The sequence below is a fragment of the Dermacentor andersoni genome, chromosome 5, assembly GCF_023375885.2.
Source record: "Dermacentor andersoni chromosome 5, qqDerAnde1_hic_scaffold, whole genome shotgun sequence".
NCBI classification, from domain to species: Eukaryota; Metazoa; Arthropoda; class Arachnida; order Ixodida; family Ixodidae; genus Dermacentor; species Dermacentor andersoni.
The window spans coordinates 114,833,638-114,905,726 of record NC_092818.1 but is presented as its reverse complement, the minus strand read 5'-3'; the positions used below and the strand labels follow the sequence as shown (position 1 = coordinate 114,905,726).

General features: G+C 44.6%; 1 protein-coding gene across 1 annotated transcript; it reads right to left on the bottom strand.

Moving 5' to 3' along the window:
• Nucleotides 1-42,043: 42,043 nt before the first annotated feature.
• Nucleotides 42,044-50,022, bottom strand: LOC129385050 (signal recognition particle receptor subunit alpha-like). The gene is made up of 4 exons (XM_072288268.1): nt 49,764-50,022; nt 48,979-49,185; nt 45,755-45,968; nt 42,044-44,425 (listed from the first exon to the last, which is right to left on the bottom strand). The coding sequence occupies exons 2-4, from the start codon at nt 49,027-49,029 to the stop codon at nt 44,298-44,300; spliced, it is 393 nt and encodes a 130-aa protein (XP_072144369.1). The 5' UTR covers nt 49,030-49,185; nt 49,764-50,022; the 3' UTR covers nt 42,044-44,297.
• Between the last annotated feature and the right edge of the window lie 22,067 nt (nt 50,023-72,089).

The following is a 72,089-nucleotide window of genomic DNA, read 5'->3' as shown; positions in this document are numbered from 1 at the left end:
TTAATTGAGAAGGGTTATCGGATTTTATTAAGGCTCGGCTGCTTTTTAAGAGAGCCCTCCCCTCAAGATCCCCATGCACTAACGATGAGGCCACAACTTCGCGCACACGTTTCTCGCGCCGTCTCCATTGAGTTCTTTCAGGTGATCATTGCTCGAGTAACATCGCGCTGCATTTACGCTCAAAAGTACGTTTGCGCCAAATGACATGCACGCGTATCAGTTACACAGTGTCCGTTCGCATGAATGGCTGTCAGCATTCCGGCATAACTTGTGAACGGTGTAGTTCATAAACATAAATGTTGCATAACATTACACGTTGCTATAGGATAATAGGATGCAGTTTCATTTTTATAGCGTTTACTTAACCACAGCACGAAACCTTCGCGTCACATATATTTTGAAAGGTTCAGTGAATCTGCATAATCTTCTTCCCTTCAACCGTACGCTATAGGGCATTGCTAGAGAACCAGAAGCCACTGATCATGATCATCTTCCATCACTCTTTTTGGTCCCCTTTCCATTTTTCTTTCTGCAGAGTTGCAGGGCAGAGCATGCTATTTTAGCCTGAACTCTCTGTAGTATGCGTAATTTATCTCTCTATCTCTCTCAGATGGCAATCAGCAAAAAGTCCAACTTACGTAAGCCTCGCTAATTAAGTGTGTCAAGCATGTCCTACTTAGAAATTGGTGGCGCGGAAGACAGCAAGCTCATTTAGCTACATGCAAGCTTCATCTTTTCTTGAGATCGTTGTGAATCATCTTAGCGCTATCTAGTTGTTTTTAACAAGTTCTTCAGGTGGTACAGAATTATCTAAATTCTTTATAGAAGTACCGGCGGTTTATACTCAACATCACGTGGTACCTTATAACGTATGCAGAAGTCGGGGACCCAGTAATTGCTCAGTGCGTCATTGAAACCTGCCAATTTCTCTAGTGGTCTGTTCCACGCATACTTGGCTGCAGATCTAAGACTGCCACATATGTAAATTATAAAATTCAAAATGAACAAAACGTGTCTGCATTATCTAAAAAAATTATCCGAGTTAATATTGCTTCTTAAACTGTTTGATACTCATTGGAGAAGCTCCCAGTTCTCTTTTATGGCCACAGACGCAACCTTTGGACCGTAAGCTCTGCTTCATGAAGCAATAGTTTTCCATTGAAACAAAGAAAAAGAGGGGAATCACTATTGTTTTCCGTGCAAGCGAGGAAATGAGTGAGTCGCGTAAACTAGCTAAGACGATGTAGCCCTCCGTCTGCGCACGTTCTTTCGGAACAGTCATTTGCATGCGTCGAGACGAAGAAACAAAAGGAGTAACGACGCATGAAAAGAAAGTCTGTGTAGTATAATATAAATCAATCCAGAGCTGACATCCATTACCAGAAAGGCATAGTCGTAATGCAATTGATTTTAACTCCAGGGTGCCATTATGGCAACAGAAGAGAGAGACGGTCTTGCGAATACAGGGAAAGAAGCAGGGAAAAGAAAATGAAGACGGCTACGCATTCTCGCATAACAGGAACGATAAGTGCTCTCGCTAAATCACATTCCTACGGCTACTGGCAGAAATTGTTCGGGGCGCCATTCGTCAACGCAGCCACGTGACCTCCGACACTCGCTTCGTCTACATCACCGAACTGGAGACTTATTTGGGCGCAAAAGAAAACGACACCAAACGGAAGAGGAACTGCGCAGTCAATTTCAAAGGGCAAAGAGAAGCAACAGTGCGGCTGTGCTTTTCTTGCGCTGGTCTTGGATAATGTAACAATTCCCAAACGTACTCCTTTTCCCACCGCGTCAATGAACGTATTCCCGAACTCAGCCTGTCCTGTACGGCAAATGACGAGAAAGGAATGAAAGAAGGTAAAAGGAATCTTCACATTATACCTATCCCAATTTTGCTTATGCGATCCTTGTAGTCACAGCGATCGAGAAGCAAGAGTAAACGACTGCGTTCAAGCAAGCTATGCACTTGGCAGTGAGTGCGACACACAGAGAAGAAATTACAGCAGGAGAGTTTGTAGCAGGGAGTGAATGCGTAGAAGAGAAGCACCAGGATGATCCGCGTGCTGGCGTGGGAGACGGGCTTGCCATAAATGCCGCTGGCGGCGTAGCGTGCTACCAGGCAAAGCTTCTACCCGCGTCAAACGGCAGGATTATTTCCACCACCCTGTCACATTTATGGCCGCATGAAAACTGCGTCGCTGATTGCCAAGAAATCCATGCCATGATGCCAAAGGCATCAATCCCTTGGCTCATGACGCGGTGAATCACTAGCAGAGCGTAAGATTTCGAAGGATAGGAGAAATCAAAAGTGCCCCATGAATAAACATACATTATTGACTCCGTTAAAATGCAGCATGAATTGCAGTACTCAAGTAGCTGCTCCTTGCGCATCGACCATAACTCAGCGTGGACAAGATGGAGCGACATTGTGCCAAGCTAGAGTCTCTCAATTAAGGAGGTAGGAATGAGGAGCGAAAAACATCGCCCATGATGCAGCGTAATTTTTATTTATTGCTACCGAGCGCATTACACGAAGTTTTCATTTCTTTAGTAAGAAGCAACTTCATCGCAGTGAGACAGAGACCGAGGCAAGTAATAGGAAGGAACGGTTAAAAGGACTTGATTTGTTCAATAAGCAACATGAAATATAGGGACAATACCTGTAACACAAAAAACAATAATTTAGGATGGATTCGTAGCGCTGGGTTTACGACGGGAAATTGTAAATTTTCCGCCAATTTCTCGTTTATAGGACGGGAATTGCAAAGTTCAAGGCCACCTGACGAGAATAAAAAATATTAGGCGTTGTGAAAAAAGCGTTCTTACCCTGCATTTCCGCCGAAAATGTGACGAGTAGGCAAAATTTCATTGACAGAAAGTATACACAGAGGAGCCACCGCCAAGATGGCAGAATAATGACTACGAACTTGCTTTTTCGACCGTCGTCTTCGGCATCCTGCTGAGCGCCGCCTTCCGAATGCGGGAATGGACTGTAACAATATAACCCGGACTTATAGATTAAAAAAAATGTAATCTTCTCAAACTGTTCTTTTCAAGCATAGAATTTAATGCGCCTGTAGCATAGTAAAGCATAGATGGCTGTCGCAACTTCAAGTTGAATTATGCTTCCTCATCTGCTAATATTGTTTGCCGTAACGACGATTACGGTCACCGCACACGTTGTGCAACAGATGCGACGAGCAGAGGGCTCACGCAAAAGATAGATCGTGTGCATACGTTGGTCACACGCGCACGCAGTTCTGCTACACTGTAGTTCTGCGGAACTGCAGCATACATGCTATTTCTAGTAGGCCCTCCTCCTGGCGCAAGTGCATTATCGAACTAGTGCAATTTCTCAAAGTAAAATGCATCACGAAATTTGCACAGTACGACTTACACACAACCTACAGACATGACAGCATCGGATTGTAATTCGAATATACAGGAAAACATAATTCCGTTACGCTGAGACTCAAACACTAAGACTTCCAGCTGCCGTTTGTTTTTGTGGGAGCAGAACCTCGCACGCAGACACAAAAAATTCCGACCAACTAGAGAGCTTCGGTGTAAAAAATTCAGCAATGCGCTCAGGGCAATCATCAGACGCGATGACTGGTGAGGTATGCGTCCGGAAGCATCCCGTTCCGGCTAAAGCAAACCGCCGCAGTGGTTTAGCGTAAGGGGAGAGAGATGGTAGCCGGGACCGTCGACATAAAGTATGGTGATGGTCAACACTTCCCTCGTGACTCCAGTGGTTGCTGGTTCTGATGTCGGTTGTACCGGTGCGGAAAGAAACGCTTGTATTTTCATAAGTAGCGTGCTGAAAATTTAATAAAGTAAACGTTGTCATCTGAGTGAAACACACGATGCTATGAGATTTACTGCTATAGCAGCGGAGACGGAGGGAATCGCATAGAACAGACGGGAATGAACCCATGTCATTGAGCTCTGCAGCAGAAAGTGTTAGCCACTGAGTCACAGCTGCAAGAATGATGATAATGATTACGAGCCCGATGACAATATCAGCAACTGAGATCAATTAAACAGGAGAAATAGCCTTCATAGTTAACACAGTAGAAGTTAGATCTCCCTATTTCCGACGCCTTCGCTGGGTCTTCACCGTCCGCTGCACGCAGCAGCGTATCCGAGTTAGCTCGTCCACAGAAGCCAGTCGACGCAAATGAATGGGCCGTTTGCTTTGTGGCTTCCTCTCGAGCGCTCCTCGCAGATCTGGGATAATTAGCGACCCTTCTAAATGGCCTCTCGCCGGGGTTTTTTCTTGTTCGACGCTGTTCTTTGTGTTTGCCGGCAGGTTACCCTCCCTTTTCTTTCTTTTTACCTTTCAGACTCAAGAATGTATGATTGTGTGCGTCTGGCTTTTTCGCTGCGGCCAAGTTTAGAGGTCTATCGGCAGCAAAGTGACTGCAACATACCTAAGCGATAAAACACTAATGTAGGGAAAACAATAATTCGTGCTTTCTGCCTGTTTATGGCCCTTCTACATTGAAAACTTCTACTACACGCCCCCCCCTCCCCACCTTCTCCTTCCAAATACCAAAGTATGTAAATGAAACATCTCACGAAAACTGTGCACGATAATATGCGGTACAAAGTCCAGTTGTCGTCGTCGTCGTCGTCGTTGCTGTTGTCGTCGTCGTCGTTGTTGTTACTGCCTGCTTTACGAAAGCATCTTGGCTGTAGCAAAGTGACAAATGTGAAGTCTCTGATGTAATAAAGACTGGTTATGTTTCAGAAACCTTTCACCGCTATAATTTGCGATTTATGCAATCCATTGTGCATTCTCCGAAACCATAAGTGTGATCGTAACATTTGTACATCCTTTAACTATTTACTATGTTGAACTTATAGTGCATATTTGGATAAAATTTCTACATCATCCCTGTAAGCCAAGTGCAGAGTAAACATTGACTTCTAAGGTGTTATGCCGTGAATCGCCTATGCACCATGTTTTATGACCATTAAATATTATAAGCATGGGAAACATTTAGCTGGGCCTACTTGTTTAAATGGCATGCTTAATTAAAATTTATCGGCTTAAATCCTCAACAGACTACATAACTGTTGCCCCAGGTTTCAATTTAGAATAATATTACTAGCGCTTAAATACCTTCGTCACCGCATTTTAAACCAGTGAAGGTTCTCTTAAATACTAACGAAAATGACAGCAACGCTACTAGTTATGCCAGTATAAAAAGCATACGGCGTTAAAATCAAATATGATTAGTATAAAGATAGGTCCAGTAATTGCAAGACTCTCCAAACATCACAGAAATCACAAAGCTAAAAGATGCTGATGTTTTGCGGATCGCCTAATGAAATACACTTTCGCTTTTGTGAATTACAATAGTTAGCCTAAAGCTATCTATGTACTAACCGAAGTACCGCAAGCGGGTCTTCCTTAAGAATTAAACAACACTAGTTATACTGGATCTTTTAAGAAATGAAAATTAATGTTGTATTCCTAATCAACATGGCTTACTTGGCGACTCCAGATATCGGTGTTCTCGGTACTGATATCTAAAATATAATCCCCTGCTTTTTTTAGAAAGCTAAACCTATGAAAACAAATCCACCTCCATTCCGCGCTGTGAAAGTGGATGTACAGGGAAGTTGGTGAGGGCGCTAGACGGCGCTGCACAACAACCCCCCCCCCTCCTTACACACACATGCGACGTACGTCACGCGCCTGTGCGGAAGTGCAGCATACGTCCTTATTCTTCTAGTGCCTTATCTGACTAATTTATTGTTTAAAAGTAAACTGCGTCACAAAATGCTCAAAGTGAGACGTACACACAAGCTGCAGACATGATAGCTTCCGACTTTAAAAGTAATATACGAAAACTTAAATCTGTTACGCAAAAACTGAACGACAAAGCCCTTTTCCAGCTGCTGTGTGAGGTCCGTGCTCATTCATTCGCATTCTTGTAGGCCCTCCGCATGGAGAAAATGCTTTATTGAACTAGTCCAATTTCGAAGAGTAAAATGCGTGAGAAAATTCGTGAAGTACGGCTTACACGCAATGTATATTATACGGTAGCATCGGATTGTAACTTGAATATACGAGAAACCATGATTCTGTTACGCGGAAATTCAAACACACACCCCTTTCCCAGCTACCGTGGCGGTACTGTTGTTGGACAGCGTTTGCCGTAATCTCGACTACGATCTAAGCGCACGCTGTGCGACAGATGCAACGGGCACAATCCCACGCATCAAGGACAGATGATGTGGCTTTACATAGATACATTGTTTGTACACGTTTGTCGCGCGCGCACGCACGTTTACGGAACGGCTGCACTCTACCTCATCCTTGCAGACCCTCCGCCTGGCGCAAGTGCCTTATTGAACTGATCGAATTTCTCAAGGTAAAATGTGTAATAAAATTTGTAAATGTCAACTAACACCCAACCTGCAGAAATGATAGCACCGGGCTGTAATTCGAACAAACGAGAAAACAGAATTTTTGTTACGCGAAAATTCGAACAGAAGCCTCTTTTTCAGCCGTGATTTTGGGTGAGCATGCCACAAAAATATGGATCTAGAGGCTAACAGTTCTGCTGTAAAACGATCGCAGCAATGTAGCTAGCAGAATGACGTAAAACTATATGTGTAACCTCATATATAATAACACTATTTAACACTATGACGTAACACGAAACGTCTCTGTGTTATTTTCACCTTGACTTGGTCAGTGACCGCAATTTCTTCTTCAACACTATATATCGTTTGCCTTAAAAAATGGCGGCGCACGCATCCTTTGGAGATGACTGGCGACGTTAAAGGGACACTAAAGGTTAATATTATGTCCACGTGGACTCTTGAAATATCATCCCAGAAACCTCGAAACGCTTTTTTCATGCGAAGAAAAGACTTATTTTAAAAGAAAATGCGTTCTGAAGTGTCCGCGTACCTCTAGCGCAGTTCAAATTGCCGCCATCCGATCGAGGAGTGGTGACGTCATGGTCTCATAGTGACGTTGCGCCGTCGGTGAGTAAAACGGTGCCCGTAGACGGCGCTACGGCTTTTCTGCGCAAAACGCAAACGCGCGGCCAGAAACAGAGCCATGACAGAGCCGACAGCCGCGCGAAAGGGGAACTATGGTGGCTAGGGGATGGGAAAGCGCGCGACGATAAGCTAGTTCTTTATTTTATGACGCCAACTTTGACGCTCGTTGCAATGGACTATCCTGACAACGACACATTGGCTCGCGATGCTGGGCGCGACTTCAGCGATTTAAGCACTAATGAACGTGACCTGCTGCTGAGGGCTCGCGCTGCCGGCGTCGTCGCGTAGTACTACGACGGCAACTTATGTCATGGCTGTACATATTCGCCCATTCGTAACTTTTCCTTCGTGAAAACCAAATGCCGCACTTACCGTCTCCTCTTCGACCTGCAGTTGTTCTTGCGCTTCGGAGAATGCAGGCAAGACCGGCGGAACAGCGCTACGGGAAAGCATTGCTTTGAAAGGCATTCCACACGACTTCAGTAGGTCGGCGTTGAACTCGTAATCCTTTGAACGAAAGTGCAGCGAGCAGACTATGTGATTTTTCAGCTCTTTGCCAACGCGCTGCGGCACAGGTACGGCACTTAACCACTTCGATCGGAGAGGCTCACTCGTTGGCACACAGTGATAAGTAAGGTTGGATTCGCCCCTGCAACTGCCCTTGGCCAAGTTCCGCGGACCGTTCGCGCATCCCACGACATCACATGAACGTGGCATTCTCGCTGCTTGTTCCAAATGCATGTTTCGCGAGCCAGCAGAACCAGCGCAGCATGACTCGATAACGAAACAACCTAAACTCCAAATCGTGCGTGGCGCAGAGTCGAGCGCGCATAGTCGAGCGAAAACGAAACCTTTCGACCACCCATACTGTACTGAAGGGTAACGTCAAAATTTTATTTTTTCTTAGAATCGAACAGAAGTAGACGAGTAGCATTTTCTTCCGTCTTATAATCTAATGAAATGATATTTTTAATACCAGTAGTTGTGCACTAGTGACATAAATTATGATGAGGACTGCCGTCGTTATCGGGCTAGTACCGGAACGTCGCTGGTGGGGGGGGGTGGGGGGAGTCTCAAATCGTGTCATGCACTTACCTCAATTTCTTGGCTACTGAAGCTCCGTTCGCGATTATATTGACGCTTTAGACGTTCTACAGCATTGCTTTATCACTTTAATTTGACTTCATAGTAACCTGTAGTGTCCCTTTAAGAGGAAGCTTTAGCTCGGGCCCAACTCCGACACGGCCTATTCAAATACATGCAAAACGCGAAAACGTTCTTCTGAGATAACCCCTGGACCGATATTAATGAAATTTGTTGCATTTGAGAGTAAAAGTGAAATTCTAATAACTGTTGGAAGCGGAATTTTGATTTAGGGCCTGAATTTTGTTTAAAAGGTTTTCGAAAAATCGTAAGTTTGAAAATAATAGAAGCACGAAGTTTACAAATTAATAGCTCTGCATCAAGAACATATATCGCGGTTCTGTAAACGGCATCCATTAGATTTTTAAAAGCGGGCAAATTGAATGTGTAATTTTATATCCTATGTGAATTTGTTACGTCGTGTACAAGGGTTCTGCAAAAGCTCTAATTCCACATCACTAAACTTTTTTGAGATTCATGTGTGACATATCAATTTTGCCCGTTTGAAACGTACTATTAGATGCAATTAACGGAATTGTGATATCATATTTCATTGCTGAGTTACGGAGTTGTAGACTTGGTAGTTTCGTTTTCAAAACATTTTAATTTTCGTCAATTTTTAATAAAAAATTGACGACCTAAATCAAGAAATTTGAAACAAACAGTCACTAGATTATTAGGCTTCCTTTTAAACGCAACAAACCTAGTCAAATTTGGTGCAGTGGTTGCCGAGAAAAACGAATTCCCCTTTTACATGTATTTAGATAGGAGCACCCGAGCTAAAGCTTCCTCTTAATACGATTTGCGATCTTTCTTATGATGGGCGCGTAATTGGTGATATGTTTTATACAATATGACGATTATTGTGACCTTCCTTCATCCGTTTCAGTGGCATTGGCGGTTGGTCGCTCACATTTTGTATTTATATCTTGGTAGGTACATTGCATGTTATCTGCGTATTGCATTTTCTCTCCCACATGCGGTAAAATGTTCTCTTGTTTGAAGGTATCCTAAAATTTATTCTGTTTCTTTATTTCCATTGACTTGTTCATGTGTATACCTCCATCGCCATATGTTTAACCCGCCGTGGTGGCCATAGTGGGGTTATAGTGTATCGCTGCTAAGCACGAGATCGCCGGATCGAATCCCGGCCACGGCGGCCGCATTTCGATGAGGGCGAAATGCAAGAACGCTCGCGTACCGTGCAATGGGTGCCCGTTAAAGAGCCCCAGGCAGTCCAAATTAATTCAGAGTCCCTCACTACGGCATGCCTCATGATAAGGTCGTGGTTTTGGCCCGTAACATTACATAATTTAATTAAACCTGATTCTATAGGCCAGCTACTGCTTTCTTTCCCCACCTACCTTGTCACAGTCCTTCGTCAAGCCGATTTGTGGCTTTTTGGCTGTCTCTCCGCGACATTTTGGCGTCGGAAATAAATAATTGATTTGATTTGATTTGATTTGCTCGTGAGCTACACGGGCCTCGACCGCATAGTGGTGGTGAGCGGCTTCGGCGCGGCGGCGCTTTCGTTCTTCAAAGTCCTGAGCGCCAAGCCTGAAGCTTTTCTGGACCAATGATGGAGACGGTAAGAGGGATGTCCGTCACAAGCCTATTTTTATGTTCACTGCAGGACGAAGCCCTCTCTCAGCGATCTCGAATTACCTCTGTCTCGCGCAAACTGATTCCAACTTGCGCCTGCAAATTTCCTCATTTCATCCCCCCACCTAGGTTTTTGCCGTGCTCGACTGTCTTTCCCTCCTCTTTGCACCCGTTCTGTAACTCTAACGGTCCACCGTTTATCCATCCTATGTATTACATGTCCAGCCCAGCTTCATTTTTTTCGCCTAATGTCAATTAGAATATTGGCAATCCCTGTTTGCTCTTTGATCCACACCACTCCCTTCCCGTCTCTTAACGTTACGCCTAACATTCTTCGTTCCATCGCTCTTTGCGCGGTACTTGTTCTCGAGCTTCTTTGTCAGTCTCTAAGTTTCTGCCCCATGCGTTAGCATTGGTAGGATGCACTGATTGAACAACTTTCTTTTCAACGACAATGGTAAGCTTCCATTCAGGATCGGACAATGCCTGCCGTATGCACTTCAACTCCTTTTTATTCTTCTGTAAATTTCCTTCTCTTGATCAAGGTCCCCTGCGAGTAATTGACCTAGATTAACGTACTCTTTCACAGACTGTAGAGGCTGACTGGCAATATTCAACTCTCCCTTTCTTGCCAGGCTATTGATAATTATCTTGCTTTCTGCATATTAATCTTCAACCTCACTTTTACACTCTCTCTGTTAATTTCCTCAGTCATTCGTTGTAACTCATCGCGTTGTGCTGTTGAACAGGACAATGTCATCTGCAAACCGAAGGCTGCTGAGATGCTCGCCGTTGATCCTCATTACTAAGTCTTTCCAGTTTAATAGCTTGTACACTTCTTTCAAACATGCAGTGGATGGCATTGGAGAGATTGTGTCTCCTTGCCTGGCCCCTTTCTTTATACGTATCTTTCTACTTTTGTTGTGGAGAACCACGGTAGCTGTGGAATCTTTGTAGATATTTCCCAAGATATTCATGTATGCCTCCTGTACTCCTTGATTTAGTTGGGCCTCTATGACTGCTGGTATCCACACTGAATCAAATGCTTTTTTGATAATCTATGAAAGCCATATAGATAGGTTGATTTCTCTGAATCGATGACAACCTGATTGATGACAGTTGGCTTTGTAGAGCATCCCTTTCTGAAGCCAGCCTCTTATCTTGGTTTACTGAAGTCAAGTGTTGCCCTTATTATATTGGAAATTATTTTGGTAAATATTTTATACAATACTGAAAGCTAGTGGGCCTATATTTTATTTCAATTCTTTAACGTCTCCCTTTTTTGTGGATAAGCATAATGTTGACGTTCTTCCAGTTCTCTGGAACACTTGAAGAAGTGAGACATTTCGTATACAGGGTCGCAAGCTTTTCAAGCAAGATTTCTCCTCCATCTTTGAATAAATCGACGGTTATTGCATCTTCTCCTGCCGCTTTTCTTTGGGTCATGTCTCGCAAGGCCCTTCATCGTTAGTTAACTACCTAACATCGCTTGTTAACTAACTTCATCGTTAGTTATTGAAGGAGCATCTGTATCCTGTTCATTACTACTTCGAATTAAGGTGGCTTCTTTCGGTACTCTAGAGGTCAGTACAGAACTCTTGCGCTGCTTTTGCTATATCTTCTAAATTGTTTATGATATTACCCTGCTTATTTTTCCGTGTATACGTCTTCGCTTGATGTATGCCAATATTTCTTCACAGTGATTTCATGCTGCGCCCATTTTTTACTGCTTCGTCAGTCTTTCTCACGTTATAATTTCGAATATGCCTTACTTTCTCCTTGTTGAAGAGTTTTGACACCTCCGCGAATTCTATATGATATCTTGCGTTGGAAACTTTCATGCTTTGTCGTTTCCTTATAAGGTCCTTTGTTACTTGGCAGCCGAGAGACCTCAAGCGACCTTTTCACGAGTTATTAGCGCTCATCATGAGTACATACCGGCATCATTTACACCGGCGGCGAAGCCTTCCTCTCCCCTGTGGTGCCTGCGACAGCCTCAAGTGAATTTTGCTATTCCTGGAATCACAAAAAAATCCAATCATCCATCGCCGGCTCTGAAGCAACTTACGCTCACATTACTGCACCAGACGTATCATGACCGCATACATATATATACCGATGGTTCCACCTCACCTACCAGCTCAACTGCCGCATTCGTCGTTCCAGCCAAGAACGTTACAGTTAAATTCAAATTGTCGCACACGACTACATCTACATCGGCAGAACTTGCAGCTCTCCATGCCGCTATGATGTACATCACCGAAGAGCCTACAGAGAAATGGGTCGTATTTTGTGACTCAAAGGCAGCCCTTCACAGCATCAAGTCCGCATTACGTCACAGAACCTACGAGCAAATGACATCTGAAATCAGGGAACTGCACCACCATGCTCTGGAAAGTGGACACCACATTATATTTCAGTGGATTCCTGCTCACTGTGGCATCGTCGGCAACAACCTAGCTGACAAGGCTGCCCGGTGTGCCCACGAAGATACCAAGACGCGTCCAACACCTTTGGCGAGGTCGGACGCTGCCAGAGAACTTCGCCAACTTGCGCGTAAGAAATCCCAAGATCTCTGGATTTCAAGTGGCCTAAATTGCAGATTACGTAAACTGGACCCCACGCTACGGCTACACCTGCCATCTAGCCTTCCCCGCGGCGAAGCAACCTTGTTGTGTCGCTTGTGGCTGGGAGTGGCGTTCACGAACGCATACTCCTACCGTATGGGAATGGCCGAGAGCCCGATGTGCGACTCCTGTGGGTGCGAGGAGACCATCGAGCACCTATTGTGTACCTGCCCTCGCTACGATGTCCAACGCCTCTCTCTGCGGGCAACTTTACGCAGACTGGACTCGAGATGTTTCACCGAGTCAAAGATACTCGGACCGTGGCCACACCCGTCACTGGCTCGAAAAGCGATTCGTGCACTAGTGCGGTACTTGAAGTGCACGGGCTTAACAGACCGTTTATAGTGTCCTTGCGTATGGTGTCGCTCCCACACGTACTCAGTGCTTCCTCTCTCCCTTTCTTCCTCTTTCTATTCCCCTTTCCCCCACCCCCAGTGTAGGGTAGCAAACCGGATGCTGTTCTGGTTGACCTCCCTGCCTTTCCTACCCTTGTTTTCTCTCTCTCTCTTACCTACAGGCATGTCCAGTAAGAAGAAACATTGAGGATGGCACGGGTTTCAAGATATGTGCCATCAAATTTCGCAGTAAAAATGCACTATTGTTCCACTGACTTTTTTAACAAAACCCTCTTTATGCATTGAAGCACTGGAGTAACTGTAACGACCAGGTATTTCGTCGCACACTTTGGAAATGAATATTTCGAAGCCGGTGTCATCCTGAAGAAAGTTCATTCGAAGTGGATGTTTGTCAACTGACCAGCCAAAATTTGAAAATCTTAGTATGTGCCGTAACATAATTAGTTAAAAAGCTAGTTACTGAATTCCCGTTAATCAGTTTAATATGTGTTTCGGTCTCTCGTGCAAGTAATGTCCACTCATTGAATATTCCAGCTCAAGGAATAAAATTATGCTATCTGCCACAAGTATTTTTTTTTAATTCTGTGAAACCTAATAAATGATCACCCGCTTAAAGCTACATACCCTTTGTGTTACCTTTGCACATTCATTCTGAGAGATTGGTCAAAAATGGTCACACGCCAATATTACATACGTTGTACTACAGTTGTCTGTTCGGGCACATACCCAGTACGACAATACATTCACAGCATACAATTACTACCTAGCAAAGATTCATGGTGACAAGGCAAACGCCTCTTTCTCTCTCTCTCTCTGCATATATATATATATATATATATATATATATATATATATATATAAATATATATATATATATATATATATATATATATATATATATATATATATATTTATATATATATATACGTAACGACGAGAAAACCTGATTCGACACGTCTTCCAGGAATCGTCCTTGTGGCATTCCGCCATCAAACCGAGCAGCATTCGAGCACAGAACGTGACGCGGCTCGCATAGGTGGTGCAGCTCGCTGTCGTGATCCAACGACGAGAACAGCGCATCACTTGGACGACAAACACGCTAGTCAAAATAAAAAAATAACGCATCTCGTTCGCATCCACTGGAAGTGTTGATCGATTTGTTCTGTCTTCTTGTCTCTCGAACGTTTATTTCTTTGTTCGAATTTCGAGTACGAATATGGCAATAAGAAGAGAAAGCCAAATGGTTGAGAAGTTGCACAATCAGAATTGCTCTTTACAGCTGCCTTCCTGAATCCTTCCATCTTAGTCGGCTTTGGAGGTCCCCTTCGTAACCACGCAGAGCGTTTTCCGTTTCTGGTGTTTTTTTTTTCCTTCTTTTTACTCTATTAGCAATAAAATGTCCTTTTCTTGGTAATCTTTCTCTCTTTTTCCCCTCCAGTTGATGCGTACTTGCATTCTACGTGTAGCCGAAGCTTGCTAAAAAGCGTCACGTCTCGTGCTGCCTTTTGAGGAATTACGTTCGGCCCAACGATGCCATATGCTCACTTTTAGGAAACAAACGAGACCAAAATATCTCAATAGCATTGTGTTTTCTTCGGAATGCATGTGAATGGCGCCCAATATGAGTGTTACACTTTGACCGATTGCGAGGAACGTTCAAATCGTGTTTGAAAACGGCGATCGTTTTCTTGACATTTGTCTGCAGAAACGTGTTATTATACTCGTCTTTGTAGAAAGGATAATTTTTTTCTGCTTGTTTACGTCTTTTTAGCGTGCTGCAAACTTAGTGGTTGTGCTCTAACATCTTTGATTGCTGTCTCGAGACAAACCCGCTTCGAGGCGGCATACCCGAAAAAAAAAAATAAAAAGCTGTGTTTTATATAGGCGCCAGGACAAACCCTGGTGTTCGTCGTGTCACCTCTTTTTGCCTCGGTCCTCATCTTTTTTATGTTTGTGCACCAGGTTTTAGGTGTAGCATTCCCTTTCTTTTTGCGCGTTAAAAACCCCAGATGGCCAAAATTAATCAGAGCCTCTCCATTATGGTGTCTTTTAAAGAGACCCGAAACGCTTTTCTAACTAATCATAGAACGGCCTCACTATCAAAGTAGATCGCTTCCAGGAACCCCTGACGCATTTTTTTTTTTTTTCGGGTGCTTCGAGCATAAGTGGCGTTAGATAAGGTTGAGCGTCTCGTCGTCGGCAAGAGGGTACTCCGTTGGCGACCGCGCCAGGCTATGTTACGCAGCCCACCGCGGCTATCTCAGAGGGCACGCGCAGCTGACGCAGCTGTTGTGGTTTGTGGCTTAAGGTGGCTTGATAAAATAAGGAGGTTGAAAAAAAATCTTCTGGAGCGGAGATGATATCTTAAAAGTGAAGCCAGGCCGCCGCCATCTTACTCAGGGCACGAAAGTATATCAATGGATAGTGGAAAATGGGAAGCGCTTTCTTTACGCTTCCTTTGAGTTTAGATGAGTGTAGAAACAATATTTAGAGGGTAAATTGTATATATCATCAGTTGTGTATGCTTATGAGGACCACTTTCACGAAGTTGTTCTCACAACAGAGCCTAAAAGGTAATTTACCTAAAATTTAAAGTCTATAAACGACATGTTGCTTCCTTCTCCGTGCCGATTACTTTCACCAAATATAAACAAGGTGCCTTAGTTCACCGAGGACACTAATAAGGCCAACTGCAAACCTCGTACGACGCATTAAAGTATAGTAAAAAAAAAACGAGGGTTCGTTAATTATTTGGAAAGATTTGTCAGTAAGGCAGATACGTAAACGTTTCCTCACACATTAAATTTAACATTTTATCTATTTTCGCCGAATTTGAAGCTCATTTTAGGACTCTCAAAAAACATGGTGGATAACCGCAGTATGACACGCTCGACTGAGTGAATTTTTATAAAGGCTGTAATTAAGCTAAAATGACTAAACACTTATCATTCGTCAATCACAATATACTTACTGCTAGAACTAAAGAAAAAAACAACGTGTATCGCATAGTTCACCGAAAAGACTGGGAAAAAGCAACGGTATGATTCGTGTAGCACAAAATTAAAGTACATGAAACCTTCGGTACTTGTTAGCGATAAACTGGCCCCTCATTTCGTTTAAGTATAATATTTCTTCTGTTTCCGGTCTTCCCAAAGAAGCGCTTAAATTTTGTAAGCGTTCCATATAATGCGCTAAACAGACCGAAAACGAGAATTTGTCAATTTTAATGTGAGCCCTAATTAACACGCACATTTAAAAATATACCTGCATATTCGCCCTAAAATCGTCCACATTTAAAAAAAAAAGGAAACTTCGTGAGCGATTTAGTTCTTTCAGAAAACTGAGAAACGGGCTTAACCTTTTGTATCTATCTATCGAGTCGCATTACTGCAGCTTCGCTGTAAAAAGATTTGAATGCCATATTTGTACAAACCTATTTATTAAAAAAAAATTATGGGGTTTTACGTGCCGAAACCACTTTCTGATTATGAGGCACGCCGTAGGGGAGGACTCCGGAAATTTCGACCGCCTGGGGTTCTTTAACGTGCACCTAAATCTAAGTACACGGGTGTTTTCGCATTTCGCCTGCAAACCTATTTATGGCTACATCAACTGTTCCTGTGGCAATCATCGGCCCCACATTTTCCAGAATAACATCGTTTGGTTCAGAAATAAACTACTTTATAAATCCTTCATCGTGATGTCGCGGTCAGCGTAAGTGTGTCGTCCTGAAACTCTGCACGTTATTCTGTATTCTAATAAAATCATAAAAAGCTGTTTCGGTATCTTCATTTCTTGCAATAACCCTAACAAGGCACAGTTGAAAGAATATGTTCTGTGTCTGTGCATTAGATGTGTTTAAGAAATATTTAAGAACTATTTTTACACAAACGACATAGGCACCTTGATCAACGACGATGGTTGTGAAAAGTACTGCCATGTCAGAAAAACACAAGTTGGTGGTACTGTAGCACTGTATAACTGTGGTACAAACAGCTTATTATTATTATTAATATTATTGTTATTGTTATTATTATTATTATTATTATTATTATTATTGTTGTTGTTGTTGTTGTTGTTGTTGTTGTTGTTGTTGTTGTTGTTGTTGTTGTTGTTGTTGTTGTTGTGACGGATGTGGCAAGTAAAACTTCCCTTACTTTCGCCGCAGAGTTGCCTACTAACTTGTGATCCGTTTTAGAGAGTTTTGCAGTCGTTGTTAGTGCGACGGCGTGCTCGGTGTCTAATGTCAACCAGGTCAACCTGCGTCAGAGTCCTGAATTTTATATGTGATAGGGGAGGGGGGGCGCTATTACTAAAGGCGGATCTAACCATCTGGCGAAAGATATGGACGGATCCCGAAGGCATGGCAAGCCTAACACAGTTTCTCAAAGCGCAGGCTATCCCGGGCGAAGAATGCGAAGGACTGGCACGCGACATACACGCCAGACATATAAAAGACCGGGTTCAGCACGAGAGAAGCGTGCTTGCGATTGTGACCTAATGGTTAGAGCACTGGGCTGCTGTGCGGGAAAGACAGTGCTTCGATCCCATCAACGGTCCCGCACTTTAGTTCTTTATAACATTATGCACACACTTTGCAGCTGTCAAAGAGAAAACTCGAGGCGTGTTAAACGAATACGCGAGCCCATCAATGGTTCACAAAATTGCAAGTTTGTAAGGAACTTCACTTTGATAAACGAGAGAGTGTAAAAGGTGTAAATTAAATTACAATGTATACTTGACCACTTAAATAGCGCCTTGTCTGATAGTTTCCGCTTACAGATGAAGTGATTTGGCTATGTTAGTGTACACGCTAGGCCATTAGAAAATAAAAGCTGATTGTTCCCAACGAAAATATTATTTTCGGCTCAGTAATGAGAACTTATCTCCATTAATATTTGCCAAGACGTCCAGAAAGAGAGGGGGACGCATATAAAGGCAGGGGGGTTAACCAGAGGTAGTTTAGGTTCGCTACCTTGCGCGGAGGGAAGGAGCAGGGGGATAAAAAGAGAAAGATTCGCCAAGACGTCCAGAAAGAGAGGGGGGAACGTATATAAAGGCAGGGGGCTTAACCAGAGGTAGTTTCGGTTGGCTACCTGGCGCGGAGGGAAGGAGTAGGAGGATAAAAAGAGAAAAAGGGCGGAAAGGTAGAGAAAGAGACAAGTACAAACCAACCAACGTTCTTAAATTTAGGTCTATCGTGAAGGCACCGCAGACCGCAGGAATCCTTAGTAACGTGAATAAAACCTGCTGTGCGAAGCTTCTTTGGCAGCACTAGCTAGCTTGTATCGTTCAGCTTTCATATTAGACGATCGTACCATTAGTCCAGCACTCTGAACATCACTTCTCTGTGGGCGCTATATCGCGGGCAGAAACAGATGACGTGTGCGAGCTTCTCATCGCAGCAGCATCTGCCGCACGTATACCTGTTGGCCATTCCAATAAGGAAGGCATAAGAGCTTGTAAATGCGAGGCCTCGCTACAGATGGTACAGCATCGTCTGTTCACGTCGTGGTGACCCAGCTGCTCGATGTATCTATATATCTGGAGACAACGAACGCAAAGGACATGTTTGAGTCCCACTGGGGCAATGCAGATTCCCGGGACATGAATCGCAGCCAAGTGGCAGCATCTTTTCGCGAAAGCGAAATCAAAGCACATTGGCCACGTACATGTGCAGATCAGGCGGCTTCGTCAGCGTGGACATTTCTGCTGGTGTTGCACTGTCCTGGAAGCCATTGAAAAGTTATATTATGTCCCTTGTCATGGCTGCGATGATATGCCTGTAGAATTTCTGAGGACAGTTGTTTATTGGGTTCCTGGCCCATTGGGATTGGCATGCATTGAAGGGCTGCCTTGGAATCAAGTGCAGCAAGGAGTGCAGCCAGCTCAGCACCTGTCTATGTGGTCACACGTGCAGTTTTTAACTTGATTTCTTCAGGTTTTGCCGGAATGATGACTGCAGCAGCACAGCTGTTCAGTTTTACTGAACCATTTGTGTAGATACGTTGCCGGAATCTGTGAAAGTTATGATTGCATTCCAAAGTTGCTTGCTTTAAGGGTTACAAGGAAGCTCCACCTTTGTTTTTGATGCCACGCTTCATCCTAAACCCAATAATGCAAAGACACTCGTCGATCAGTATCTGTACGGCAAAATAAGCTATGTTAAACTGGTAAGAAATGAGACAAAAAGCGTGTTTTTTTCCTTCATAATAAGGTCACACTTTCTCGCGCCCCTTCTAAGATGACGGTGGTCCGGCTTCGCTTTCGGGGCATCATTCTCCCTCCTGCAATTTTTTAATCTCCTTGTCGCACGCATTTACGTGTCTATAGATTGACATAAGTACGTGCGATCATATAACACTTAGTCGCAGATAATGCCACAATCTGTGTATCTCTCGCTATACCCATTTAGAACCCATTTAGAACCCAACAATCGGCATGTCGTAAAACAATGGCGTCAAACGGACCTACAGGAATCATGCTGTTGCAGTCATACTATCGTCATCACCGTTGTCGTCGCCTTGGCACTGTCGTCATGCAAACGTACGCTTGCTTCACGCACACTTAACTGCTTTATATACATAGACGGGTTGGTCCACTTATCAACACATTGCGAAACCCGTAATGTTGCTGGCTAGCCAGCTGTCTGTAAAATGTTTCACATAACATTGATTCCCACAGTGCGTAGGACCTGTGCCATTTTTTTTTATTTGACCCTTTCGCCGTAGATTTCGCTAATTTTGCACCGAGACGTTCTGCACCTTATAACACATTGACCATCAGCTTCATCAGTCCTGTTCAGGCGAGTTTTAACGAGTCGCGAAGGGGTTCGCAAATTTCGCATGTTGAGCGTGGATTTGACGTCAAGAGAAAAAACTATTACGGACCATGAAATCTGAGGAAACGCTGAATATATCCGCATCCTCACAACGCAGCCTATTATTTCCATTTCGGGCCTCGACTAGAATATGCTGACAACATTGTCGTGTACAGGTTTATTGGCTACTCGTATAGGCTGCTCGAAAATTCAACGTTTTCTGAGATTATGTGGTCCGTAAACTTTTTTCGGTTGACAGTACATACGCTACAATGACTATTAAAATTCCGGGCAATTTTTATTCTTATTGCGGACCTCCGACCAAGAAATGCGTTGCTTTTCTGAAGAATGCGAGATGAGCGGTTGGGGTTCATAGCCTGAACAGTCGCCTTGAGTTGCTACAGGCAGTGCTGAGTAAAACCTTACTGTAACTCATCATGCGAGATTTCACATAATTCCCACTCTGACGCATATACTATTGTTAGGCCGCGACATAACTGTACATAGTAGCACGGTACAGTACGACAGCTTTTACCGACCTTTTTTACTAATAAATCCGTTAATTATTTCGATAAAGTTAATATGTTTACAAGTATATTCTCGGCTTCTCCACAGACAAGTCCCCTTGTGGAAACATTGGCTTCAACGACATTTCTTGTTCTACTACTGTTAAATACTTGAAGCCTCCGTCTTTCTATGAACCTCCCTCTAGCTTTAAATGGTGAAAAGATGGAACAATTTTCTTGAATTATCCTTTTTCTTTTTTCACTTTGCTCATGAATGGAATTTCACGTGCTCCGTTTTTCTTCTATAAGCTTTTACTTCTGGCTACTGAGAGCAACGTGAGGACCTTCTATAAAACCCTTGCCTTGCGACAAAGCTTGAATTGCACGGTCTTTCGGCGCCTTGTCCGGAACATTCTATAGTACTTGCTGCTGGGCTAGTTGGTGCATGTCGAACGATATAAAAACGCGCTCATCCTGTCTTTGTGCCCTCTTCTCTCTGTGGTCTTGTTTCTAGCGCTAAATTCATGATTGTTCAATAAACGTGCGCGACACTCTATATCTCGCCATCTACGCTTTCTAGATAAAAAAAATGAAAAAAAAAATTTAATGCAGGCGCGTTCTAAATCCATCCCGAGGTCCAACACGGCTAAAGTGCGACCCAGGAAGTGTGTAACTGAATATAAATGAGCTGCTACTATCCCGTGTGCTCAGTTATAGGTGCACGTTACAGAACTCCAAGTGGTCAGAATTTCCAGAGTCCCCCGCTACGGCGTGTTTCATAATCAAATCGTGGTTTTGGCATGTAAAAACCCATATTTTTTTGATGCTACTACGTACAACAAACCACTGAACAGAAAATTCAATTCAAGCGCGCAACAACGTGCGTTTTTCTTTTTCACCGATTATATTCATCGTGCTGCCATGTGTTTATTTGCCTTCCCTCAAGAAGGCCAGAAGATTTTGTCTTCGTGTTCCAAAAGATGAAAAGAAGCGGGCCGCTGAGAGCATTCCTAAAGAAGGTCAGGTCATGCCTGTCCGATTTCACATTGTAAAGAAGAATACATGTCTGGAACCTGAAATGTATTTTTTGTATATTGAGAAAGAAAAAAGAGGGGGGCGGGAAGAAACATTCAACTAAGTGGGTAGGTGTCTCACAAAACCGGAATCCATGGCGCAGCCATGCACGCAAAGGGATACGCAAACTAAAAATAAATGCAAGCGGCAGCTGTCTGGGCTGTCAGAAAAGGTACATCGATTTGCGCATGAAGCACGCGCGGTCATGCATCTGTGGCCATGCGGAATGCAAGAGAGCTTCAGTATGCTTCATGTCTCTGCAATAGTCTCTACGACCCCTTTTCTCAATAGCATATGTATATATATGTATATATATATATATATATATATATATATATATATATATATATATATATATATATATATATATATATATATATATATATATATATATATATATATATATATATATATATATATATAATTTGTTTACGTCTTTTTTTAGGCTATGTAGAAGGACGATTGCCAGACGTGAGGTCTATTTATTTTCAGTACTGACAAACAAGCGAAGCAGTTCAAACTTCAGGCTCGGTTTAATAACCTGGGGATGACGTCAGCGCGATGCTGACACCCGTCACAAGAAAGAAACCGGACCACAGCGCTTCTCAGAACACTAGAGCCTTTCCGGGCTCGCACCAAACGGCAGCGTCTGGTGGAGTAGAATATGTCTAGCGCAAGTAATGCTTACATTTCCAAATCAACGTCTCCTGTGTGCTCAGTTTGCGATGGGAACAATTCTAATTTAGTGCACGTTTCCCAGTCACGCAGCGAACCCAAGTCTGCTAAGATAAGTGGAATTTGAGAGACATCGGTGATTGTTGTATCAATGGTCATTCGACTCTGAAAGTTGCGTACATATTGCGCCAGTGAACTACGACTATTTTGTTTCGGAGACATAAAGAGACTGAAAAATGAGGTGGAGATTGAAAAACAAATTACTTCAATATTCTCGCACAGCAATCAACTACATCAAGGGTCGTGTTTCTCAACAATAACTCCGTATCTTACAGCAATCCCCGCATTCGTCTGAAAATCAAATCACCCTCGTGCAGATCCCAGCACACGCTGGCGATGTCTACCCGCACCTCACCAACCTCAACGAGGTTACACACTCCGGAGCACGAGGACTAGTCAACCGTGCCGGAGACGGTGTAGGTGCATCCTCAGGACGCGACCGCCTTACAAGATACAACGACCACGTGAAGTCATTTTACCTCGACTGAAGAACTTTCCCCAACCCTCACCGCAAGTTAAACAGAGCACAGGCAACCAACCTTCGCCTGTTACAGACCAATACATACCCCTGCCTCACACGCTATCGCATCACATACCCCAACATCTACCCAAGCCACACGTGCAAGATCTGTAAAACTCAATCAGCAGTACTCCTCCACATGCTATGGGAGTGCAAACATCAATACCCAGACCTTAATCCCGTCACCCTCTCGTGCGTCGAGATGGCATGCCGCCCTGCGCAGCTCCCATCTCGACGACCAACTCTGGGCGACCCAGCAGGCCTACGAAGTGGCGAAGAGGCAAAACTTTGACGTCCCATCGTGGGAGGCCTCGGCCCAGCCGACTAAACTGCTGGTTTTCATTAAAGTTCACTGTCTCTCTCTTTATTATTCGTAAGCTACAAACCCGTAAATGTCGTTCATTTGAGCAGTGTCAACAAATACACATGAAACAACATCGAAATAGTGCGAGGGACCAGATTCAAAATTTTGAAAGCGCAAATTACGAAAACGTAGACACGGTCAAGGTAAAACAAAACTATTATGCGTAAGATGGTTAGCGAGGTTTTACTTAGCCGTGTTGTATGATAGCCGAAGCCGCACGGAACCGAAGGCACAAAAAACTCTGGGAGATCGCGGACCATACACCGAAATTCTATAATGAATTGGAGACTTCTAAACATCATTACGCGACCTCATCTACCTTTACTAGTGCGTAAAGTAGCTTATTCAACGAGCGATTTACGCGAGACAGTGGTGAAAATGGAAGGGTATAGGAAACTGTCAGATATGGAAAACGAGGTGTCGGGCATATTGCCGAATCCGTAGTCGCAGTTCATGACGTCAATACTGTCATCCAGGCCGTTCGAAAGCTCATATTATAGTGACGTGTAAGTATAGTTTTAAAACAAAGAAAAGCCGCGGAAGATTAGGGGGCACACAGTCCATTATGGGTAAGAGAAAATTGGAAGTCCGTAGTTTTGCCACAGACCGTAACACTGCGTGAGAAAACCTAAAATCTGTAGCTTCGTCCCATGCAGAACGGAATATCCGTTGTTAGATACGGGGCCGTTTTCTGAGCCTACTTCGAGTTCCCCAGACCACATCGAATCGCACCACAGCGCAGAAACACGGATACCACATTCCTGAGGCGCAGCACGTGCAAACAAGTTGGCGGACCCCACTTCGTGTGCAGCCGGGGGAGCTATTCACTGCTTGGCTCTTCCCGAAAGTGAAGCGAGAGCCTGGCACTGCGGCGGGTAAAGTGGGTCCCGAAGCAAGACGGCTGTAATGCGCCGTGACAACCTGGCGGCGTCGCCCCCATCCATGTATTGTGACGGCGTATTGCAAGTCAGCAAGGCAAGACCGCAGGAAGAAGAAAGCCCTCGGACAAACACACGATCAGCGACTCTCTTCGCCGGGTGTGACTCCATCGCACGGGCGCCTACCATTGGCCGAAAATGCCGACACCCGAGTGGGCTCGCCGATTGGCCGAAAATGGCATCACCTAAGCGGGCTCTCCCATTGGCCGAACGTGACGTGCCTTCGAGACACCGAAGGGCTTAAAAGATGCAGACCGAGAGCATTCCTTGATTCATCTCTTTCGAGCTTCTTGCCATGGGCCGCAGCGTCCGAGTTGCTGCCGGCCCGTAATGACTCTAAGACTGTTAATTGACTCTCACTGTAAATAATGTAAATAAACCTCCCAAGTTTTTCATACCGAATCCTCCTCAACTCCTACACCGTGTGGTGAACCCTATTTCATCACGAGCCGACTCGTCATTTTGTGTACGACAGAATATGCAATACACTGAGGCCGCCTTGCAGTTTTCTAAAACACTTGCGCCTATGAATTTCACACCTAAACATTGCCGCAACGTTATGTTCGCGAAATACTCAATCACGAAGCGGTCTTAACCCAAGGATATGTTTTGTGAAACAGTTCAGAGCTGCATACCACGCGGCCAACGCTCTCGAGCGACATATATTTCGCGCCCACAATCGCGTCCGTACGATGCGCTTTCGCAGCAACAGAGAGGCAGCGACGACGCTCCTGTGCCTTTGTTGCCGAGACATTTGTTCCGAGAAACGAACTCCCTTGCAGGGGTATGACCAATAATGTCACCATGTATATTTATTGGTTGTGCAGAAAGGCCAGGGAAAAAGCGCGACGGCATATATAACGAGAGATGGGATGCGAACAAATAGGAAGAGATCAAGGAGAAGGAAAAGCCGTCAGGGCAAGTGTACAGGCAAGGCGCCGAGGAAGGAATCGTGGCCTTCGGGACGGAAGCAGCTGACGCTTTGCAAGGGCTTCGCCGCTGTGTACCCAACGTTTATAGATCTGTAAAGGTTGGCTGTAGCGATGCCTCCGTAACGTTTTCGATGAAAAAAAGAATGGCGCCGAATCGAATGGCCCTCCAACACGAACAGTGCCCAGCCCACACCAACTCCGCATAACAGCTGCTGCAGGCGCGCCATTGGCGGAGACAAACGATTAAGCCCCTCGCGACGAGGAAGCGTATACAGCGAGGCAACCGCTAAACTCCTAACTTACGCAGCGAAGCAGAAGCGAATCGTATTGGTAAGCGAAAATGATGGAAGCGTGCGTAGACGCGATCCCTCGTGTAAGTACACACGTAAGAGGAAAGCTCGCATCTCGTGTATCTCGCGTCAGCGCGCGCGTGATCGTTTCTTGTGCAGCGCGCACCGCGTGCAGTTGCCGGTAACTCGATCGAAGGAGAGATTTGTCTGAGGAGGTCGACTAAACTCGCTGCTTCTGACGCACGACCGGAGCCCCGCGACTGACGCGACATGCATGCGCGCTGCTGCGCGTTCTGGAAGTTCTCGCGCCGACGAGCGTCGTCTCCCGTGTAGACGCGTTGCTTCGCGCGTTGAGCACGAAAATGCATAGGTCATTGCCTACCGTACGCAATCGTACCCGGTTAAGTTTAGCTGGTTCACGAAAAGAAATTAATAAAAGTGAACGATCGCGTATGACTGAAAAAACGCCGCAGTTGATTTCAAATGATAAAAGTCACTGATTTCGTGGTTAAAATGGTGCGTCGTTCCCACGTATTGCGGCATGCTGCTGTATTTTGACTGAACTATTTATGCAAGAGCGTAAATTAAAAAGAATTCTTTCTTTTGCTGCGACTTTCCTGGAGAGAGAAGTCTAATTTGAAGATGACCATACATGAACATAAATGCAATAGACCCGCCGTGGTTGCTCAGTGGCTATGGTGTTGGGCTGCTGAGCACGAGGTCGCGGGATCGAATCCCGGCCACGGCGGCCGCATTTCGATGGGGGCGAAATGCGAAAGCACCCGTGTACTTAGATTTAGGTGCACGTTAAAGAACCCCAGGTGGTCGAAATTTCCGGAGTCCCCCACTACGGCGTGCCTCATAATCAGAAAGTGGTTTTGGCACGTAAAACCCCACAATTTCATTTAAGTTTAATCTTTAAGATGTAGTTACAGCGAAGAACGGCCATGGCGCTGGCTTCGCGAGAACAGCGAAAGATAATCAGAGAAGCCCGATTTTTTAAATGCTGAAGGAATTAAAGATGACATATGTATTCCCCCATGATACGATATCATGGCTATGTATGAAAGCGAAGTAAGGACAAAGAAGAGTCTGCTGAGAAAAACATGAGTAGTGGAGCAATACCGAATGCTGCCATCTTCCTAATGTGAGCCGTACGGTTAATGAACTTTAGGATAGCATCGAGAGGAACGCAAAGGAATGGTATACTATCACTGACAGTAAAGAAATACGCGTCCATTGTGATGCCCCTTAATGAAGTTAACCTACTTTGAGGTGATTTAAGAAAAATAAATTTAGATTTATTTGGACTAAAAAGTAAATAATTTTCGTGGCACTACTTGGACACGCTACAGAGAACAGAATTCAATTTAGTAGTGACAGCGTTAATAAATGTATCAGCAGAGGAAATGGTCGTATCGTCGGCATATAAAACACAGTGAGCCGCGTTTATATATACTGTCAGGAAGACCAGTGATGTAAAGTTAATGTTAAAACAATGGAACAAGCAATGAGCCTTTAGGCAGTCCTTGATTAATTCTTTTAAAAGCAGAGAGAGCCTGACATGTATACAGGGTGCTTTCTGTTCGGCAAGTAACTTTTTAAAAACTTGAGTGCTGTACTTGAAATACCATATGCTTCGAGTTTGTTAGACAAGACTAGTTGATTAATGGTGTCAAATGTTTTTGTGAAGTCCAAAAAAAAATGAACCGAGCCAACCACTCATCCTCAATCAATAAAGCGTTTGATCCCGTCAGTTAAGGGAAGCGGGCAAGGTTAGTAGAGCTTCCCGTGCGAAAGCTACATTGGCATGACTTGAGTTAATAAAATTTTTGTAGGTATTTGTTTAAGCGAAGTACAACTAATTTTCCGATAACTTTAGTAAAGGAAGAAATAATACAGATGGTACGGTAATTAGAAACAGACAGCCTATCCTTCCTTTTAAACACCGCAATACCTTAAGCTACTTTTGGAGAATTAGGAAAGATGCCATCTTTGAAGGCAAGATATATAGGCATAGAAAGTAGTTCACAGATGACATCGACCACGAGTTTTAAGTGCCGTGCAGAAATGTTATCTATATCGGGGCTCGTCTCTCTGAGGTTTTGAATTACTGTAGAAACAGCTAGTTAATATTTACGCTCTGGCGCTGGGAGAAACATTTTTCGAGGGGAGGGGAGAGTGAGGGATGGGCGCTGGGCATGCGGTATATAAACACAAATTTTGGGCGTGACACCTGCCCTGCAGTGCGCTTTGCGTTATTATACCGTAATTGGAAGCGAACCGCTGGACTTCTGCGCCTTTTAGAGCTGCTCGGCACCATCATCACACTACCTTCAATTTCCGCGTCCCACCCGCATCTCCTTTTAGACCCACAGCCCAAAAGTTCTTACTCTGTCTCTTTCACTTCTCGGACTCCACGCGTTAAACGATCTGTCCTATACAGCCCGTTCTTCATGTCGAAATGGTTGTCTCACGTTGTCTGTGACACGGCGGCATCTGGCTCATTTAATTGAATAGGCGACAGACACGGCGGCTGAGGAAAGATGGAAAGCTTGAGTGCTCGTGCAACGCGAAACGTACAGGAAAACAACTAGAGAAAAAGAAGGAGGCCTTTTGTACTGGCCGGCCTGGAAATGATTTCCCAAGAGGGCAGAGTTCTCCAGCGGGCGTGACATTTCAAGTTGTCGCCGAAGAAGCAGCACCCAGAGCGTCCCCGGCCTCCGGGCTGGCCGGCCGTCTACTTGCATGCATACCTGCCTCGAGCTGTATTAGCTGGGTCTGCCGCCTGAAGCCACTTTAGCGCTCGGCGCGTTGTGCGCAAAGACTCGCTCGCAGTTGAAAAGAGTCGCGACATGTATGCGGTGCGGCCAGTTTTCTTTCAAATCGGCGGCACAACGTTTTGCAAGTCCACGGCAACGCCGGAAAAACCGTTGGCCCTTTTCAATGGGACTCGCGAAGCGGCACAAGAGCGAGCACGGGCGTCGTCTCCCTCGCCCGGCGCGCACATGCGTGCACGCACCGACGCTGAATCTGAAATTAGAAAGACCCCGAGCGCGAGTGGCTTCTACGCTTTCTCCGGGCGCTCATCCTTTCAGTGTGTGCTCTCCTTCGCGCTCACTTCATTTTTTTTTTCGCCAGCGAGTAAAGGCAAAGTGACGGCGGTGAGTGCAACTGTGTGAAGTCAGGCTGCAACTAAACCACGGCAATTCTAAACTAAGCTAAGCGCTTCATGTTGCATTGGCTTTCGCGTGAATAAAAAACTGCGCGTGTTCTTGCATCCGAGTAACGTTGGCACGGCGGGCTTCTGTATGTTCTCAAGTTCTTTGCACGCGTAGAAGGCGCAATTTTTTTTTTGATATGGTAATACCGACGCTCTGAACCAGAGGCTATACGCTTTCTGGCCCCTACGATCTCGGTTAGCATGGGTCGTCGAGTAAACGGGCTTCGGCCTTTCATCTTTCGCGCAGAATTTCCTGTGAAGTTGAATTTTCTTAGTGAAGCTTGCTTGCGTGATAACCTTACAAGTCATGCTGCTCTCTAGATCTCGTTTAACAAAAAAAAAGTTAATGTGGCACGAGATAGTGGGCTAATGCGCATGTGTATGTGGGAATGTTTCGTAAAGAAAGGATATGAGTTTGTAACGACCCGGCACGTTGCCGGTTTCGTAGACTCCCAGACGTCTATTTTTTTTCTTCTTTCTTCTTCTCTTGTTAGCCCTCTTTCACAAGCTGCTATACGCTTGAAAATAAGTACCATCAATGGTTCTCTAGCGCAGACGTGCATTCTAGAAGGCTTTGGGAAATACGCACTTTTTTAGCGCTACCATTCGTACCCGTTCCAAAGAGGCGAGTGAACGAAGAAATAAGCAGCCAATCAGCAGCCTACCGTAAGCCTATCATAAGAGCCCAACAATGGCTGTGACCGATTAGATAAATTAAGACCATCGGGATAGCAGCGAAAACAAACGTCAACACTCGGACATTTGCACAGAAGGTTTTTTTTTTAACAATGTGAAACAGCAGTGCATGGCGGCGCTGTATAACGCGCTTGCAAGAGTTTTTTGCTGTGCATGTGAACGTTTCAACATGCCAAGCGTATTTACTTTACCTCTTCTCTATTTATTTCGGTGAAAATTGTACTGCAGCGCGTACGTACTCTGCAGCTAATACTATAGTATTGCGTGCTTTTCTTATTGGCCTTGCGAAGGGCAGGGCGAGTGAACTCTCCTCACAGTCCGAGTGTTCGGCTGCTGTAAGTGCGAACGTGCCCGTGAAAATCACGGAATACCTGCAGCAGAGTATAAGCCGGAGGATACAAGAAAATGTAAAAACTTTCTCTTTTTGTTCTGTTATGGCCGTGAGCACCGATCTGACGAAAGAATATATATATATATATATATATATATATATATATATATATATATATATATATATAAGACATACTCACCAAATTCCTCAGGACGAAGCGCTGTGTTTCGCCCCCGACGGGCGAATTCCTCGTTCTCTCTCGTTTTCCGCTTCAAGTGCATATATTACAGTCGCACAAATCATGGCGAACTTAACCGCCACTCCCGGGCATCGGAAGGAAAGCGCACGAGAAACGTTTTAGGCCAAGCCCGGTATTCGTACGACGTAGCGAATCGCCGATTCATTCCGGGAGCCCGACATATAACGTGTCTCAGCATCACAGCATCCAGCCGTGAACGGTGGGTCGAACTGCTCCGCGAAGCAGCAGTTCGCAGCACCATTGGATGCAATGGTGAACAACGGCCCGCTCGGCTCAGTACATCGCGCGAATGCAGCTATATACTCCCGAGGCATCGGCGATCAGTTGGCACTATACGGCCATCTTATATGGCCGATGCATCCGACTGCACACCGGCGCCGAGATGTGATGCACTAAGCGCCAGCGCATCTCGTCGCCGTAGACCATGCATGCCACTGCGGCGAAACGGGCGATATTCCTCGAGTTAGTTCTTCGAATCTCATGCCCTTTCTTTTTTTCTTTTTGCTGCGAAGCCTGTTAATACGGCTATAGAAGCGTTCGAAAATGTTATGTGCCAGTTTTCACCGGCTTTATATATATATAAAAAAGATAAATCACCCATTAGGTTAATATATTGTAACTATGTGGGTAATGTTAAGGGCAATATGCAGGCGAAGCTTGAAGTGTTTGTGTCAACTAGGGGCTAAATTAAAATTGTTAAACCCGCTTTCTTGGCCCGTTTCTACAGGCGTTTAATATATGAAACCCTTAAAACGTTTCCCCTCTTGCCTTGGAAAGCCATAAAAGGCAGCTATTTTTATATTTACGGGAAATGGGAGGTCACCCTGTATGGGTTAGGTGTTTCTAAAGTTTAGAGCATCTAGGGTAATTATGCGATACGCATATAATTACTAAACACTTGCCTTCTGTCAATTTTTATACTTTATGCGCGGCGTGACTTAGCTGGTCCCTGGTCTCCTTGGTGAACCATACAAGACACGGAGCTTATACTTCATTGAAGTAGGAAACACGTCATGCGTGACAAATGATAAATGTTTCATATCTCTATAGCTTAATTACAGTCTTTGTAGAACGTCACTTATATAAGCGTTCTAGAGTGACATACTGATGCTATTCACTATAGCGAATTGCGGCAGCATGGCAATCTTGAAATATATGTATTTTTCCAACTGCTAAATATACTGCACCGGACACCAACTTCGAAGTTCAGTTAAAATAGTGGCAATACTAACTGTAATGTGTGGCGATACGTGGGAAGATACGATCTGGTAAGATACGTTTCAGACGGAATGGATTAGGGAAGGTGTTCATCTGGAGCTGTCTCCAGGCGATGGCCTGCCTCCTGTTCAATTTGGGACTCGGAGGTGGGTATATCCTTCTGGCGTTGAGATATTCACTGGTTATGTAATTGTATCTAGTGAGCCTGTCCCGTTCTACGCGAGGAGTGTTCGATACCGTGCGAGAGGCGTTGCCCTGTTCGGCGCGGCGGCTCATGTCTCGCGCCGTCCGGTGCGCCGTCTCGTTTAGGTTCGGGAGCGCGTTGCCTTCTGTGGTGACGTGCGCGGGGAACCATATGGTACTCGAGCTCGCGGTTTTGGATCTGCCCCCTTTGGCCAGAATGGACAGGGCTTCCTTGGAGATTCTACCTTTGGCGTAATTCTTTACTGCCGTTTGCGAGTCGCTTAGTACGACTTCGCATTCCTGTTCTGTGAGGGCCAGCGCGATCGCTACTTCCTCCGCTATTTCCGAGTGTTTGGTGTATACACTGCATGCGATTCTGATTTTGGTGTTTGTGTCTATCACTACGGCGGTGTATTTTTGGCCATTCGGATATTCGGCTGCGTCTCTCGCTGCCGAATGAACGGAGCACCGCGGCTCTTGCCTTTCTTCTACCTCGGATGTAATCGGGGTGCACGTTTCTTGGGATGTTTGCCACAGTAACGGTGTCTATGCAAGACTGCAAGTAGCAAGGAATAATGCAAATTCTGCATGCGGAAGTAAATTCGTGAGGAGAAAGTACTGCACTTGGAAAACAAATTGAGCAACAACTGAAAGTGTCACACTGCTGTTATCGTATGCGCTTTTCATTAGCCCGAGATAACGCTATTTTACACCAAGTTTACGTTTGCTGGAAAGGGGGTGGTGTTCAGTGCAATGTGTGGCGAAACTTGAACGTTACAGGCCTAGAGTTGCAAATGATCATTGAACCATGCATTTCTTTCTGGCTCTCTCTCTCTCTTTTTTTTTTCGTATACCAGGTTCGTTGTTGGTTTCCCTTACGTTCTCGATGAACTACAAAGTGCATCTTATTTATATTAGTTTACTATTAGAGGCTATATATAGGTTATGTGCAAACGAAATTCAAAGTGTGTGGACAAATTACTGTCTCAGGAGTAAATTACGTATGCAGGCTATCCGATAACTGTCTTTTAGGAACAATGCAGAATTTAACCTGCTGCCCTGGGGGAACTGCACACGCCGACAAGATCACATTTCGGGAAAATGGGAGAACATTATGGTCAATGATCTCGCAACGTAACACGCGTGCGAATGAATTACAGCATTTGTGAAATTTCTTTACCAAGTACCCAAAGACGTTATATGCTGGTAAGATTTAAATGGAGGAATCAAATAGGAGCGATGTTTTTAAGTGTGTGACTTAATTACAGGCAGCTCACATTCTCATTACAAGTGCTTGAAAGCAACAGCTTCGCTGGAAATCGGGTTGTGATTCTGCAAGATCACACTGCAGTCATTGTTCAACACCTGGAATGTAAATGCGCTGACCGCTTTAATTAAAATCAAGTCGAATAACGTGGTTTAGTGCCTCAATAGCAATATATATATCAAAACGTTTATTTAAAAGAAAAAAAATGCAGAAAGCGAGTGGGTGGAGCCCCTAATCCAGGGCCCCACTGGCTTGAGCGGTCCGCCGTGCTTGGTCGAGGAGCGCTAGTTGCATCTCCCGATCCTCGCTGGCGAGCCAAGTCTCCCACTGCTCCCTTCCGGAAATGAAAAACTTTATTTTCACAAAGAAGGTATACCGGCGAAGGTGGAGCCCTCAGTCCAGGGCCCCAGTGGCCTTTGCCATCTTGCTAGCTCTGTCGATCAGCTTGAGCTGTTCTTCAGGCTTCGAGCAGGATAGCGCAGCCTCCCACTGCTCCGGTGTTGGTGTTTTGTGTACTGGCGCTACCTTTGGCTTTTGGCAGGCCCATGTAACGTGGTAAAGCGTTGCGTGTTCACCGCATAGCGGGCATTTATTGTCGTATGTTGACGGATAGATTTTGCTGAGCAGACTCAGATTGGGGTATGTATTAGTCTGCAGTTGTCTCCAGGCAACCGACTGCTCTCTACTAAGGTCTTTGTGGGGAGGGGGGTAGATCCTCCTTAGGGCTCTTTGGTTTTCTAAAATTGCTCCATAGCGTCTGGTGACTGTGTCCGGTTCCCCGTCGTGGTGCGCCCCCCGGTTGGCGTATGCTCGGGCGTTGGCGTCGGCACGCTGGTTCCCTGTCACAGTCTCATGACCTGGTGTCCACGTAATGAAGCATCTCGAAAAGGTTATTTTTCTCGTCTTGAGTATGCGGATGGCCGCAGTGGATATGCGTCCACTGCTGTACCTTCTGCACGCTTCTTGCGAGTCCGTAAGTATTGTTGTAGTGGCCTCTTCGCCCTTGTGGGTGATGGCGAGTGCGATTGCCGCTTCCTCAGCCTCCAGGATGTTGTTGCCTTTGATCGAAGCGCAATTGATTTCTCTAAGCTGGTGATCAACAACGCTGACTACCGCCCCGGAGTGCTCTTTGTATGTGGTCGCGTCGACGTATAACACGTCTTTTCTCGCCGAGAAATATCGGTTGTGTGCTTCTGATCTTGCCTTTCTTCTGGCCTTGTGTAATTTAGGGTGCATGTTTCTCGGTATCGGGCTAACCTCAATGATCTCTCGAATCTCTTTAGGTATGCTTTCCGTGCTGTTAATTTCTCTGCAAGCATCTCTCATACCCAGTATCTTCAGCGTGTTCCTGCCCGTTGGAGTCAGCATGAGTCTCATTTTCTGCGCGAGAAGGTGAGCTTCGATGTGTTCTTGCACTGTGTTGTTTATGCCCAATTGAAGGAATTTCTCCGTCGAGGTGTTGACCGGTAGTCCGAGAGCGCATTTGTATGCTTTCCTAAGGATTGCCTCTAATTGTTCTTTTTCCTGCTCGAGTGGCGTTTGGTAGGGGACACTGTATACAATCCTACTGATCACGAGGGCCTGTATTAGCCTACATGTGTCCTCTTCTTTCATACCTCGCCGTCTGTTTGAGATTCTTGCGATCATCCTCGTGATCTGAGCTGTAGTGTTTGCCAGCTGTCTGATTGTGTGGTCCACACGACAGTTGCTTTGTATCCACATGCCAAGGATCTTAACTTGGGATACCTCCGGAATCTTCTTCCCCCCTATGAAGATGTCTATGGAGTTTTGCAGATTGTATCCTCTTCTGTAGACTCTGAGCACCTCGGATTTCTCCGGGGAGCAGACAAGCCCGCAGTGTTCAGTGTATGCATGGACTGTATCTGCTGCGCTCTGCAGAAGGTCTTGTTTTTCTCCTAAGGATCCCTTGGTCACCCAGATTGTGACGTCGTCGGCGTATATGGCATGCCTGAGCCCTTCAATTTTTTCGAGCTTCCGTGCTAACCCGATCATAACAATGTTAAAAAGCGTAGGGGATATCACAGAGCCTTGCGGTGTTCCCTTTTTGGGCATGTTGAAGGTGTCAGTCCTGATGCCTCCTATACCAATGGTGGCGGTTCTGTCACTGAGGAAAGCTCTGACGTAGTTGTGTATTCTCTGCCCGCAACCAATGTTGCTGAGACCCTCCAGCACAGCCCTATGACTTACATTGTCGAAGGCCGCCTTAAGATCGAGTGCAAGCAAGATATTTTCTCCATATTTCGGGATGGTAGTAAGTACCTCCTCCTTAATCTGCAGGAGCCCTTCCGGAAAGTTTGCCGGCTATTTTGGTGTATTAATTTTGGGTGGCCTGTTCTGGCAGTCCCACGTAATGTGGGCGAGAGTTGGCCGGGACAGCGAACGCTGTACAGCGTTGGGTGAATGGCATTTTTCAAATAAAGGTTTGGAAATGTGCGCGTCTGTATTCGGCGCCAGTCATAAGAGTCCTGCCTGGATAGGTCAGGGTGTGGTGGACTGTACTTTCTTCGCTCGCGCCGCTGGTGCTCAATAGCAATAAATGACTAATGATATGAAAGACAGAGAGGTCGGCCTGAGGCACATTCCTCAACCCAGCTACTCTACATGGGAAAAGGAAAATAGGGAACGAGAGCGAAGCAAGATGCGTGACGATGACTACAGGGGGTAGATGCAGCGAAAGGAAGGTTTATTTGTAGCCTATAGCCCAGATCAGTACTTTTATTGTTATAGCAATTATATGGACACTCCAGGTGAAATTTTGCTGCCGTCGTCGCCGTCGTTGATGCGGTGGGGCTCCACATGTCTAGAAAAAGTTTATTTCAACAAGAGACCACACGAACACTCAGTCACAATCACGGTGCAATTCCACGAGCACGATGACATATACAAAATACGAAGCATTATATACATGGCACGTTTTGAAAGAAGTGTCCGAGTCCACACTCACTAACACATAACCACATAGATCTACGGGAACGCACAGCTACACATAAACTAATTTACACGTTACACAAAGTGAGGTTTAATATATGCAGTGTACAGAATGGTTATGTATGTGCAATTATGCTGCATTTAGAAATATGTGTGCTACATGTATATGTTTATGCGTGCCATACATGCAATAAAAGGTAGATTGCTACACTATTCAACCACCAAAGTTGCGCAAACTAGGTTATATGTTCTTGAGTAAATTATTCCTCAGAATATTAAGATTCGCAGCGCGCAAAGAAATCTCACGAAACGCAACATTCACAGCGCACGGCTTTTAACTAAAGGGACCGGCAACCGCTCAGAAGATGAATCGAGATAACCACGCCGATGGAAAGATTACCTATCATACTGGCTAAAATCATCAGTGTTTTTCTGATTAAACGTGGATTTATATTTTTAATTCTTCAATTAAATTCGCAAAAAATGGGGCGCCTCGATGTCAGCGCCGCCTCTCGATCGAGGCACCCAAGCGAAAAACGAACTTTGGCGCCACGCGCGGCAAAAACATGAAGATGCATGTGACCCATCACGTGACATTCTACTAGTGTACGCGTTTCCTGGTCTTTCTATAAGTATTGAAATGCAGTACACCTTTTTCAGGTGCTTAAGGTCAGGAGGGAGGGGGGAGGGGGGGGGGGGGCTGGCCCTCGGCAGGTCAACTGTAGCACTGCGGCACCCACTGTGGCACCCACGCGCTGGAGGCGATTTTATTACCAGTAGTGCCTTGCACGGGGCAATTTTAGCAGTCCAATTTTTCGATTAACGATTTAATCGTGTCTAATTGGTTGATGTGCCATGAGCAACAACAGGAAAGCAGGTATTGTAATAGTGCTGCATGCATTTCCCCGAGGCAATGCAGAATACGGTCACCCCCTTTGCTCGACGAAGATTTTCGGCACAGCATCTACACTTCATGAGCCACCTTAACGTAAAGTATACCTGATCGTGAATTGGTGAAGGTTCGCCTTGGTTTCTTTAGTTTACCAGTTAATTTCCATTTATTTAATGTGCATTATGAGTGTTTGCTGCGAGACTAGAAATGAAATCGACTTTATACTCTGCGCGAACCCTGGCATCATACAAGATGTAGACGTGCTCGGCAAGGTGCGCTGCAGTGACCATAGGATGGTAAGAACTCGAATTAGCCTTGACTTGAGGAGGGAACGGAAGAAACTGGTACATAAGAAACCAATCAATGAGTTAGCGGTAAGAGGGAAACTAGAGGAATTCCGGATCAAGCTACAGAACAGGTATTCGGCTTTAACCCAGGAAGAGGACCATAGTGTTGAAGCAATGAACGACAATCTTATGGGCATCATTAAGGAGTGCGCAATAGAAGTCGGTGGTAACGCCGTTAAACAGGAAACCAGTAAGCTATCGCAGGAGACGAAAGACCTGATCAAGAAACGCCAATGTATGAAAGCCTCTAACCCTACAGCTAGGATAGAACTGGCAGAACTTTCTAAGTTAATCAACAAGCGTAAGACAGCGGACATAAGGAACTATAATATGGATAGAATTGAACAGGCTCTCAGGAACGGAGGAAGCCTAAAAGCAGTAAAAAAGAAACTAGGAATAGGCAAGAATCAGATGTGTGCGTTAAGAGACAAAGCCGGCAATATCGTTACTAATATGGATGAGATAGTTCAAGTGGCTGAAGAGATTTATAGAGATTTATACAGTACCAGTAACACCCACGACGATAAGGTGAGAGAGAATAGTCTAGAGGAACTTGAAATCCCACAAGTAACACCGGAAGAGGTAAAGAACGCCTTGGGAGCTATGCAAAGGGGGAAGGCAGCTGGGGAGGATCAGGTAACAGCAGATTTGTTGAAGGATGGTGGGAACACTGTCCTAGAAAGGTTGGCCGCCCTATATACACAATGCCTCATGACCTCGAACGTACCGGAATCTTGGAAGAACGCTAACATAATCCTAATCCATAAGAAACTGGACGCCAAAGACTTGAAAAATTATAGACCGATCAGCTTACTGTCCATTGCCTACAAAGTATTTGCTAAGGTAATCGCAAATAGAATCAGGAAAACCTTAGACTTCTGTCAACCAAAGGACCAGGCAGGATTCCGTAAAGGCTACTCAACAATAGACCATATTCACACTATCAATCAGGTGATAGAGAAATGTGCGGAATATAACCAACCCTTATATATAGCCTTCATTGATTACGAAAAAGCATTTGATTCAGTCGAAACCTCAGCAGTCATGAAGGCACTACGGAATCAGGGTGTAGATGAGCCATATGTAAAGATACTGGAAGCTATCTATAGCGGTTCCACAGCCACCGTAATCCTCCACAAAGAAACCAACAAAATCCCAATAAAGAAAGGCGTTAGACAGGGACATACGATATCTCCAATGCTATTCACAGCATGTTTACAGTAGGTATTCAGAGACCTGGAGTGGGAAGAATTGGGGATAAAAGTTGATGGAGAATACCTTAGCAACTTGCGATTCGCTGATGATATTGCCTTCCTTAGTAACTCCGGAGACCAATTGCAATGCATGCTCACTGACATGGAGAGGCAAAGTAGAAGGGTGGGTCTGAAAATTAATATACAGAAAACTAAAGTAATGTTATACAGTCTCGGGAGAGAACAGCAGTTTACGATAGGTAGCGAGGCACTGGAAGTGGTAAGGGAATACATCTACTTAGGGCAGGTAGTGACCACGGATCCGAATCATGAGACTGAAATAGCCAGAAGAATAAGAATGGGCTGGGGTGCGTTTGGCAGGCATTGTCAGATCATGAACAGCAGGTTGCCACTATCCCTCAAGAGGAAAGTGTATAACAGCTGTGTGTTGCCAGTACTCACGTATGGGGCAGAAACCTGGAGGCTTACGAAAAGGGTTCTGCTTAAATTGAGGACGACGCAACGAGCTATGGAAAGAAGAATGATGGGTGTAACGTTAAGGGATAGAAAAAGAGCACATTGCGTCAGGGAACAAACGCGAGTTAATGACATCTTAGTTGAAATCAAGAAAAAGAAATGGGCATTGGCCGGACATGTAATGAGGAGGGAAGATAACCGAGGGTCATTAAGGGTTACGGACTGGATTCCAGGGGAAGGGAAGCGTAGTAGGGGGCGGCAGAAAGTTAGGTGGGCGGATGACATTAAGACGTTTGCAGGGACAGCATGGCCACAATTAGTACATGACCGGGGTAGTTGGAGAAGTATGGGAGAGGCCTTTGCCCTGCAGTGGGCGTAGCTAGGCTGATGCTGATGATGACCAAAGACGCAACAAGGGAGAGGGATGAGTACGCGTATGAGGGGGGAGGAGGGAGACCGGTGAGCTGCGCATCGAAACTCAATCGGAGCCGCCGCTGCGCCCAATCTTGGAGTTAATTTGCGGCGGGGTGCAATTGCTAGGGACCAGCGATCTCTTATGACTTCGTGTTCGCTCTGTTCTTGTGCGCCTAGTGTAAAAAGTTGCGTAATTTCTAGCTTCGGGGACGCGTTAAAGCTAGAGGCAGAATAAAGCGTTTTTTTCGCCGCGGCTGCCGCTCTTCAAAGCGCTGTTGTTCCGACAGCGAGTTTCCGCGGTAATCGAGTAAGATGCGTTTAGTTTGCCTGTGCGTGCGATAAGACCATACTTGACAATTTATTTAGTAGGCGAATGCTTACTGAAATTTGTGTGGCCGATAAAACTGCAAACCTTACTTTCTATAGCTGTTTAGTTATTTACTACCGCAATCAATGCTTGACCTTTCAGCGCGGTTTTCGTCTTTTTTGCATCCTCTACTGCTGCAATCCTTTGCTTTGTTCCGTCGCCGTAGCACGAATCGTAGTGCGACGCTCACATAATACGGAGGTTGTGGGTTCGGATACCACCGGCAGCATGTTATCTTTTCGTCTGCATTCATTTCCCTTTCTTCGTTCCATTCTAGATTTCAATTTCAACAATGGCGGCTGATTTCATCTGTGCTTTCCTTGGCTTCATTGTCCGTTGGGTTTTTATGGTCGCTATTAGAAAGATTCGAGACCCTCGGTGTAAGGTCGCTCTGATTGTTCGTGTTCTCAAGTGTCACGAATCGGCCACGTGCTGTGTGTATAGAGAGGGGGTGCACTCCCCCCCCCCCCCCATGTCAGCGGGGACCCGGTTCTGTGTTATGTGGGGTCACGGACCGCGCGGTGTTGGGTGACGCGTCGTGGCGGGCGCCAGGAGGGCGAGTGCCGATTCCGGGAAGTCGGTATTGTGCGCAGGGTGTTGGCAGTCCGCCGACGGTCACACGAGTCCACACAGACCAGCCTTGAAAGGGACCGCTGTATACGGTATTGTGGGTCTGGCGCCCGAGCACTTGACTAATTGGAGGCGCCGCCGAGGTTAAGAAGGGCTTAGCACACTTGACCCCGTGCCGCGCGTCCGGAACGCAATCGCCAGCCTTGTTGTTGGGTGCAACTGCCCGTGTGGTGTCGATGCCCCTGCTTCCGAGACATTTGCGGCCTAGACGCCGTTGGGATTTGAGGCGGTCTAGCGATAACTTGTTCGGGCCTGGCGTGTTTTGCTGAGCCCGTCACTAAGTACGTAGAAACGAGAGGGCAACGGAGTTTTGGGGAAGAAGGAAAAGAGCTTTGTTTTCCAATATGTTTATTTTTAAGGGTAAGCCCATCCCTGTGGGTTGTGGCTTAACAAACGGTTGACTCTGATTGGCAACTGAACCTGTGGGACGGCCCAACGGCCCTACCGCCTTTTTTTTCTTTGTATATTTGGGCTATAAAAATCGGGACGACATGCTGTCCCTCAGACTTGGCTGAAATCAGGATTGCTGATAGATCAGTGAGGCTCCGTACTATGTACGTTAAAACGAGTCTGGGCTCTAACAGTCATTGAGACAGTCGAAGATTGAGACTTTGTTTCTCAATTGTTCAAGTTTGTAATGTATTTGTTTTACCTGCCATGTATATAGAGAAGTTTACCTATAAATATTTCTTGTACATCTGATCTCATCGCTTCCTGCTTGCGTTTGACCAACAACTGCCGATCATCGTCCGAGAAGCTTCAAGTTCCAACGGTGAAGCGAGGACAGAGAACGAACGAAACTTTACTCTCGGGTTTCCCTTTTTTCTGGCAGATATATGTGTGTCAAACATACGAGAGATACCTTTACTGACATTTCGGCAGCTGGTCCTGCGTTCATCGGAGTAATCACTCTTCTGACGAAGGCAGGACCACCGTATGTATATGTAGGTCAAAGAATAGAAGCACATAGAAAAAAATTTGGAGGACACTTAAGCTTCGCCTGTAAGAGTGGAACGCGATAGCAATCAAAGATCCCTGACTGCTTCTCATGCTTCGCGGCGTATGTAACCGTAATTTTTGCCAGGAAACGCTGGCGGCAAATGCGATACGCGAAGGTGGTCTTTCTGGTAGAAATGCAGCCTCTTGTGTGGGCCGTGATGCGGCGAAGGCAAGCACCACCTGGAGGTGTTGCAAGGCACCGGGCGCACCGCTCCGCGGCCTCCAAGATATTGGCGCGCCGGTACGTGCACATGGCGGACGCCGTGGCCGGTCTATAAATAGTAGAAGCGCTGGAAAAGAGTTTTTTTTTAGTTCTCGTTTAACAGAATTATGTTTTCTCGTATATTCAAATCCCAATAGGATGCTTTCATGTCTGTATATTGTGTGTCAGTCGTACATTACAATTTTTCTACGTATTTTAGCTTGACGGAAAGGCTGTTGCAGTGACACAAGAGAAAAGAGCCCAATGTAAAAGGAATGAACTACATGAGGCATCGACATTGAGATACCCTTGTGGCCCCACCAGAACCTCTCTGTGTGTTCGAGCCTGATCGTCTCATCCAACTGCCATGCTCGTTTGCTTGGTCAGCGCTTGTGTTGTCATTCTTTTACGTGTCCTCATCTTATGCACTGTTTACCTCGTCCAAATATGCAACACCAACTAGCCCAATGTCGATCCCTCATACGAAAATTGTATTTGTAATTGAACTTGAACATAAGAGTGGGTTATTTATAGAGCACTGGAGACATCATGTACCAGAGACTTATGCTGTGAAGAATTTATCATGGCAGCTACTATCAACTACAGGGTGACTGTAGCAAAAAGTAAAAAAAAAAGAACAACTTCCATTTTGTTCTACCATTAAAGCGTAAAGTAGCTTTTGTGCTGCCGCCTCTGCGGCACGAGCAAGGTCATGAAAAATTAAAACAGTTCAACACTTATTTTTCATCCATGCATACCGATCTGCACCGTGGAAGTACACTCTTAGTAAGCAATACTTTTTCAATCGGCCACTCACAAGTGCTCATTTGAGTATGGCTGCTTTGCAGGCTTATTCTTTAGTTGATTTATTATACACCTTGTTACTGTAATGTAAAAACAGTTTGCCATGGGAATGTGACTAAATGCTCTCTGTGCAAAAAAAGAAGAGAACTACGACTGATATTTCTTGCAATAATAAAGAGTTTATCAAAACAAAAAAAACGCGTCCACTAGAAAGCAGTGTTTTTAAGCTAGTGAAACACACGTGCATCATGTGGACTCTCCCACACGAGGCCTTAGCGACTTTCTGGTGCATTACTTTTCTCCTTTTGCCATTTTTTTCGGAGTTATTACCCCTTACAGAGAAATGAAGCTTTGTTGTAACATAGAAGCTCATTGCCTTCACTACATGAAGTAAGAGCTCAGCTGAAGGCTTACTGCAACCAATATCTTGCACATGCACCTTGCCCTCACAAGGGCGTGCCGTAGCGGTCATTCCCGATTAATTATGACTACCTGGGGTCAGTGGAGTCACTCGGCTTCCCGGCACCCAGTATGGCTGCTCAGCATGTCACCCGCCTTCCCTACCCCAGTTTTCTTTCCACTCCTTTATATATATTAAGGTACATTTTGTAGAGTAAATGCCAAATAATTTAAAAGGGCAACACTCGTATGTGTACCTGTAATTCCGCATTTATTTCTGTTAAACATAAAGACAACATGGTGGCAGTTTGGCATGTCACACTTTTTTAAGCGTTATAGAAATTCTGCAGTTACACACTGCAAACTCTACGCCAACAGCCCATTCTCTTCATTGGCCCATTCGACTTCCCAGGGCACAGACGTATACCGCATTCGGCTACGAGCCGCCGAGAAAACAAAGGCGGCTCGAGTGGCGACCGCAGCACAGCTGCCGCTTAATGGGCTGCACCCAGGGCAGTCTGCTCCCTTTAATGATGCCACTGCCTGGGGTTCTTTAACGTTCCTCGAAAGGTGGCTGCCACGACTAGGATCAATTTGGCGATCTCAAGGTCAGTTGTGCAAAGCCATGGCCAGTGCACTATCGTGGAGAGTAGCTGCCTTGCATAAATAGCTGATTTGGTAACGCGTGAAAGCAACAAAGCATCAGTGTAACTGTTGGCTGCTACTGAAATCTATCCTTTTTATTATTGTCCTAAGCCAGTGGGCAGCGTTTCAGCTTACAGCGTCATATGGCTGATCCCTCCAACACATATAAGTAAACAGTTACACCAATGCTTTATCACTTTCACACTGCCGCCAGCCTGTTTACAGGCTGTATGCTACCGTCTGTTTGCCGCAGCTAGAAACACAATGGGGTCATTGACGGATTCAGAGGGGGTCATGGGGGCCACCAATAGGCTCTACTGAAGGAAGCAGCGTTTGGGTTTGCAGATGAGTGGCAACCACGTGCTAGGTACACAGGTACAGATACGTTCAATATGAAGGTTAGAGCACAAGCATTGACGGTTTCGGTAAATATTTCGTCGGAAGGTGTTTTCAACACAATGGAGACAAAACTGGACGAGACATTCAATTCCGCTCTCTCTCCTTTGCCTTTTCTGTTCCTAGCAGCAGTCAGCAATCACACTAAGATGCACTTGCAATATTCTTTTTGAGATTTTGGTAACCACATGTTTATTATTACTGTTTGATAATTATCGCCTGGCATGATACACGGTATCAAAACGCAATGCAGGGCTTGTATCCCGATGATACGCAGACAGCGGTTTATGCTATTGCAAAACATTTTCGTGCAAGCTGCTAGATCGCTTAAAGAAAGACGCTGTTATAATTCCATCAGTGTTTGCACATGCATGGATAACTGGGATGCAACAATTGTGACATGACAACATATGATCCTGAGGATCCAGTGCACTGCGATGTTCTGGTTCAACAACGTGGACTGTTTCGCAAGCTGTTATAGCTTTTTATTCCCATGGACTGGAACTGAACCATTACATAATTAAAGCATCTTGAACACACGCCACAGTAGCATTTTCATTTGTTTGGCATGCTGTTCCTGCCAAGAAAGGGTCTCAAGGTTCAAGCAGTGTTTGGACCTTAAGATAAGCAACCATAATGAATCAAGAAGCTTCTTATAGAGTAAAACACATACTTTAATTCCAGGCACAAATTATCACCGCTACTAAAGCCAAGTGTAACTGATTATAGTGTTCACAGCACAACATGGCAATGTTTGTGAAATACCGCAGTTAGGTTCTGGTGAGGTTTACAACCAAAATGAGCTATGCATATCATAGAGCACAGTCAATCCGGGCCACTCGACAGAGCATTGCCATTGCACTGAAATATAAGAAAATAATAAAGGTGCAACAATTATAGCCGTTAGGCATGACTAAGATGGTAAAGATACTGACAGTCAAAATTAAACATCAAACAGACGGAAATGTGCACAGATTTAAGGTAGAAAGGTAAAAACAAACGCTGTACAAATAATCATATGTAAATAATTTTTTAGTGTTGAGCAAAAAGCCCAAGAAAGTGACGTGAAAGCCCATAACACACAAATTTAGGTGGCGGGGCATAGCAGACACAGCTCACAGTTTCCCACATAAACGGGAGCTTAAGCTAATATGTGTGAATTCCTCAACAAATGATGAAACGACGATCAAAGGAATGTAACAAAATTAACACATATGTAGCATAGGTAGCTATCAACAACATTGTTTTCAGCAAAAAAAGAAAGAAAGAACCTTCCGGTTCTTCAAAATTTACGTGTTAACTCAATAACACCACGAAAAATCTTGACATAACAAGGCTTCTTTCTCGGATCAACAAAATGAAGGAAAGTGTGGCACTCTCAACAAAACTGCAACTATCTCAAGAAGGAAAAGCTGGAAAGGGTAGCCAGGTCAGGGAAGAAAGGCTGCCAAGCTTCACCAGTGCTGTCTACTTCATGAGTGCATGCACCACTGCCTTGGCGTTGATCGTTCTCAAGTCGATGTAGGTTTTTTTCGCCGTGCCAACAAAAGAATGGGCTGTCCTGTGATGTAGGTCATTGATATTGCAGCGCCAACCTTGGGAGAGAAGGGTAAGCAAGGAAATGGTCACTGGGACAAATAATTTTTTTAATACAGTAGACTCATTTCAAAATAAAGATTAACTCTGATAAGCTGCACTGTAGACTAAGTGTACAACTGTTAGGCTAAAATTCTGGATGACCAGATTTCCAAAGTCACTTCTTGATCACCTTAACAGTCTAGTGCACCGAGGATGTTTCCAAATAGGATTTATTAATTTGGTAGGCTGCAGTGTGAGATGAATAAAATAAAATCAGAAGTCGTCAGCAGCAACTCTTAGCATGATTTGTGATGCATCTAGTTAGATGATCAGTTAACACCAAATATAATAAAAAGTTGTAATAATCTTCTAGAGACAACTACCATAAAATTCTGAGTTGCCCCGCCCTCCAAAAAAAACTCATCCCTGTTTATGGCACATTTATCTAGTTTTCAGAAACGCCGCTGGATAACCACAACTGTACACGGAAAGTTAGCCCACCTCATGCTTTACAATATGTAGAGCAGGCTGTTAAGCACACAAGGAACTATATCTCATTCAAAAAACCTAGCTTTCTCTTGCACATGTAGCCTGCCCTTGCATCCAACTCAACCCAATTTGATTCTGATTCACCCAGTTTGGTTACCAAAAGAAATGCTTTGGCTTTTACAGATGCCATAGTGAGGTCTATGGCTTGATTAACTAATTAATTAAGGGAAAATCAGACATCCACCCATTCATAGCAATCGCTACAAAGATCTACGGCTTGATTTTCACCACCTCAGGTTCTATAATGTGCCCCCAATCAAAGTACACAGACATTCTAGTTTCACACCTACATCAGGTGGGTGCGGCAGCCATAAATCAAGCCTGTAACCTCTCCTGCGTGCCTCACGCGTGAAAGAAAACGGCGCATTCCCACCACGCCTTCCTCCCTCGTGCGCTCGATATTGAGCTGCGATCGTCGGCTGACCCTCGCAAGTCAGTTGTCAGCCCTTGTCGAGGGCTGACAGCACATTTAACACGCACGATTTTGAAAAACATTGCTGCTAATATTCTCTACTGTAGCCGATAGTGCGTTTTAACACAGTCCATTAAAAGTGAACTTTGTTGCATTAATAAGATAGGTAGAACAAACTACGGCTGACATATGGCGCGTTATATCCGAAAGGCCGTTGTACGCGAGTCCGTTGTAACGAGCATAAATTTTACTCTAATAGGAAAGGAATGCAGTGTAATAAATATTTACGATGATTATTTACTTGTTAGTGATATGAGACAAATGACAGAACTTTGACAAGAATATTTAGTCAAGCAAACACCCAACACACGATAAGCACACGTACCATGGTTGATGGCCTCCATGGGAATGCTTGCGGCATCCTTCCCGTAACCCTTCTCGTACAGTTCCACCATCTGCTTGCCGCCATGCTTCTCAGGTTGGCGCAGGGAATTCAGGTGGCGCTTGTGAATGCGCAGCTGCTCCACAGCACCAGCTCGGAATGTGTCACAGGCAGCAATCAGTACCCGGCAGTTGTTTTCAATCAGCCAGAAGGAGATCTGCAAGATTTTCCAGTTACTCGTAAGACACTGTTCCTACGACTGTTTGTGTCCGTTTACAGCTATGCGGAACCTTCTCGAGACTAGAATCAGAGAAGGTTCCTAGCTAAGCTGAACACTCAGTTGCCTCCAAAGCATTCGAGCAGCTACGCAACCTACCTGCACTTTGTCAGATCTTGGTCGCATTCCTAACTCGAAGGTGAGCACTAATTTTGACAATCCTTCCGAGCACTACAAGCTGGAGCGCAGCGCCTTGAGTGCACTAGGTGAATGTGTTCTGAGGACTTGTTTATGTCCACCTAAACGTAAATCACACCATCAGAACACTCTTGAGTACTCGAATGACCAGGGGAATGTACCATTTGTGTGGGCAAGTTGGTCCACATTCGTCAATAAAAAAAAGGATTGTAATTCAAGCACAGAAGCCGAATGCTCCAAACACTAGGCCATGATTTTTTTTTCTAGAGATACACTCTAAAGAATGTGCATAACAAACGTGGAAGAACGCACAATTTTTCACGTTCTTTGAACATTTATAGCTCTGTCATTCGAAAGAAAAAAGAACAATAATTTTCCTCTTAGCAGTGACGTGCAATACATTAAATAACATAAATATTTCCGCAGTATTGCATCCCGAAAGATATCGTCATCTTTATAAGAGGGCGATGAAAAAAAAATGTAAATTACCAGCGAAGCTGTGTTGCCTGAATACATAGGCTACATACATTATGAAATCATAGCTTGTTTAATATTGCACCATACTACGCCCGCACAAGCACCGCCATGGCCCACCACCTCCCATGCATATGCCGCAACCGCTGCTGAAGCCGCAGTGCGTGACGTTGTAACCACAGAAGCCCAGGCAAAGTGCACACGTGCCATCGCCACAGTCGTTGCCCATCTCATTATTCGTCCAACAGTATTTAAATCAAAGCGCGTGAATGCCCACTTGCTACACAAAGTAAATTTTCTAATGTATATATATATATATATATATATATATATATATATATATATATATATATATATATATATATAGCTTCTCTTACAACGCCGCATTTTTGTGGTTCTATTTGAACCGCAGATATTAAACTTATTTCTGTAAGTTAGCGGAGTGCTTGAAGCCAGCTTCACCTCCACCGCGAGTTAGCCTGGTACTGCACTCCCTCCGAGATCGGTCCATGCATTCTGGTCCATGTGCCGTGATACGGATGTAAGCCGGCCAGGGTGCCCCCACACTGCCCCCCCCCCCTCCGCAATGCGCCATAACCTACCTTCTTAAATATAACGTCCCTTGTGTCATGAGCAATAAAAGTAGGCATATGTAGTAATTTTGTGAGTTGGCCAAGCGGTGCTGTCTAGTATGATGCACTAACACGACCTTGCCATAATATTCAGCACCTTGCGTCTAATTTTAAATGGCCTAACCTATTTATGTCCTCCGCATACCGCTATACATCATGAAAGATAGCGAAACTATAGGCAGAATGAAGGACTAGCCCATGCGCACCATCTGAGCAATCTGAAACAAAATACTCTGAAACTGGACACAAATCTCTCTGCGTGAAATCAAAAAGTTTCCAACCCTCACATATATTGCGGTAACTTTTAGGACAACAAGCTTTACGAGTTGCGCCAACTTACATTAGGGCGAACAGCAAAACAACGTCATGTCAGTTATTGATTAATGCATAGCGATCATTTTAAATTTCATTAATGCAGCATCACAATCATTGGCTCCTAGCGCCAAATCGACGCAGCACTTTTGTTCGTAAGTGTACTCCGCCATTGCTGATCGCCTTTGCTAATATGTCCAATATCATGATAGCCTAAGAGTCACCGTTACAAAAAAATTCCTGTGTACTTGAGCTTTTTGTGAACACTGCTCTAATACAAAAGTTTCTTAAATTCTTAGCGTAGCATGTTACGTGCAGTTAGCTGCATTGCGAAATACCACAGGACTCTTTCGCATCACTTCAGCTTTTCATATTAGTGCAATAACACACAATTATGCGAAGATCTTTGAATAAACAGATTAAGTAAACTACTCGTGACATTGTCGTTTAGAACTTAACTACACTGAACTTCCCTTCAAATATAAAGTGTCTTTGCAATAAGCAACTACAGAGACACATGAAATAAATTACAATAATGCCAGTGTAAAGCTTCGCGCTCGCATTGTCGTCGGTGAAGTGCGGGCTGGCAACGCTACTGTTGTCAGGAAAACCCTCGGGTACACTGTCTTAGTACAAGTCAGGCTTTCAGCATTGTAGGGCATTATGTTGTGCACTTGGTGCGGTAAGTTCATCCTGGAAGTGAACATTAAATGCTGAGCAAAAAATATGACAGTACATTAGTTCCAGAAATTTTGCTGCATTTTTTTTAACATTCCAGCTTCTTATTTGTGCCAGTATTCACTATCAGGGAGTAAATATATCAAGGATGGACTATCCTCTCATTGTGAAAATAATGTAGAGATTTGCAGAGAATGTCTAACCTACGCATTATTTGAATATGAAGAGTAATAAAAAGGCGGTTTTATTGGTTGAGGACAAGAAAACGCAAGACGCTGAAAGCGCACATTTCAAATTGAGGGACAGTTTCTCGCAGCGATATACTTGGGCACTTCGTTTTTAGGTTGCGCTTAATACGTATCAATGCTCAAACTTGTGCTACTTGCGTGAGAAATAAATATAAACTGCAGATAGTATGACTGCTTGAAATACCAAAACTCCATATCGGTCTCTCTACAACGAAAAAAAAAAGGCGACTCAGCTTTCTGTTGACTCGTCGTTTCATTTGCGCGTAGAAGGTGAAATTTCAATAAAGGAAGCACATATCATGTAAAATAAGCATATCAGGAGCGAAATATATTTCCGTTTTACTTCCAAAAACATGGCTATACAGTTGGATTGTGAACGAATCAAAATTAAAGGCGCCGCATTAAATATTCCACAAGTGTTCACAAAAACATTTTACTTGTAATTAAATAGGTGCAACTTAGACTCACCTCATCCAATGTCCTTGTCCTTCGTGCCCACCACATCATACGGGTGATCATAGAATTGCACCATATGCTTGCCGTTGCTTTTTTCGCACGCAGGGCAGAGGTTTGAATGGAAAGCTTTAGTTTTCGTTTTTCCTCTCAACAGCCCCGTGAAGTTTTGTCGAAGGTGGTCAGCTGCCAGATGTTCCTGTTGGTCATCCAGTAGCAGATCTGCTTTCCAGCGTGCAAGTAAGACAAAGAAAAATAACCAATGTGTGATTCTCAGTTGCGTAGGCCATAGGAACTTGGCAGTCAGGGTACACAGGCCAGTGAAAGAAACAAACTTGGCTCTTGGAACTCGGAGCAGCATTATAGGAAAGGACAAAAAGTGTTGTCAGGCACCTAGACATTATTTTCTCTTCCGGGAACCGCAGTTTTAAAGGGAGCCGAAATGTCTAACATGTTGTGGCGCCCAAGACGTAATTTGGCGCAATACAGGGGAGTTATCCAAACAAAATGCTCCAACTGAACGCTCAATGCGAGAAAACAAAAGCTAAAACGAGTCATTAGTTTATTAACTTAGTACGCGATATCGTTTGCATGCTGTTTGTCAGTAATTCGCCGAATGCATAAAACAACAGTTAGGACAGCCAAGTCGTCTCCCAGTGATCCAACGCTCTCGGGGCAAAAACATCCCTTGAATTAATAGCATTGCTTTAGCGAATATCTTCGCAATCCCTAGCCTTGCGTTCACGATAGCGTGCAGTGCAGTTATTACAAAAAAAAATCTCGTTTCGTCTGCTACTCACCGCTCTCGGTCGCTTCGAACGAGGTACTGTGCAGGACGACCACGCCGGCATGCATGTTTTGGCATGCAGTTTTCATTCGCTGCAACGACGCCAGGCAGTATCAAGAGCTCTGCAGTGAAAACTTCTCAGGCGTCTTCCGATGTTCTCGCCTTGCTTATAGGCTGACGCTCACGTTCCTGCGACTGCGTAAACTGAAAGCGCGCTTTTGCGCATCGCCGACACTTGCAACACCGCGCGAGACACCTCGCGCGCCGGCTTCAAATGCGCGGACCACGTCTCGCTTTTGCGGGCCTCGGGTCCCCGGTGCCAGCGCACCCTCGCGGAGAGCGACACCAGCGCCTCCACTAGACACGGACGACGGCGAAGGACGAAGACTGGGCCCGGCTTCTCGCGCCAAAACAAATCGATAATCACGGCAGTTAACCTCCTCTGTATGTTTCTTTCGCCAGCCTCGAACATTACTGATCGCTTTTGTCCCGATCGGCCTGCTTGCCCGGCTTCGATCTACGCTGCACATCGGCGTTTTTTTACATCCGGTGGCTGTCACCGAATGTGAAAGGCACGATATGCTACAATGTTATATAACTCTTCGTCTTTGGTAACAGCGATTCACCGAATATATTTCACCACCAGTGCTTTACATTCTGTTAGGACCTTGCTTACTATAAAAAAAATCGGGATAGGGCTGGTGTGGGTAGCTTTCGCTATTGCAAGTTAGTGGTAGTGTTGAAGAACGTCCTACGAATGGTCATGAGAGTCCGCTAATCAAAGAAGATGCGTACATATGTGTGCATGTCTTGAGTGTCGGTGTGTCTGACTTGCAAACGAATGAATGCAGTTGGTTGGTTGTTACATGAAGTAAGCAAACGAAATTATTCTTCAGAAAACTTGAATGCGCTGCATGAGCACGTAACTCCATGACACAGTATAAAAACTGGCACGAAGTTGAAATAGAAAAAAAAAATACATTCAGTTAAGCACTTTAGTAAACTTCACCAAGCGAGAATTTGTCAGCAATATTATGCAGTCTTTTAAGCGTTTTATTATGTTTCTCAAGTTACTACAATCATTAAAGATATGTGTAGTTACATCTGCATCGTTGCTTGTACGATTAAAGTGAATGTATATTACTACCAGATCAGAGCGCCGATTATAAAGGAGACTAATCCTGCTCTTAGTTTTTCTGAACGAAGCACAGCTATTTTGACAGGCACATTTCTACGCATATAGTTTTAATAAACCATTTTAAATACAATGATACTCTTAGACTCCCTTAAATTAACAATGTAGAGTCGCCTTGGCCTAGCATCCTTACTCCGTCACCAGGCATTTCAATTTGAGGAGGCATAATTTCGTACCGAAAGACTACGAAAGGCCGGATATTCTTATGAGCTGCCGGTAGGGCACGCCTGGCGTTCATCGTCCATAGAAGAAGATATAACTAATATCGGTCCGTGATGCTGTTGTTATTATATTTATTATCATATGGCAACATATTGATTGTGCAACATTGCATGAGAAGCCACACGCACGTACTAGAAAGCGCCAATTTCACTCACCAATCCCGCCAACCCATCAGTGCTAGGGCCTCCCGTCGCGTAACAGTGAGCCTTCTCTCGACACTTCATATCCTTCTGCTTGCACACAACGCGACTGCGGACAGCTGCGGCGAAAGACTAATGGCCGCTGCCCTCACGACGTTATATATTATGAGCTCCACTAGGTCGGCAGCAAAAGAGGGAGACTGCGCAGTCGCTGAACACGTCACGACGAAGGGCAATAAGCGCACCCTCTACGCCGGGGCAGCCATGTCGCTATTGTGTGCATTTCACTTTGCCATTTATTTATCGTATTGTTTTGCCTTTTATCCTTATTCCTTCTCTTATATCTGATGTTTTCATACTGGCTGTCTCGAGTACGTGATGTGTCACGTGCTGGGCATTGGCCCTTACGTTCGGCTTACCTCTCCATCGGCTTGTTGCCTTGGGAGGTGCTGTTCCATTGTTTGACGACCTTCGCCAGCCTTTTTTTTTTTCTTCAGCTGTCTCCGCGACAGTAATGGTGCTACTGCTTCATCTGGCCGCAGATCATAAGCAAAAGCCTAGTGATCAAGAAAGATCTTCGCGCCAGCCCCTACTGAACACGCGTAGTTGCATAAGTCATTGCTATACACGTTGATATCGCACGTGTTGTTCGCTTTGTTTCTGTTATTGTTCTATAGGTACCCATGAATTCTGAGGACGCGGCTATGTTGCCACCTCCCCATGTAGAAAATGGAGTCAATGCACTGCTGGACGTTCATCTGACTTTCCCCTTTTTTCCATTCAGATGACGATGATGAATAAACTTTTATTCAAAGAGTGACTTGTCGCTCGATATAGGACAGTTCATTTAGACGAAAAAAAAAACACATTACGAAAGTGAGTTTTGATTCATGCTGGTAATGTTTTTTCTATCTTCTGTCGTTGTGCTTACGTTTGCCATTTTCTTAGTTTATTAAAAGGTGCATCATATTATCACTCAGCAGTGCGTTGCAGGATCTGTGGCGGCACGCTTATTTTATTTGAAATGAATAGAATTCTGGGATTTTACGTGCCAAAACTGCGATTTGATATTGAGGCTCGGCCTAATGGGGGATTCCAAATCAATTTTGACCACCAGGGGATTTTTAACGTACCCACAATGGTCTGCAGACGGGAGGCTTTGCATTTCGCCCCCATCTGAATGCGGCCGCCAAGGCCGGGATTTAATTGCCTGTATTTAATTAAGCTTTTATGCTTCTCCAGCAGTGAGATTAGCGGTCATGTGAGCTGGTAGATGTATATTACTTTCACAAAACAGGTTCTGAGTGTGTCAGTCAGTCCTTGGTTTGACTTTTGGAAACCGAAATGAAGTTTCTTGATAGAGGTTAGGCATGTGCTTGTGTGCATCCTTCAATAAGTAGTGAAGCGGTGGCATACAGGTTTTATCTATTTATTTATTCACTTATTTGTTTATTTAGTATGCCCTCAGGCCTAGAGGTATTGCAGAAGTGAGCGGGGAAAAATTCAATATAAAATAAGCACAACTAAAAGAGGACAAATAAGTCACCAAAGTACAAATAGTATGCATAATTAGCAAATGACAGAGCAAGGTACGTTATTTATATTTAGTCCTAAGTATAAAATTCGAGTGATGATTGTGACTCCATGAAAAGCGCATGGAATTACGGTGAATTTTCACTAACCATTTACAATAAAAATGAGGTAAATTTGCTTGGAGCGCTTAATCTCATGATGACGACACCAATCAAGGAAATGCCATTCCACAGTTCAGGTGGCGGAACGATAACATGGAAGAACGTGAAGAATATAAATGGCAAGTTTGGTTTGGCGATCATGCCGACATGGTATGTAATGGGGTGGAAAAGGAACCTCGTTTTCCTAGGTATACTTTGTGGCGCAAAATACATTTCTGGAAAAGGGACAGAAGAAAGGGAGACAGTGAAGCGCCAAACTACCAACTGTTTAATGACAGCCTGAACAAACGTATAGAAGAAAAACAACTTCCGCTCATGCGCAGGGAGCCAAGGTGCGACAGAACAACGTGGTCATGATAACATAATTTGTATGAAGCACATTTCTGCGGAATATAATACGATAGATGTATCGCTGACACAATCAGACCCTTTATTTTGAATATAAAACACTTCCAACAACTCCCTTGCAGTTTGGTCCCTACTTCTGCCAAGAATCAATACTCGTTCAAAGCATGGTCTACAACGACAGGCTTTACAGTGCGCAGGAAGATGCGCGTTCTCACTCTTGCCGATGCGTGCTCCCTCAGTCTTGTCATTAATGCAACATCCCGTTTGTCCGACGTATGACTTGCCGCAATCTAGGGGTATTTCGTAGACCACCCCTTCAACGCAGTCCCTGAAGGTTAGAGTGGATGTAAACGAGAATATATTTACAGCATGAAACAGGTTTCAGAGAGGCATTATCGATGCACTTGTGTAAGAAACCAAGATTTCATTTAGACTACCAGTTTTCTTTCAAAAAATAACATTCTTGCTGACTCAACACGGATTCAATCAGCACAGATTGACCGAGACAACACTGTTTTGTCAAATTGAACTAAGCAACTAAGAGTAAATGACACCGATGATGGAAAACTAACATTGGATATTTTCATTCACTATAGCAATTATAACATAATACTAAGTGAATTACAAAGCAAACGTTCCCTGTTGCCATATTACTGCCAAACTTTTCGCTAAATACGTCATAGTAAGACTGACCAACCTTCTTGTATTCCACCAGTTCTGTTGCTTTTTCTTGGCCTCTGAATATTTCGGAGCCTTTTTACAATGCTCACCCGGGCCTGAATGCGCCAAAAGTTATGTGAATACCCGCGGGCAGGACAAGTGGCTGGTACTATTAAGGTGCACAAACAACCTCAAGCAGTCGTTACAATTCACCTTACCTCCACGTTCATTAGAGTACAAAAAAAAAATGTTAGTGTAGGTATCTTATCCCGAATACAAGTTAGAGCGCATTTTTTAAACAAGAATAAGTAAATAATGGAGGGAGAAAAGCCTTTTCTTCACATTGATTGCTGCTTGTCGTATTCATGGCACTTAATGCTTTTTCTGATCATATTAGGCATGTTGACAGCAGTGTTAATTTTCGGCTGTATATAGAATGTAGGATATGCTCTTAGGGCATCTTCGGTGTGTCGATGGCATAGTGTTGTTCGTCTTTCTTTTACAATTGCGTTGTAATTAAATATGTCATAAGGGTGAGTGCTTTTCATGTTGCATATTGTAGGTCGTTTTTTCTTCGTCATATAGTGTTTACATCTGTTAGACGAGTACTGTCTTTATGTTGTATGCCGTTCGCAGTATGTATTGCTGCCGTGTGAGGGCCTTCAGACGCACTGCAGCTGTATGTCGCAGCTTTTCTGTCGCACAACCGCTCCTGCATACCTCACTACCAAATATACTCGTTTCGGCACCTAAAACAGCAGAAATTAGGTAATTTTGATAAACAGAGCCCGGTGGTACTCACAGAATAAATTTCGAATGAAAAAATAAACACTTCAATACCCTTCCATCATTCTATGTGGCATTTTTTTCGCAGTCACTTCAACGTGCGAACGTTTAGAATGCTTGTTAACGACTAAATAACGCTACTGCACAGGCCTGGAGTAACTCTTAATCCACATAACTACCATCCTATTTCCCACATATTGATGACGATGATGATTTATGAATTTTATTGGCGCAAGCCTACGCAAAATTGCATGAAATCTTCTCACATACAATCATGTCTAGAAAATATTCAGTTTTTCACACAGGCGCAATAGGGTTACAGTAAGAATTTTACCTGTGAAACTCAGGTACTAGTTTTCGTGCTGAAAATTTAGCGCTAGAGAAGACGAAGACAAGGGAAGAACACACTAGGAACACACCACGTTCTTCCTTTGTAACCATAATCACAAACTCCCAAGAAGCATGTCGCGTGCTTCTCAAGGGCCACGGGAGCAAGCAAGTTGCTCAATAATGCCGACGAAATGCGCCCATCATCACTGTACCGTATGGTTCCCAGGCCACGTGGTCCTGGAGGGGAACGAAATTGAAGATTCGCTAGCCCGAGGGATTATTAACCGGGTGGACTCATCTGGGACGGTCCCGGGAAGCCACCGTAATAGACCCAATCCAACGAATGCCCGACAGATTCTCCCTCATCAACGTACAGCCAGAAATAAAAAATACCCTCCCCTCATCCAGAACTCAATGGAGAGGAAGCCGCCAGCTGGCGCATAATTCACACCGAGGTGTTCCCCCACCTTGAATTCCAAAATACTATGTTCCCCACTCGTTACAGGCCCGATTGCCCGTGGTGCGGCGGCATAGCAACACTACAGCATATTACATGGGATTGTGAATCACACCCGTATCATAAAACACACCATACAATGGGGCAGTGGGAGGCACAGCTAACCAGCTCTGACCTAGCGGGACAATAGTCCTTCATAAAAGAGGTCAAGTGGGCGGGAGAGGCCAGTGGGGCTTTGGAATAAAGGGGCTCCTACCATTGAACGAAAATCCTTTTGAACAATAAAGTTTTTTTCCTCCCTCTCTCCGTTGCATTCGCCCTTTCTAGAGCTAAATTTTTCATCAATAAATTCCAACTTGCTCAGTTCACTGTTCATATTACACTGATTTTCACCAATGACGTGCTTCAGGCTGTAGAATCTGGAATTAAGCAGAATGCATTTTCTTCTATTTCTCTAAGGTGGGCGGTAAAGTTAGTCACGCCTTACTACTTCTTCAGCTTAGGCATCGTAATGTCAACCCTAACGTCTTCAACTGGATTAAAGATTTCTAACCAACCATACTCATTTCGTTACTGTTAACTATTTTCAGGTATTGATTGAGCCTGTTTGCTGAAGAGTACCGCATGGCTTGGTACGAAGACCGTTATTATTTCTTATCTTCATTAATGAATTACCAACTAACCTTTCCTAAAAAGCCTGCTTGCTCGCCGACGACTGTGTGATATATCAGAACATAACTAATGACGATGATGTTGCTTGTCTTCAGCGCGAATAGAATAACGTTATTAGTATGGGACATTCTTGGAAGTTGGAATCAAAAATCACCGAACATGAATCTATGCACCTTTCACGTTGCTTCAGTAACCAGGCTCCCCTTCTTCCTCAATGACACCGCACTAGAACCTGTTTCGTCTTGTTTCGTCTAGAACTTGTTTCGTCTCAGAGTTAACAATAGTGATAGATAATTTTAGAAATAATATATTGAAATTATCACGTCGTAGGGCAAAGAAAAAAGAACTAGATTATTTTTAAAGGAATATTTCATGACTCCGTGTTGTTGAGAAATTATTTGATACTTCTTATATTTGGCCACAGATAGAGTACGCATTATACTGGAACCTGATGATATATGACTAATGAATTAACCGTAGGCAGTGCAGAAACGTACCATCTATTTTATTCTATCACACTGCACTATGAATGTTACACAATTAAAATCTAATCTTGATGCTTTCTTGTTTTTTACTCGTCATAAGAAAGCTCACATTATTCATCATCATCCTCATCATCAGCCTAGTTACGCCCACTGCAGGGCAAAGGCCTCTCCCATACTTCTCTAACTACCCCGGTCATGTACTAATTGTGGCCATGTTGTCCCTGCAAACGTCCTAATGTCATCCGCCCACCTAACTTTCTGCCGCCCCCTACTACGCTTTCCTTCCCTTGGAATCCAGTCCGTAACCCTTAATGACCATCGGTTATCTTCCCTCCTCATTAGATGTCCGGCCCATGCCCTCACGTTATTATTTTCCCCCAAATATACAATCATAATAATGACCTTCGTCAGCATTTGATCCTCCCATCACCCTTTTCTTTTGCGTAACATTGAGCAAGAACAAAAGGTTGATGTCCCTCGCTGGAATATAGTAACATACGTGCTTTCAACACGAAGACCTCTATACCACCGAATCACCCCCTTCAGTCAAGCCACTTCCATCGTGGATACATCCCTTTTCAAAGCTTTTTAATTGAATATGCTGGACAGCGCTCGACGTGCTTGGCATTTTGTGTGAGCAATTGCAAATAGTTCCTTAGTCAAGTAGTACTGCTATAACACATCTTGTCTTATTAATTTCCTGCCGTTGTAAGTCGTGCATATTGTATACAGTTTTTACTTGTACGTTTTTGTTGTTTGCCCATCTCCTCTTAGTGTGCAAACCCGTCCGGGTACAAAATAAATAAATAAATAAATAAATAAATAAATAAATAAATAAATAAATAAATAAATAAATAAATAAATAAATGATGTGCTAGCACGTCTGGTGACACGCTTTGACTCGCATTAGTTTGTTTAACTTCAAATGCCCAGTTTTGCGCCACGCGGAGACAGCATGGACGTAAGAATGAAGGTATGGTGGCATGCCTCAATGTATGCATGCAGACTTTTCTTGAGTATCCGGCTTCCTCACACCCATCTATATATTTTAGCTTAATATTTCATCAAACATTTATGATATTTAGTCACAAGACAGCGCATACCTTATTGCTTTTTTATACCAGCGATTGAACGAAGAACTGAATGAATGACCACAGGAATTATCGAGGAAGCCACCTGCTAATAAGCAAGAAGTGAACCAAATAAAGCAGAGGATTTACGTGGACGCGTACAATGGAGGCTTTTGAGCTTGTGACACCTTCACCATAGCTACGCAGATACTGCATAATTACCTCCGAGAAAGCCACGAAATAGCAGAGAAGAGTGTTTGCGTACGAAGCGCACAGGTGACACTGAAACCAGGCTGCAGCAGTGACCTGTGACACTTAGAACAGTGTCAGTACCTTCTGCTGCGAGTAGAACGTGACTCTCCGACTAATGGACCCCGATCGTTTCCGTGGCGCTCGTTTTTCTCCCTCCAAAACGTGCGATAATTGAGGAAGGCCAGCTGCAAATCACCACACCACTCCCGCAGTTCTTCGCACTTCATTGTATCGACGTTACTTAAGGCAGCGGGAAGTGCTCAACAACTGTGTGTGGTGATTCGAGTGGCAACTTTCAACAATGCGCTCGGGGATTGCCGAGAGGAACGAGACAAGGCTGACTGGCGAAGGCACACTGCCTCGGCAACTATAGGTTATGCACTCACTGCGCGTGCTGGCGAAATAGGCCGCACACAGTGCCCGTGTGCGAGTGATCGCAAATGTATCCCTCTGTATATGTTACGGAAGGATGAACTGAGTTTTCACAGTGTCGACGGATTGCGTTCGTGCGAACGCGTTTTTTTTGTCTGAGATACAGTTTCCAGCAATTTCAACTTCAAATGCATAAAGCTATTTTTTCTGGCATTGCATCCGTGTGGCAATACCGAGTAGACATTTTCGTGTTCGGGGATTCACATTTTTCTCAAAGGTTCTCTCTCGCATATTCCAAAAGTCTTTTTTTTTATGCATTAGTTTCTTTTTGCGCGGTGTTGCACAAAACTAAACACGAATGTACGTAAAAAAAATGTGTTCTGTCTTTCAGAAAAGAATCATGTTTCTTCTGTTTAAATAACACTCAGTGTAGCTGCACCAACGAGATTCCTGATATTTGAGTAGCGCAGTGCGATGTCGTAAGTGCTCCGCGAAAGAACTGAAATACGCGGGGGATGGCTGTTTCCACATGGAACGGAATCACCCGTCACTCGTTAACTGACCATTCATTGGCGCACTAACGCACATTCCAAAATGTTAGTTGCGAATTTATTCGCAGTCATATTCAGCGATCAACCAACCCTTACAACAGCTAACAACTGTATTCTGTATTCTACAAAAGGCCATTTCTATTTTTTCTTAATTCTGGGGTTTTTCGCGTCAGAACCGCGATATAATTATGAGGCACACCGTAGTAGGGGACTCCGGAATAATTTTGACCACCTGCCGTTCTCTAATGTTCTAACCGCCATTTCTAAGATGTTCTTCTCCATCTCATGTCGCTGTGCTGAAAAAAAGAAAAGCGAAGAAAAAGCACACCAATCGCATAAAACGTAGATGTTTTCTTTCCCGTTCCTTGAAGCGTCCCAAAGAAGTTGCAGCTACTAAGAGGCACAGGTGACCCCTTAAACTGACCTATCCTTGTTGCAGAATATTTAGACGTATTCTCCCACCCGCTTTCACACTATATGCAAGAATTCCACGTGGCGAACAACGCACGTGCGGCTATATCTATGTTTGCAACTAGGGCACCGCGTGTAAAGAAGCCCATACTGAATGTGTACAGCTGCGATAACATTCCCACCTTCCGCCATTTCAATGCTTAACGCACATGCGCGGTTTTCTGCAGGCCTCAGATTTTCGGCAGTAGTTCATCAAAATGAGCTTGGGAGACTTCTGGACGCTAAGGCGAATTAAGCGCAGCATACAGTTGTCTGAGTGAATACTGGGACACGGTAATGCACCCTCAAACAGTGCAGCTGGTGCAGAATCACGGCAGGCACATCAAAAGAAGACGGCGATCATGCTTTCCGTAAACACATCGGAAATACGTTTGAATTAAGAGACGCATCTGGACTTAATAGCAAAACTATATGGTTCAATGGAACAGATAAGCGTTCGCGTCACTATAATATCGATCCCCCTATTAGATTTCATATACCGATAGAACACAACAGGCGTCTCGCAACAGTTATTCAGCACCTGAGACTTGGTATCGCGTACACACAAAAAAAAGATGTTACGTCGAATAGGTTGCTCTGAAAGCTCTCACTGGGAATATGGCAGCATCGAGATGAAGAAGCACATCCACTTTTAGAATGCAACAAATACTTTCGACCGAGAAACCGACTGACGTCAAAATTGATAAGACTCGATCAAAGGCCAATGAGCCTATAGAAGCTGCTGGACCGTGTCTAATAAATCACTACCAAAAACGCGCACTCACACCTTTTCAAGCGTTATTGCAGGTAACATATATTGCAAAGAAGTACTGAGTTTCGCCTTGTGAAACATTCACTGCACGTATGCGCATTATACTTATGTATACTGTATGGATTTTATCTCTCTATCTACAGCTCTTACATATTGTACTGGTTCCAATTGTAGTGTTTGCAACACATAAAGACGAATTTTACTGTGCACTTCTAACTCCTATGCCACTTGTGTGTTTGTGCTGCAGTTTTGGTGTTTCTAACACAACATGAGCCAGTTTACAGTGTGTCATTTTATAACGTAGGCATTCTTAACTTTTGTGATGCCTAATATATTTTGAAATATGTTATTTAGCTGATCATATGTGATGCATATCTCCCATTTGAATAGGATTAGCTGGCATGATATTTTGGCGCCAACTGCTCCTTACTTATTCATATCAATAAAAAAAGGGAAATACCCTGCAGATGAACGGAGAACGGCGTCCTCTATATTTTGTCGCAGAGAACATAACCCTTTTTTTTTTTGATAAGCTGAAAAATGCATGAAATTTCACCAGTAAGCTAAAGGGATAAATGTTTTCACTTCCAGGCAGATTTTAGGGATTAGACGATTCTATAAAAGCTGCCTCGAAATATTTTCACTGACATCCATGACATTTAGCTTTTTATTAGCAGCCCAGCGTGTTTCATCACAATAATTAAAATTTTCAAATTATGTACTATAATCATGCGGAACAACCTCCACGGTGTGGCTGATTAACAGGAGCAAGACAACGTGTTCCCTATTGCTACAGGGTCACAATTTTGGCGAGCGTTGGCCTACGTGTACATTTATTTTAAACAGCCTCGTGCCTTACTATAACAGGAGATTTGGCTGGTAGGTTTTCCATCCTGGTGTTAACAGCGCAATTAGACGGGGATACGAGACGAGAAGACGACACCACGAGCGCTGACTTTCAGGGACGTTTTCGAAAGTCAGCGCTCGTCGTGTCGTCTTCTCGTCTCTTGTCCCCGTCTAGTTGCGCTGTTAACACCAGGCTTGTGCCTCAGCACACGTAATATTATCTGGTGGAGGTGGTCGTTCCCCGTACCCGCCGTGGAACTTTACATCGGTGGCAACGCCGACACTGCAACTCCGGCTCCCCCTTGCGGCACTTCATCTACGCAAGCCTCTATGCCTGAAGCCACGATCTACGTCACAATTCACCCCCGTCCCCTTTGGGATTCCTGGCGTTTCCACCGCAGTCGGCAGCCCTCATGTTGGCGGTTTGCTCCACTTGTATACGAACGTATCAGCGCCACTCACTGCTGGGATTCGATTGTTATGCTCGCAAACGTTCTTTCCTACGTCGACGACACTCCACAGGCATGTTTCCAGACTCACGAAGAGGAGCTCACGAGCTGGGATGTCTTCAAAGAAAAGCTCCGGGACCTTTTTGGGAATCCGTTCGGTCACCAACTCACTGCAAAGAACGCCCTTGCCGCACGCTTAAAGACGTCGATCGAGTCCTACGTGTCGTACATTCTCAACGTCTTGGCCCTTTGTAGGAAGGTTGACCCGAATATGTTAGGACGAAAAGGTTATTCCGCAAGAATAGCAGGTTGGGCTTGTTGGTTTTCCATCCTGGTGTTAACAGTGCAAAACGTAGAAGGGACACGAGACGAGAAGACGGCACCACAAGCGCTTGTGGTGTCGTCTTCTCGTCTCGTGTTCCTTCTTTGTTTTGCGCTGTTAACACCACGGTAAGGTTAGTCACGTCCTCACAGGCATTGCTGACGACGCGCTAAATCTACTGGTGTTTAACAACGCCACCGGCATCAATATGATCCTCAAGGAATGCCGTCGTCGCGATCATGCTAAGGGCCGCCCGAGTATCTCAGCACATCACGCGCCTTTCCAACACAGCTGCTACGTCTTGTGAGGACCTATTACACTAGCCCTCACGAACTGACAACTTAACCTGCGTCGTGAGGTCGAAGCAGCGTAGCCGGCGACCATTTCTTTCCCGTCATATGATCCTTCTCTGGAAACGATTACCTTGATACAAGCCGTCGCCCGCCAAGTAGTGTGAAACATCAGCGTTCACTCCATTCGTCCCATGCGCTCTGAACCTCTTTATCATCGAAGGTTCCCACCTCGCTCCTTTTACTAATTTTATAGACAAAGCAACCCGTCCGAATGGCGCACCATTGACGACAAGCCGATATGTTTTAACTGCCGACGCATCGGGCACATCGGTCGCCACTGACGCAGCCGATGGACTTCTCTGATATGCTATCCTTCTGCCGACCACCCTCCTACCTCTAGTTCGTCCTTTTCATTGGCTCCCTTTATGCGCAACCCTCAATCTGACAATGCAACTCCTATGACAAGCTCCCGTTACGCCCGCTCCCATTCTCCTTCGCGCAGTCAATCTCGTTCGCCTCCCATAACGCGTGCTCCTTCTCCGACCTAATCGCAGCACTCTCGACTGGGAAACCAGACAATGCAGCTTCTGGAGGCGCAGCTGCACTGACGACTTTGGCACGACATCCTCGCTTGACCGCACACGCGAACCAGAATCTTTCGGACGTTCTTGTTGACAATGTTTCTCTGTGCGCGCTGACTGACAACGGGGCACATGTGTCCATTGTGAGTGCTGCTCTTCGCTGTTGGCTCAAGAAAGTTCTGAAGCCTGCCCCGCACCGAGCCGTACGAGTAACCGACGGAGAGACTGTCGCTTTTCTTGGAATGTGCTCTGCCCGACTCACCATCCTTGGGAGAAGCACTGTCGTTCTCCTCAGCGTCGTCAAGCATTTCCCTCACGAATTCATTCTCTGTCTGCACTTTCTCTTCACTCAGCTGCATGGATTTATTTTCGTCCCGCTTATACCTATGACGCACGTCGACTAACAATGTTATCCACACCAGCTGTACCTGACGACAATTAAACGGTCGCACCAATTTCGGTCGGCATGCTTTCACATGGTGTTACCGTTCCGCACACACTGCTGACAATTAGTGGCAACCACACCTGCGTTCCCCTTGTCAGTTTCGTGTTAACCTTAGACGTCCTCCCACAAGGGCTGAAATTGGAGCTCTGCATATGATCAGGTCGAGCTCTTCACTGTCAAGGCTTGTTGCAGCTCAGCCCAGGCTGCGACGTTATCCCACCACAGCCACGTTGACATTGAGAAGATGGTTTCCTCTGACCTCACACCTGCTCAAGCTGAAGCCCTCTGCCGCGCTTTTGAAGGCTTTCGCGACATTTTTTCTTACGTTAACAATCGACTCTTAGGCCAAATGTCTGTCGTGACCCATCGCACAAACACCGGCGATGCGATCCCCATTCACCAACGTCCATATCGTGTTTCCGCGTCAGAAGAAGCAGTTGTCCAACATTAAGGAGAAAAGATGCTTGCAAAGCACATTATCGAGCCTTCCTCTTCTCCCTGGGCTTCCCCAGTCGTACTTGCCAAAAAGAAGAATGGAACGTGGCGCTTTTGTGTTTCTTTTGGCATTTACCTTGTAGTTCACTTTATTAAATTAAACCGTGGGTTTTAGGCAATTGCTGTTTCTGAGGTTTTGATTTTCTTTAATAAGAACGCGAATTACCGTACGTATACAACAACGTGAAAATATTGACATTATTGCCACAATAGCTAAACGAAACGTTCGGTTATCGGATGTAGCGTAGCTTAATAAAAATAAATAGTGCAATTTGACAATTTTTAGTTTTGTACGAATGCACGATTCCTCGTTTACAACTCTCTCAACCCCATAGAATATTATTAACTGCGTAGCTAAATATTCTTACAAGATAAAAAGCAAGAAACTAAGGCAGGTAGTGTACGGGAACAAAGCAATTAAATGTGTAATTTTTATTGTAGAAATTGATCCAGTGATTAGCAAATTGTCGCTGGTAAGACGTTATTATAAACTGCATTACTTAAGGTGACTGTCTTCTGCGCCATAGGTATTGGCATTCAAACTGTGATTGCACAAATAAGACAGGCGCTAATCCAGCCTTTGTTTATTTGACTGGTAATCTGACAATGCGTTGCTATTTTGCTATTGCACTGGGAACTGCCGATTGAAAGTTATTGCCTGAAAAATTGGCGATTCATTTCCGTACTTACGAGGTAGACGGTAGCTGGGAATGTGAAACTCTCGTAAACGCGCCATGCCCAAACAAGCGGTGCTTTCCAAATGAAAGCGAATGACGAGTTTTAAATAATAGAGCCAGGTCCCCATCTATCTGCGCACGTCTCTTTCGCTTGGCCCGCCTGCAATTGCGTGAAACCTCATTTTCATTAACTGTCGCCCCGGGTCATCCCCATTAACCGCGTGTCGCCCAACAGGGTTTCATTTGCATAAAGCTAGAGCTACACTCCCGATCGTTTAAGCTAAGCTCGTGCATTTGTGACCTTCGTTAAAGCCTCTTTTCTCCCTTCACGTACCTCGTTCACTTTCGCAGCTAGTCATTAAGATGACTTCAGCACGAAAATGCGCTCATTTCTTGAAAACTGCGTCCCTTTCATGTGAGAATATACTGCTTAGTGGCACTTGTGGGAAACACCGACGTTTGACAGTCAGGTTTGTGTGAGCTGATCATGGGCTATTTTTGCTAATGGAAGATAAACGTTCTCGCACCCTACAGAAGCAACTTCTTCTGTTAATTCCTTCATCTGTACTTGCATGCTATCTGCTGTCGTAATTGCTGCATAGATCCCCTTGCAAATTTACTTTTCTGCCTCTCTGTCGAAAGATCGTATCTCACTTTTAGGTGGTTCCAGCAATTACGACATAATTAATCCCCCCCCCCCCCTTTTTTTTTTCCTTACTCAGTGTCCTCTCTCAGCATTCTATTCAACTTCAGTTCCAATGTTAAAGAGCCCCTGAACGACCTTGGATAAATTGATGAGCGATCATGTTCGCCTCTCCAGGCTATTCTGGTCTTTCATTCACGTGTCGTGACGCCAACATGGTCCTGCGCGTGACGGAACCAGGATGATCGATGTTGATTGGTCCATATACGAGAGATATCAGTTCGGGTACGTCTGCTATCATGTTTGGAATGCCGTCGCAGACCCGCTCTGCCTCGTCGTCTGGGTTGCCTGGAGTGCGGAATCAAGGGCTTTCAATTTGTGTAGCACGTGCTGCACTTCCCTTGCGGTGGCAACAGCGTGTAGCCGAAAAGTCAAGAATCCTCATTAATCTAAGTCGATGTTGTTCCCCAAAATATGTGGGACAGCTTCGCACTAGTGGCGCGAAGACTAGGCAACCAACGAAGCTGGCGGCGCCACCTAGGTTATTCTTGGTTCAGCCAAGTTTATGCGTGGTTATGCTTGGAGTCTCGGCCAAGTTTTCTGCATGGCGTCGTCGTGGCCCGTTCACGAGCCACATCTCGCTGACGCTCGCGGTAGGCAGCTTTTTCCTCACAATACGCACTATACTCGTGGTCTTCCCGTAGCTTTAGTTGGGATGGAACGTGCAGAACTGCTAATCCAAAGCTCCGTATATTGGGTGCAAGGGCCACCTCTGGAGCTGCGTGCGCGGTAATCGTTTTTACGAATGGTCTGATTCATTTGACGATTGACGTTTCTTAATGAGGTTACACACGTTCGGCTGTGACGGACAGGACGACATCAGTGTCGGTACGTCCGCAGTCCGCCGTTGTCGCTCGCGTTCGATGTATCGAGTTCGCTCGGTGGCGTGGTTAGCAGCATCCACCCGGCATTGTCGCTTGCGATATTCAAAATTAAATTACTTCAAAATTAGATCTGTCTGTCACGTAATACAATGAATGGTTCATACCGCCTTAAACTCGGCCTCCCCATTAGGACGACAGAAGTGAAATTATACGCTGGAATGACGAGCGGCAACGGAGGAAGAAGACTGTGGAAGAAGACGACGACGACGAAGACGGGAGCAGTGGCACGAGCGCGTTCGTGTGATAGAGCCGAAGGGCGCCAACGAGCCAGCTCTCGAAGAAGACGATGACGCTCGAGCCATTGCTGATGATGATAGTTTTAGAGAAGTCCGACAACGAAGGCACAGGGTCCGCATAAACAGCTTCGCTTGAAAAATTCATTTCATTTTGTGAACGTAAGCAGACAAAAGAACAGACACTACATTTAGCTGCGTCTAGACCAGCGTAGTCGTTCTCTTTCGTGTACTCTTTCTTTCATTGTTTCCTTCGCCGTTGATCGTCACGTTCTCACAAGGCGCTAGCCAGAACACGTAGGTCTCTTTCCGACCTCATTATTTCATTTGACCATACGGCAAAGCATGTTATCTGGTGGTGTTTACACGGCTCTGACGCGTTCTTGTTGGCACGGTACGAAAAGCATGGTGGTAGCCTTGGATCCACGTTTATAATCCAGGCGCCTTATGCTTTAATATCCGGTACACTCATTCGGGCAACCGCGTTCATCATTTTCATTATTAATCAAAATATGATAAGCTTGACTACTCCGATGTAACATAAATCTAGAAGCAGATGGCACTATACCTCAAAAGTGTAATATAATTACTATGTTACCATCGATTTTCAAAGAAATTGAAAATTTGTGGGAGGTGCATGACTGTATTGTCTCGAATGAGGAAAAATGAATGTGCGGTACATTTAAAATGCCACATGATAACGTGGAAATACTAGATAAAACGAGGACGCGAGGAAGTGTTATGTTATGTTAAACCTGTGCATTTGTGCTCAGGCAAACACAAGACATTTTTATACGAACAAACCGGGCAAATTGGCTACTTGTTAACAAACATGGAGGTGCAGTTTTTAAGTTCGTAAAAGAAGGGCTGACAATAAGTGACTTTAAAAGATTTTGAGTGACGAAGACTATGGTGGGTCTAAGGAGCTAGGTCGAAGAGAGAAGCTAACGGGCAGTCGTCAGAAAGAAAGCCTCTGAAAATTAGTGTGGGTCAATTACAAACAATGGTCACGTGACACAATTACCCATCTAGAACAAATTTGAACACTAGGTAGATTTTTGTCCTAACAGGGTCGCTTTATTGTTTGCCAAGAAAAAATAACATTATTGTGATCAGCAACGTAGCATTAGTTTACCATAAACTCCCCCCTCTTGTTGCTACAACACGTTTGAACGTAATAGTTCTGCCGAAACCCGCAAGGTGGAGGGGAGTATCTAATAAAGGGAAAATGAGACATCCACCCGAACGTAGCTAAGTGCTACAATGTAGTCTTCTGCTGGATTGTTACAAAGTGCCATGCCTTGTTTGACTTTAGAACATAGGGGTGAAAAGCAGAACTTGTGTGAAAATCAACTTACATAGGCACAATACATCTATGTCTTATGCTAATATCCTTATTTCAGGGGGAACACTCGTTGAGAAACAACTGAATGGGGAGAGATTGTTAAATAGGGTGACGAGAACAGATAATAACGTGTACCTCTTTGTTGGCTGAATTTACGCCGACAGCTGTAATCTGGGCTGTCAGTTATCAGGATCTTGGGAGGACGAAAAAATGCGAAGTCTGCAGGACCTATCTTTTTCTGGTTTTCTATAAAGACGAGCTTGCTTTTGCTAGTATACAATGTCACGTTATTGTAGAGGCAGTTTCGCTCACCTGTTGTGTATGACGAGTACCCAACCGTACCCAACAGTGGGTAGAGTCGTGTATTTGACGAAGGCTGCCACGCGCGGTACCACTATTTCAACGCAATGCAAAGTAACATAAACCGAATGTAGAGTCGATAGGAAAGGTCTGGTGACAATAGATGTCATGGCACACTTTTTTTTCTTCAACGCATCGGTCTGGTTGCAGAAATGAAGTGGTACAGTCCACGTCCGCGCACGTGATCAATGCAATACAGCGACAGAATTGCATGCATTACGGCTGTCATCATCATCATCATCATCATCAGCCTGGTTACGCCCACTGCAGGGCAAAGGCCTCTCCCATACTTCTCCAACTGCCCCGGTCATGTACTAATTGTGGCCATGTTGACCCTCCAAACTTCCTAATCTCATCTGCCCACCTAACTTTCTGTCGCCCCCTGCTACGCTTCCCTTCCCTCGGAATCCAGTCCGTAACCCTTAATGACCATCGGTTATCTTCCCTCCTCATTACATGTCCTGCCCATGCCCATTTCTTTTTCTTGATTTCAACTAAGATGTCATTAACGCGCGTTTGTTCCCTCACCCAATCTGCTCTTTTCTTATCCCTTAATGTTACACCTATCATTCTTCTTTCCATAGCTCGTTGCGTCGTCCTCAATTTAAGTAGAACCCTTTTCGTAAGCCTCCAGGTTTCTGCCCCGTACGTGAGTACTGGTAAGACACAGCTGTTATAAACTTTTCTCTTGAGGGATAATGGCAACCTGCTGTTCATGATCTCAGAATGCCTGCCAAACGCACCCCAGCCCATTCTTATTCTTCTGATTATTTCACTCTCATGATCCGGATCAGCAGTCACTACCTGTCCTAAGTAGATTATACTTAGGATGGCGCATTACGGCTGTGCATTGGTCATATTGATTTTTTGCTGCCGCCGTGGTCTATAAATATCTCGCGCAGAGGGTACATCGGAAATAAGCCCATTTGGTTATAACGTTCATGCGATGGGGGATTAAGGCAACTGGGATGCCAATAAGGAATAAACAACGCCGACTTCTAGAGAACGTGTGCAGTGAGAAGCGGCATAATCTAGCCGTAAAAATAAGCTGCTCTGTTGTTGGTTCCCGTGCGCATTATGTGCCTGAGAGAGACCTTTCCGACACTTATGAGCTACCGATATTGATGTCTGCAGCGTGGCCAACGGGAGCAGGATACGTCATCTGAGCGGTTCGTTTTCCGTGCTCCCATGTCGCGAGAGCCAATGTCCCAAAGCACGCTTGTACAAGCAGTCACTAAAAGAAAAATGTAAAAAAGGAACAATCGACTGTTTGGCCATAGTCATGAATTAACTAAGAAGGAACCATAGAACAATACAACTTCTAAGAAACCATTCTAACCGCTCTCTGGCGTACAGGCGAGTGCAAAGGCGCATCCACGTCAAATTTTAAGATTACTGCAATGGCCTTTGCTCAGCTGCGCCTATAAACACGGTACGTCTCTTTAGTTTCTTTACATTCTTCCATGCACACCTTCTGTAATACATTATAGAAACTTCTACTGCTATCAATGTTATTGCCTCCTAAACTTGAAAACATCTGTCTTGAAGGCCCTGCAGTCGTCTCCGATGAAGTTAGCCAAGACGTGCCTCAAAGCCCTAATCCCCGCATTCTCAACGTCATGCGCGACGAGAAAAAAGTGGTCGTAAAAATGTGTAGTATTGTTTCGGCAAAAAGTGAGGCAGTAAGTGTTGAACAATGGCGTAACGAAAGCTGTACCGCCTGTGTACTTCTTCATACACATGTGATTCCTTCAGTCGGTCAGTTTGAAAACAAAAACGCACCGTAAATATGGTCAAAGACGACTAGAAGTATTACACGTGCTAATTTTACAGAAAAATTCAACAGCCTTCTTGCTTTGTTACAAGTTAAATTGTAGTGCTCTACACATTCAATGAATGAGCGCGTTTTCAGGCTTCCAAACAGCGATTGCTCTTGTAAATGAGCGTGACCAGATCATGCACGCACGCACACACGCTCGCACGGTAATAGGAATTGTTTTGCTTTATATTGCGTCAGCTTTCCCGCTGCATGATTTAATAGTTACATTAAATAAGCAATTAGTAGTGCTCATAGAATTAACGATCATCAGACGAGCAAGGCATTGAATGCCTCAGAATAAAACGACATAAAAGAATGTGATTTATGACAGTACTCGCATGTTGTTCATCACATAAAGAAAGAAAGATATGACGTGCTTCTTTTCTGTGGGTTATTATGCGCCAAATATGCTACAAAGGGAAGAAAAAATGACGGTCAGGACAAATTTTTTAGCAAAAAAAAATTAAACTAGCTTTATAATTTATCAGTCATTAAACTTTGTTTTCCCATATACATGTTGGTGCCACAGCCGCCATGCGTGTTCATCCAAAGTAAAAAAAAAGTAGGAACCATTGAAACTTGTTCATGAGCACATCCGAATCCATCCGCCTGATTACTTATTTAATCAGGTATTTAATTACGAAATTTTAGCCACCCCAGTGCAAACTTTAATTTCCCCTCCACATCCTCCTGCAAGGCGAGTAAGCGTTGATGTGAGCCTTCGAACAATGGCACTTAGCTCGCGGTTGGCGTAACCGTACAGGCAGATGCCGGCGGTCTGTATAAAAGTATAGAAAAAAAGTAAAGCAGGCACCCATAAACTTTCCGTACTCGTCGAACAATGCGGGTGTGTTTCCGCAACATGCTGTGGTATCATCCCAACGCCTGAAAGCCCTTTTGTCTCCGCAAACAAGGTGCCGGACGGCGGGCATTGTGTGATGGAAGAAAGAAGCGATCTTGCAGATAGTGGCGGTAGACGTCAAAGGGAGCAGCGTTCTTTCCTGCACTCACTACCATGCTTCTATGTAGCTGTTGTTGTTGTTTTGTCTTTGTGAGTGGCTGTCAAATTTAACGCGAATATATTCTTCGAGAGTGTCTACTCCATGTTAAAAGGGAGCTGAGACTTGTCATCAAAAATGCTATGGAGAACAATGGCAAGCAACGGCGCCGTCCACAAAACTTCTTCGGTTGCTTCGTCCTATCATTGTGATTGACATTTATGATGGCGGCTGTCAATTACCGGCCAGAATGGTGCTCTTGCAACATTAATAATAAAACAAAGAAGCTCTGGTATGGAAATACATTAACGCACTTACCCTTCCTTCGATTGTTTCTCCGATAACACAAGGACCTTATAACAAATAGTAAAATGACACATCGATTTATCTCATTAACTTAGTATTCGTCCTTTCGTGGAGTTCACTGATTTCGACATAAGGAATTCGCGATCGCGTACACGTAGATAAATGCCACTGATCTCGGTTGTTTTCGTTATTACGCAAGGGGAATCATCCGAAGAGACGGGGAATCGGGATGGTGCAACTTGTTGAATAGAGTAGGAGTTTGTTTGGTGGCTCATTGCATAATACAAATGGTCACGCACACAACTTCACCCTTGAGTCTGTGGGGACACCCATGTACACACGTGCAGGCAGAACCGTACATTTGAAATGAGGAAATTTACTTCTCCTACTTCGTGCGGAAAGGCACAATGACCGAATAATGCAGTCTGCTGCAGTATCGCATCTAGCTCTCCAGGATGTACCGGCTAGCCGCGAAATAAAGATTATGCAGAAACTCCACTGGAGGTGCCAAAATATCCGTAAGCATTGTGCAACTTGCTCATCTCCACGCAGCCCGGTGTCGTTATCAATGTTGCCAAACTTGATCCAACCAGTAGAAACCCTTGTCAACACTTATCGGTCGTTATCAACTTTCCCGTATTCTATACGACCCTTAAGCCTTATCCGTAGTTGTCAACTTTATCGCATCGATCGAATCGTTACCAATACGTATCTGTCCTTATCTACCTTATCGAACACTATTCGACCCTTATCAACCCTTATCGGAGTTTCTCAATCTTAACGGACTTGATCCAACCCTTATCAATCGTTATCGGTTATCAACCTTACCAGAGTTGCTCCGACTATTATAAGCCCTTATCGCTCTTTAGAACCTTATCCATCCGTGTCGAACAATTATTAAACACGATGGCACCCATATAACTCAATACTCCTTATCATCCTTATGAACTTATTGACTGCTTATCTGTCTGCGTCGCGCATCGAGAAGCACATGCGCCTTCATATATAGGTGGCATTTTGCTCGGCGATGGAACGCCCAACGGGAGATGCATCCCGCGACCACCGAAAGGCCTTGGCCATGTGGCAGGTTTGTTATTAAATTATGGCAAAAATCGGAGGGTGCTTAA

Coding starts and splice junctions, on each gene's coding strand:
- LOC129385050 (XM_072288268.1), bottom strand. CDS start 49,029: ATGATCACCCGTATGATGTGGTGGGCACGAAGGACAAGGACATTGGAT. Junction 45,969..48,978: donor GGACAAGGACATTGGATGAG/GTGAGTCTAAGT, acceptor AAAATCTTGCAG/ATCTCCTTCTGGCTGATTGA. Junction 44,426..45,754: donor CATGGAGGCCATCAACCATG/GTACGTGTGCTT, acceptor TTCTCTCCCAAG/GTTGGCGCTGCAATATCAAT.